Source organism: Polyodon spathula, chromosome 12 (genome assembly GCF_017654505.1).
Source record: "Polyodon spathula isolate WHYD16114869_AA chromosome 12, ASM1765450v1, whole genome shotgun sequence".
In the NCBI taxonomy this organism is placed as follows: Eukaryota; Metazoa; Chordata; class Actinopteri; order Acipenseriformes; family Polyodontidae; genus Polyodon; species Polyodon spathula.
Window position 1 is genome coordinate 18,592,283 of NC_054545.1, and position 72,089 is coordinate 18,664,371.

The 72,089-nt window shown below is 42.2% G+C and overlaps 3 protein-coding genes across 4 annotated transcripts in view; 2 read left to right on the top strand and 1 right to left on the bottom strand.

Moving 5' to 3' along the window:
- Positions 1–780: 780 nt before the first annotated feature.
- LOC121324431 (presenilin-1-like) lies at positions 781–42,776 on the bottom strand. The gene is made up of 11 exons (XM_041266296.1): positions 42,588–42,776; positions 40,169–40,280; positions 29,063–29,301; positions 24,686–24,827; positions 20,761–20,828; positions 19,491–19,711; positions 14,461–14,559; positions 10,655–10,744; positions 9,847–10,020; positions 6,954–7,072; positions 781–1,580 (listed from the first exon to the last, which is right to left on the bottom strand). The coding sequence occupies exons 2-11, from the start codon at positions 40,241–40,243 to the stop codon at positions 1,425–1,427; spliced, it is 1,383 nt and encodes a 460-aa protein (XP_041122230.1). The 5' UTR covers positions 40,244–40,280; positions 42,588–42,776; the 3' UTR covers positions 781–1,424.
- Positions 42,777–56,583: 13,807 nt separating this feature from the next.
- LOC121324972 (enhancer of rudimentary homolog) lies at positions 56,584–62,467 on the top strand. Its single transcript, XM_041267227.1, has 4 exons — positions 56,584–56,731; positions 58,111–58,198; positions 60,618–60,738; positions 61,584–62,467. The coding sequence occupies exons 1-4, from the start codon at positions 56,729–56,731 to the stop codon at positions 61,684–61,686; spliced, it is 315 nt and encodes a 104-aa protein (XP_041123161.1). The 5' UTR covers positions 56,584–56,728; the 3' UTR covers positions 61,687–62,467.
- Positions 62,468–66,490: 4,023 nt separating this feature from the next.
- si:ch211-168d23.3 (BRD4-interacting chromatin-remodeling complex-associated protein) overlaps positions 66,491–72,089 on the top strand; it is a 28,716-nt gene continuing 23,117 nt past the window's right edge. The window contains exon 1 of one of the 2 annotated variants that reach the window (XM_041267328.1): positions 66,491–67,777. The gene's annotated coding sequence lies outside the window, so the exon portion shown is untranslated. The remainder of the gene's footprint in view (positions 67,778–72,089) is intronic. The other variant, XM_041267327.1, reaches the window with a different exon arrangement.

Sequence of the window (72,089 nt, forward strand, 5' to 3'; positions counted from 1 at the left end):
TATATTAAAGTAGTATTGTTGGGGTTTGCTGTACAAGGATCCTCTTTACAGTAACCTGCCCAGAATAGTTACATAGTTACAATAGAGGAATAGTTTCCTCTGGACAGTCGTGACAAAAAACAACCTGGTTAAAATAGAGACTCAGAATTTCAATAACTCTTAATCTTAAAAAGTTAAACTTACAAAGAAACTTTCAGGCTCTTGCATTTATCAATGTGACACAGGCACTGTCTGAAACATTTGTCGAGTTGAGTTGATCAACCTTTAATTTGCAGAGATAAGCTATGGATGTATTTATTTATTAAAATTTTTTGTAAACATTTCCCCAGGATTACCCATTAAAATAACCCTGAAGAATCTGTGGGTGATTCTGCAGTGCTGTATAATGTGATTATTATCACAGGGGGGGGAAAAAAAAAAAAAAAAAAAAAAACTGAAAGGGTAGTCCTCCAGCATGTCTGCACCCTGAACGTTCTTACATGCGTAGCTCATGCAGGAAAGCCGAGAAAGAAAGAAAGAACACCTGGTTTGATGGTCCTTTGACAAGTATCCAAATGAACACCTGCTTGAAATGTCATGACCCCAGGTTTTTGTATGCATTACCAGACATGAAATAACCAGAAAGCACACTACTGTATGTTGAGGTAATGCTTAATTTCACTCCTGAGATAGATTTCTTGGGTAATCCTCTCCACTGTACATTTCTATTGCGCTAACTAAAATGAAAAAAGTAATCCGTGAAAAAATGATCTTAAAAATGACAAATGCTTCTCACAAATCTTGTTTTAATTTTTTTTATTATGACACAGAAAAAAAAAAACCTGATATGTACAGGATATTTCAAAAGCTGCATTCAGGAATTCAATCTAAACAGGTTGTCGATTATTTACAGCAATTGCAATTCTGCCCAAACTCCCTTTCTCACTTTAGCAGATACAACTCACTCGCCCCAGCCTAAGCCAGCTTGATATAATGGAATAATGCAACAGGACTAATGCTATCAGGCTCCCAGTCACCTTGGCTCTCAATATTTCTTTTACACTGGCCCGGCCCCAAGGAACCTGCAAGTGCAGTTGTGTAGAGAGCCGACATCGTCCAATCCTTTCCCACGCAGACTTGACATGAAACAGCACCAGGAAAAAAAGGCTCTGATTGTGTAAAGTTCATTTTTTAATGCTTATTAGAAAGAGGATTTAGGGTGAGAGGGATCAGCACACAGAGTCTTGAATCCATTCCAAACTGGATGAACAAACTGTTCCCAGTTAAGGAAGTTCCAGGAATACAGAGATTGGGGAAACAAAGGGGGGGACTGGGAGACACAACGTCTCCCTTTTCCAGTGTCACATCATTTAACTTGATCGCATTCATTTCTTTTTGTTTTGTGTGCGGTTGGGACAGGTGCCCCGAGTCCCAGACAGCCAGTGCTAGATGTAGAACTGGTGAAGGGCGAGCTGGTCCATGAAGGGGCGCACCAGGTTGTCTGTGGCAAAATAGAAGACAAGGCCAAAGGTGATAGAGATGGGCAAGGCAGGCAGAGCCTTCTTGAAGATGGCTAGGAGCAGCAGGGTCAGACACAGGCCCTGGATGGGAAAGAGGAGCAGAGATCCAGCATCAGTTAGTAGAGATTGCAAAAACAGTCTGTTTTAATTGAACTTTAATCAAAATTGAACTATTTCTGGGTTTCCTTTCAAGTGGAATGACAACCATTACCGAATGGGAAGAGCCTCTCTGACCGTCAGTCACTGAGCATATATAAAAAAGCTGCCCTGTCAGGGCCCTGCTGTGAGGAGGAAGTCCCTCCCACCTCCTGCTGAAAAGGGATGTCCTCCCAGTAGCATATCACCATTATCTCTCTCACTTCACTGAGACAGGTCACAGACTGCCTTGTGCTTTATTTCTTCCAAAAATTGGTTGATTTGTACGGTTTCGACCTACAAATTGATACACACGGTAAGCTACATCTAAATCGAGTGTTTTGAGATTTCTCATTGCCTTAGTCTTGCGTCAGTAGTTTCTACTGATTAGAGATTGGTGATTAGCTTATTATTCTCTTTCACTGCCTCGTGTAGTTATTTATTGTTGTTAGAGCTATTGTGGTGTTGTAGGGTGACCCCTCAGGCTCTCGGCGCACCGGTCAGAACCGTCCTCAGCGCTGATTGACTTGATGCTGACCGTGCTGTTCCTCGGTGCCGACGCCGATTGACAACCCGGCACTGTCATGCTCAAAAAAGCATATGTGTCAGCAGCGTTGTCAGTACAAGTGGCAAACGCAATGGCCATACTGGTGCTCTATTAGTCGCAGCTAGCCGCGAGGCTGCAGGAACGGGCAACAGACAGACGTGGGAGAGCTTCAGGCAGTGACGGGGGCGATGATTGACCTGACGGAGGAGTTACGTCAGACATCAGGCAGACATCAGGCAGGTCTCTAGCGGCGCTGGTGACCACTCATCGACATCTTTGGCTAACCCAAGCCAAGGTCGTGGAGACCAAGAAGGTTGTGTTGTTAGATGCCCCTATAACACAGGGTTGCTTTGTTAGATGCCCATATAACACCATTGATGTGAGCCACAGAGGTCGTGTAGAAATTCTCACGCCTTCCTGCTTACCGTCAGCACCCTAGGTGGCCTTCCTAGCCTGCAGGGGCAACTGGGCCTGAACGCCACCCTCCACCCCAGACAAGTAAGCAGGCAGAGGAAGCGCCGGCAGTAAGGGACCACCACCGACCAGGGGTAACCGGTTCTCCAGCTGGAGACCGAGGCCGGGGCCTAAGAAAGACGTGCCTCCTCTCAAGCCCAAGGGAGACCGTCCCTGAGGGGCTCCGGCTACCACCTTCCCCCCTCACAACCGCACTGACCACTGGACATGAACCATGGCAAGGCTGCACCCAGGGCTCCTGGATGCTATCGACTATGAGACACGTATTTCCTGATGCTTAAGAGGGACGGAGGTTTTAGACCTATTCTGGACCTCAGGGTCCTCAACATATTCCTCAAACAAAGGAAGTTCAACATGTTGACCATACAGCATATCCCTCCAGTCCATCCAGCCGGGCGACTGGTTCACATCGATGGACCTGCAAGACGCTTACTTCCATGTCCCTATCTGTCCCATGCACAGAAAATATCTACGCTTCACCTTTCAAGGCAACGCATACGAATTCTGCGTGCTGCCATTTGGCCTCTCGCTGGCGCCCCGCACATTTTCAAAGTGCATGGATGCAGCACTGGCTCCACTCGGTCTGCAGGGTATTCGGATCTGGATGACTGGCTAGTTTGCGCATGTTCCAAAGCACAAGCCGAGGCGCACACCAGACAGGTCATGTGACGAGGTTAAGGCTCTCCATACATCAACAGAAGAGCAATTTCATACCGTCTCAGTCCTGGGGATCAAAATGAACTCTGTGAGAATGCTTGCCTCACTGTTGGAAGACAGGATTCGGTCGTTGGAAGTCACACTCTCCCAATTCAGAGAGGATGCTCTTCTAGAGGTCAGAACATTTCAAAGGTTGTTGGGGCTGAGGGCAGCCACCTCGAGAATCCTTCCCTTACGGATGCTGAGAATGCGCCCGCTTCAAGCCTGGGTAAATACGCTCAAGTTGCACCCGGTCCACGATTGATACCAGCTGGTGCGAGTGTCCAGACAATGCCTGGAGACATTCGAGTGGTGGCTCCACCCCGGCAACCTGCGCGTCGGATCTCCCCTCGGCTCCCCTCACAGAAGGGAAGTTGTCACTATGGACACCTCCAGCCTGGGCTGGGGAGCAATCTGGAATGGGAAGCGCATATAAATGTCCAAGAACTGCAAGCAGTAGCCCTGGCGTTATCTCCTTTTTGCCAGCGGTTAGCGCACAAACACGTACTGGTCCGGACGAACAACACGACACTGGTAGCCTACATAAACCACCAAGGCGGCCTGCGCTCGCCAGGCCTTCACTACGCAGAGCACAAACTCCTGTTTTGGACGCACAGAAACTTGCGTTCCATCAGGGCAGTTCACCTCCCTGGTGTGGACAACAGAGCAGCAAACCTGTCGAGAGGCGGTCCAGACAGCTCGGAGTGGAGACCGCACCCTCAGGTTGTGAAACAGATTTGGGAGAGGTTTCATACGGCACAAGTTGACCTCTTCGCCACAGCCGAGTCCACTCATTGTCCCCTATGGTTCTCTATGGAGGGAGACTGGACCCTCCTGGGAGTAGACATGCTAGCTCACCCATTGTCACAGGGGCTCTTGTATGCATTCACTCCGCTACCACTATTACCCCTGACACTAGAGAAGATCAGGGTGGACAGAGCCCAGGTTTTGTTGGTTGCATCCAGATGGCAGAGGCGCCCCTGGTTTGTTCTCCTCTCCAACATGTTGTTGGATCAGCCGTGGCAGCTCCCGTTCCGCAAGGACCTCCTGAGCCAAGCTGAGGGTTTATTATGGCACCCGAACCCAGCCCAGCTCCAACTCTGCGTCTGGCCGTTGAACTGAGCTGTCTATCACTAGTGCCCAGTATTCATATAAATGGAAAGTTTTCCAAAACTGGTGCATTGCTGAGGGTCCCAATCTGGTGACCTGCCCTATTGAGACAATCCTAACCTTCTTACAAAACCTGTTTGATGTAGGAAAATCCACATTCACTTTGAAGGTCTATCTGGCAGCAATATCGGCGTGCCACGATAGAATAGACTGTGTCCCCTGGGGCACACTTCCTGGCAGTGCAATTTCTTAAAGGGGCTCGGAGGCCCTGTCCTCCGATGAAAAGCATGGTCCCTAAGTGGGATCTGGAGCTGGGGGTCCTTACGGGTCCCCCATTTGAGCCAATGGCTTCAGTAGAGCTGCGCCCTGTTTCCCTCAAAGTGGTGTTTTTATTAGCCTTTATGTCTGCCAGAAGAGTAAGTGAGCTTCATGCGCTGTCCATCAATGACATCTGTATGGCTTTCACTGGAAATAACTTGCGGGTAACATTAAGAACAAACCTAGCCTTTTTGCCAAAGGTGGTCTCATCATTCCATATTAACCAACCAGTGGTTTTGGAAGCTTTCGGACCTCCCCCGCATGAGTCAGAGGGGGACCGTAGACAGCACATGCTTTGCCCAATCCGGGCTCTGCGCTGTTACCTGGATAGGACAGCATCCTGGAGACAGTCCAATCAGCCGTTAGTCTGCTATGGGTCCAGCTCTAGAGGTCAAGCCCTATCGAAGCAACGTCTAGCGCACTGGGTGGTAGATGCCATACACTTGGTGTATGAACTGATGGACTCCCCCATGCCAGGGGACATTACTGCCCATTCTACCAGGGGCCAAGCGACTTCGTGGGCTCTCTTTCATGGCGCCTCCTTGGATGAGCTTTGGACAGGTATTCACACATTTCTGCGTTTTTACCACCTTGATGTTGCAAACCGAGCAAGGTCCTCTCTGGGCTCTAGTGTGCTGCAGGTGGCATGCTGTTAGACGTCATGAGGGCTCTGAGGCTATCGGCGTGAAGTACTGTCGGTAATCTGGAGCCACGACAGCTTTGGTACAGCTTCCCATTCGGTAATGGTTGTCATTTCACTTGAAAGAGAATGTTAGGTTATTACCATAACCATGGTTCCCTGAAAAGAATGACAACCATTACCCTTCGAGGTCGTGTCCCCAGCTGACCTGGCGATATGCTACTGCGAGGACAACCCTCTTCAGCAGGAGGTGGGAGGGACTTCCTCCTCATAGCAGGGCTCTGATAGGGCAGCTTTTTTATATATGCTCAGTAATTGACAGTCAGAGAGGCTCTTCCCATTCGGTAATGGTTGTCATTCTTTTCAGGGAACGTTTTCTCTACTATACGCTTTGCTTGCATTGTCAGTTGTAAAAGTGACTGCAGCTTTAAAAAATTTCCATGCTAATAAAATAATCCATCCATTCACTATACAGTTCTCAAATGGGACATTTTAGCAATGTATTTTCATTGAAAAAAATTGATATCTGGCACTACACTACTCAAAGAAATCTCTGTTTGCAGGCCTTGCTTTCACATAGTGTTGCACTTTCAGGTGGCATGACCAAGAAGTGTAAAACTGTCCCCACCCCTTCAGGGACCGTTCCCATCAATAACCAATGAGATGCTTCCCCTGTTGATTGACATGCTTTCACCCAGACGACATTGCTGAGGTGAAATTACCTAGGACATGCTAGTATACGAGTTTCCCAGAGAGAAAGCCATGGTAACTTTTTAAAACCCAGTGCAGTATCAGATGTCATGTTTTAAAATGGAAATACCTGTGTTTCTTTCAAAACCAGACAATTTAAAACAAAACTGCAAGAGAGACTGGAGAGGAAAGATTACAACATTATGTTAGCTGCAAGCACTTTAATAACACCACTAAACAGAATCAAACTACATTGGAAAGTAGTATGTGATATTACTAGCTTTAAAAGGTGGAGTTATTTAAATCCACAACTTTTTAGATCATTAAAACAAACCCCAACAAGTGGTAAACCGTAATTCTGTAGTTCAAAGAGGTTTTTTCACTTGGAAATTACAAATATGTAGCAGCTCCCTTAAATAGTGATAATTACCCTTACAGTAACAAGACAATTAAGTCAAGCTGATGATGGTATTGGCTATAAACATGCCTATAGTAATTATATCACAGATCTTAAAACACATAATAAACTGGTCTAGTGCTTCAGTTTGCTGATTATGGCACTTCCACCTAGATTCTGGGAGCACTTGCTATTTTGTAACTGCTGTGTACCCAGTGTGGCGGATAAAAGAACAGTAACTAAAGGTGTGCATGTTCTTCAGAGCAAGTCGGATTAGCTCATTATCCACACTTAATACGGGGCAAGTGGAGCATTTTGCTTTCCTGACTTCCTGCTTTCCTGGGTGGTTAAAATACTTTTAAAAAGACAAACAGGGACTCCCTTGCACCTGGTACACACAGCAGGGCCTATTCTACTAATGTTTCAAGAATGAAGACAAGGACTCACGATGAGGATGGCGACGAAGCAGGCCAGCGTCGTGTTCCAGTCCCCACTGGCTGTGGCGGAGGCCTTCCCGACCAGCACACTGTAGAAGATGAAATCCCCCAGACCCAGTTTCACCCCCCCTGGAGACAGAGAGCACAGCGTCAGCACACGCACCTGGCAGAACCATGCCCAGGTTACACTGGGCTTTATGAGGGCTTCAAGTGTCTGGTCTTATGAGGGGTTTTATAGGTAGGGTACCAAATGGTTTGTAAACATGAAGTAGATCTGTATACACATGGATGGAAATAAGACTTTAATTGCATAGAAGTGTGATCCATTCTTGGTTTTACTATGAGTTTAATTAGTTTTTTACCTATACACTGTGGCTAATCAAGCTTACAGTAAAACCTGGAATGGGTAAAACTGCTATGCAATAGGAGTCTTATTTCCATCCATGGCTGTGTTAGAAACAATATGGCCGTAAATTGCTTTATTTCTACAGGAACCACTCGTCATGGTACTATATTGAGAGAATCACAGAATACAGCTGTGCACCACTAATGTGGAAGAGGTTAAGAACAATGTGGTAATGGAAGAGTGGTGTTAGATTTTGCTAGAAGACTTTCCAAAACACTGGAAAGTTGCAAGCTGATACTGTTTATGAGATACCGTTGTAGAAACGGATTTGCAAATCCGCATGCTTAATTACCAGTTCTATGGAGCTGGAACAACCAAAATGATGTAGAGTGTAATTGTTAATTTAGTATAATTACATAATTACAGAACAGCCTGAACAAATTGCTTAGTAAGCTGGGATCTGAAGTGCAGCCCCCTTCCCCGACTGAGTCACCATCCCATCTAAACAGGACTGAGGCCTTTCAATATATTAATGTCTGCCCTTATTAAAACTGTCTTTCCATGAGACAGCACTCCACCGCTCCTCCCCCCTTGCCACTCGCACACGGAGCAGAATCGCGCTCTGTCAATTTGATTTATTTATAGAGCACCTTTCATACCACAGTATCTCAAAACGTCGCTGTTACATGTTGGTTAACACTCAAAGTCTGAAGTATAAAAAAAAAAAAAAATAGTAAAAATTTCAAAATAGCAATACATAATTATACTAATAACAATATCGGTAAATAATAATAATATATATATATATATATATATATATATATATATATATATATATATATATATATTTTAAATGTTAGCAGTTGAAGAAAACGGGAAAGAGATAAAACACAAAATTATTAAAAAAGGCAAGTAAAATAAATAAAAATATATACTTGTCAGGTTAAAAAGGCTAGACAATAAAAGTAAGTCTTTAATCTTGACTTATTGACCGAAGCACTATCTAATAAAAACGCGCAATGAGTTCCACAATCTGGGGGCTCTATATCTAAATGCACGTTCTCCTTTCCAATTTTACAATTGGGAAACACAAAAGGCCAGCGTTAGCTGACCTTAAAGTGCACAGAGGTTTATATGAGGATAGAATCTCTCTGGTAATCTGGTGCCAAGCCATGTAGTGCGTTATATGTCAATAGTAAGATTTTAAAACGCACTGGATGGCCAACAAAGGATTTAAATGAGCCTGTTTGTTCTGGTGAGAATAGCTGCATTTTAACAAGCTGCAAACATGATAAAGCATAATGTGAAAGATCAGCAAATAAGGCACTGCAGTAGTCAAGTCTAGACAAACTAAAAGTATGAATTAACTTCTCAGCATCAGACACAGAAAGAAAACACCTCATTTTAGTCTTGTAAGGAGACAGACAGCATTATTCCAAATGGGATCCTGGCAAGGGGATATAGTGGAGGTGCCCATACCCAAGTACATTCACTTTTTAAGATCTTGAAAACCGCTTCTTCACTTGCGATTAAACAGACTTTTTTTTTTTTTTTTAGCACTTCCTGAGCACTTTTGAGAAACCACCTCATGGTGACCTACTTATTCATTATAGACTTTAAATGGTTCAACTAATGTAGACAACAAGTTTGCATTGGATTTTGTGACTGGAAGTTATTCCACACACTGGGAGTGTTGATCATGAGATACTGACACCTCCTCAAGCAAGCCGTGGTTCAGCCATCCTCATTTCTGTTAAACTGTTACCCAAAGAAAGCACAGGGCTGCAGCAAAACAAAGGCGCCCTACAGCACAGCACTCCTGCCACAGGCTGTGCAGTCTCTTAGAAGTCCATGTTCCTTTCACTCAGGTGATTAAGCTTTGCCTTTAAGTAGGGGTACACTGTGTTTCAGTGTTTTAAAAATGCAGGTGCACGTGACTTACCAGTTGTTTCATTATCCCGTCAGCGGGATATTATTACAAATGTAATAAACATTATTTTCTAAACAAATTACCCACATAATTAAAATACCAAAAACTTCACCAGCCTCTCATTTGCTTGAGAGAGACCTAAGACTGAGGGACACTGCCAAACACAGTCAAAGCATGATGAAGCATATTAATAAAAAAAAATAAAAAAACATGTAAAACCACAGTGCAAATTTACCATGGTGCAGAGGGGGTTCCTAATGCTTCCCCCCACCTCCAGAACTTTGTAATTACAGGAGTTACATGCCATTACAAAGTGAATAGAGAGTTATACAGAGCCATGTTACTTTAAAGAAATATATCATCAATGTTACCATAACCGCATGCAAATGCATCATTCTGGACCAACTCCACTATGCTGGAAACTTAGTTAATTGATCAGCCCAAGGGTCAATAACCTAAATTAGGACTTAACCGGAACAGTCCTGGACTGGATCTTGAGGGCCAGAGTGGTGTGCATCATTCATATAGGATGGCAGTAACATGGACACCTGAATTGATCCCATATTCCTGTACATTTTGCCAGGTCCCAGGTGCCCCGTGTCCCCAGAGCCCTTGCTCAATACTCACTCTCTTCCGAGTCGTCGCTCTGAATGGCAGGGGGGCGTGCTGAGGGCATTTCCTGCACCCGTCTGCGTGTCTCCTCGCTGGACTCCATGTGCCCCAGCGTCTCCTGTTGCCTCATCTCCCAGTCCGTGGTGAAGCCTCCGTCATCCGGCCCCTGCACAGACTGGCTGGGTACAGCTGGGAGGAGAGAAAGAAAGAGAGAATGAAAATTCTACCCCCTTTACTCGAGGTAATCCCAACATTAGCAGCTATAAAATTGCTGGGAGCCACAAGACGACAGTATAGTCATATTTATTCAACAAATACTTAAGTCTACAAATTTCTTCCCCCACTTTTACAGTCCTATTACAGTCAAACGGCTGGCTTACCTAAACTTTTTGCTCCAGTGCAATATTTGCTCCACGTTTTTCTAAATTAAAATTATGATAATGTTCAAAAAAGCTCAACAGTGGTGTTACAGAGATTCTACCTCTATCCCACTCGTTTCTTACTACCTTAAACAGATCATTGAGCCGTCATGTTGATTTGGATGACTACACTATGAAGACATTACTCAGGTTATAACTTTATTACTTTGAAAACATTCAGGGCATAAATCAGAACTCCCTAATTATAAAAGAGTTCTTACATCTATTTTTAACAAGGCAAGACATTTTTCTATTAGTAATTCAGCTTCCGGTATCACCTCCAGGTTGTCAATCACTTAAAGTACAAACTGCAAACCTTGTGACGCTGTCTCGTTTACCTTCCCCAGTCGAAACAGACAGCCGCATGGTGGCTCTTCGGACTGGGAGGTAAAGCCTGAACTCACCCTGCCTCTCTGGCGCAGTGGAATTCAGGGCTGGCTTTTTCCGTGACTCTGCGTCTGTGTCTGCCATGTTCACCAACCACACCATTGTAGCTGATGGAAGAGGAGCAACATGGTAGGGTCAGTGCGGCACTGTATGTCAGCGTTTCCACTGGGCTGCTTCTCCCTGACTCCCTGGATAGACTGTGAACGGAACCTCCACCCATCTCTCTGCTTTACTGTGAACGGAACCTCCACCCCATCTCTCTGCTTTACTGTGAACTCAACCTCCACCCCATCTCTCTGCTTTACTGTGAGCTCAACCTCCACCCATCTCTCTGCTTTACTGTGAACTCAATCTCCACCCATCTCTCTGCTTTACTGAACTGAACTTCCACCCCATCTCTCTGCTTTACTGAACTGAACCTCCACCCCATCTCTCTGCTTTACTGAACTCAACCTCCATCCCATCTCTCTGCTTTACTGTGATCTGAACCTCCACCCATCTCTCTGCTTTACTGTGAACTGAACCTCCACCCATCTCTCTGCTTTACTGTGAACTGAACCTCCACCAACCTCTCTGCTTTAATGTGAACTCAAACTCCACCCCATCTCTCTGCTTTACTGAACTGAACCGCCACACATCTCTCTGCTTTACTGAACTGAACCTCCACCCCATCTCTCTGCTTTACTGTGATCTGAACCTCCACCCATCTCTCTGCTTTACTGTGAACTGAACCTCCACCCACTTCTCTGCTTTACTGTGAACGGAACCACCACCCATCTCTCTGCTTTACTGTGATCTGAACCTCCACCCGTCTCTCTGCTTTACTGTGATCTCAACCTCCACCCACCTCTCTGCTTTACTGTGAACGGAACATCCACCCATCTCTCTGCTTTACTGTGAACGGAACCTCCACCCCATCTCTCTGCTTTACTGTAATCTGAACCTCCACCCATCTCTCTGCTTTACTGTGAACGGAACCACCACCCATCTCTCTGCTTTACTGTGATCTGAACCTCCACCCATCTCTCTGCTTTACTGAACTGAACCTCCACCCCATCTCTCTGCTTTACTGTGATCTGAACCTCCACACATCTCTCTGCTTTACTGAACTGAACCTCCACCCCATCCCTCTGCTTTACTGTGATCTGAACCTCCACCCCATCTCTCTGCTTTACTGAACTGAACCTCCACCCCATCTCTCTGCTTTACTGTGATCTGCACCTCCACCCCATCTCTCTGCTTTACTGAACCTCCACCCCATCTCTCTGCTTTACTGTGAACTGAACCTCCACCCCATCTCTCTGCTTTACTGAACTGAACCTCCACCCCATCTCTCTGCTTTACTGTGATCTGCACCTCCACACATCTCTCAACTTTACTGAACTGAACCTCCACCCCATCCCTCTGCTTTACTGTGATCTGAACCTCCACCCCATCTCTCTGCTTTACTGTGATCTGAACCTCCACACATCTCTCTGCTTTACTGTGAACTGAACCTCCACCCATCTCTCTGCTTTACTGAACTGAACCTCCACCCCATCTCTCTGCTTTACTGTGATCTGAACCTCCACACATCTCTCTGCTTTACTGAACTGAACCTCCACCCATCTCTCTGCTTTACTGTGAACTGAACCTCCACCCCATCTCTCTGCTTTACTGAACTGAACCTCCACCCCATCTCTCTGCTTTACTGTGATCTGAACCTCCACACATCTCTCTGCTTTACTGAACTGAACCTCCACCCCATCTCTCTGCTTTACTGTGAACTGAACCTCCACCCCATCTCTCTGCTTTACTGTGAACTGAACCTCCACCCCATCTCTCTGCTTTACTGTGAACTGAACCTCCACCCCATCTCTCTGCTTTACTGTGAACTGAACCTCCACCCCATCTCTCTGCTTTACTGTGAACTGAACCTCCACCCCATCTCTCTGCTTTACTGTGAACTGAACCTCCACCCATCTCTCTGCTTTACTGTGAACTGAACCGCCACACATCTCTCTGCTTTACTGTGAACTGAACCTCCACCCCATCTCTGCTTTACTGTGAACTGAACCTCCACCCATCTCTCTGCTTTACTGAACTGAACCTCCACCCCATCTCTCTGCTTTACTGAACTCAACCTCCACCCCATCTCTCTGCTTTACTGTGAACTGAACCGCCACACATCTCTCTGCTTTACTGTGAACTGAACCGCCACACATCTCTCTGCTTTACTGTGAACTGAACCTCCACCCCATCTCTCTGCTTTACTGTGAACTGAACCTCCACCCATCTCTCTGCTTTACTGTGAACGGAACCTCCACCCCATCTCTCTGCTTTACTGTGAACTGAACCGCCACACATCTCTCTGCTTTACTGTGAACTGAACCTCCACCCCATCTCTCTGCTTTACTGTGAACTGAACCTCCACCCATCTCTCTGCTTTACTGAACTGAACCTCCACCCATCTCTCTGCTTTACTGAACTCAACCTCCACCCCATCTCTCTGCTTTACTGTGAACTGAACCGCCACACATCTCTCTGCTTTACTGTGAACTGAACCGCCACACATCTCTCTGCTTTACTGTGAACTGAACCTCCACCCATCTCTCTGCTTTACTGTGAACTCAACCTCCACCCCATCTCTCTGCTTTACTGTGAACTGAACCGCCACACATCTCTCTGCTTTACTGTGAACTGAACCGCCACACATCTCTCTGCTTTACTGTGAACGGAACCTCCACCCCATCTCTCTGCTTTACTGTGATCTGAACCTCCACCCCATCTCTCTGCTTTACTGCGAACTCAACCTTCACCCCATCTCTCTGCTTTACTGTGAACTGAACCTCCACCCATCTCTCTGCTTTACTGCAAACTCAACCTTCAACCCATCTCTCTGCTTTACTGTGAACTGAACCTCCACCCCATCTCTCTGCTTTACTGTGAACTGAACCTCCACCCCATCTCTCTGCTTTACTGTGAACTGAACCTCCACCCATCTCTCTGCTTTACTGTGAACTGAACCTCCACCCATCTCTCTGCTTTACTGTGAACTGAACCTCCACCCATCTCTCTGCTTTACTGTGAACTCAACCTCCACCCCATCTCTCTGCTTTACTGTGATCTGAACCTCCACCCATCTCTCTGCTTTACTGTGAACTCAACCTCCACCCCATCTCTCTGCTTTACTGCGAACTCAACCTTCACCCCATCTCTCTGCTTTACTGTGAACTCAACCTCCACCCATCTCTCTGCTTTACTGCGAACTCAACCTTCACCCCATCTCTCTGCTTTACTGAACCTCCACCCCATCTCTCTGCTTTATTGTGAACTGAGCCGCCATACATCGCTCTGCTTTACTGTGAACTGAACCTCCACCCCATCTCTCTGCTTTACTGTGAACTGAACCTCCACCCCATCTCTCTGCTTTACTGAACCTCCACCCCATCTCTCTGCTTTATTGTGAACTGAACTGTTCTGCAAGCCAGAGTGAAAAGGCCCAGGACTAGGGCTTGTTGTAAAATAAGTTTTCATATTTCAAACTATTGTATCCATTGCTAAATTTGTTTAATAGCAAGACAAATTTGAAACAGATCAATTTAAAAGTACAACATATACAATATTGAAAGAAAACATGCATTTCTAGAAGCACTTTCCTATAACTATATGGGCAGTTTCTCTCACTTCTGCCCACTTTTTCCCACACAAAATTGCCCTCCCCTCTTTCCACACCACTCTCCTCCCCTCTTTCCCCCCGCTCCCAGGAGTAGATGAGGGAATATGCTCATCCATTATTCCCTCTCCATTGAGTGTCTGTCTCCTCCCAGCCCTGCTGACTCACAGGAGTAGATAAGCGCTGGGAAGATGGGTTCGTTCCTCTCTTGGGCCGTCTCCACCAGCATCCGCAGGGGACCCTTGGGGCACAGCACTGCAACCAGGTCTGGGGTGGGGGAGAAACAAGCAGCATTAGAACAACGCACAAGAAAACCTCCGCTTGGAGGAGAATGCATTATAACTGGGGGTTTGGATTCTCAGCATTGATCTAGTCCCCTTTTCAGTGTCTATTTTTAGACATTTTCAGGATTTTCGATGGTCAATTCGTTCTTGAATTGCATCCTGAGAGCTGCTCACATCCAATAACGGCCCAGACAGGAATCACAGTGCACACTGTGCCTCTGGTGAAAAACAGTTAGAAATCATGGAGGAGAAATTCACCAATCACTGCTAAGGATTTGTCAAAATGTACATCTCATCTTGAGCACAGCATTCTAAACATTTTTCGATTTTTGATAGTAGATCAAGAAGGAAGTACAAAACAGCACATTACCATCGACGTGGAATTCGTCCTTGCCAAACTCATTGACCTGATCTTTAGGGGTGATTGTTATTGCTTTCGGCTTCTTTGAACAGCTCTGAATACTGACTGAAGTAAACTGAACTTGAATAACAGAAGCAGTTTTATTAGACAGGTATGTTTATGTAAATTTAAAGCAATGTTGCCTGTGCTAATGTTTATATATGACATGCACTGATTTGGTTATCATAGAAAATCCACATTTTTCCTTGATTTTTCCACAGCAAACGGATTCCTGTGATCCCTGCTAGCTAAATAATCAAATTAGTCATGTGATACGAAAAGGCAGCCCTAAGTCTTTTTTGCGTTCATATATATGTAAAGGCAGGCCCTGGTCGCAGATTGCAGGCCTGCATCGAAACAGTGGCCTAAATCTAGGCCGGCCCTGGGCTGCCTTTTCTTTTTTGGAGCGGTTACTTATGGGAAAAAGCAGCCCTGGGTCATCTTAAATTAAAGTGTGAATGGGGTCCTAGTTGCCAAATTAAAATCTGCCACCTGTTCTTTAGACCCTATGCCACTTCCTTATTCAAATCTTGTTTCTCAGCCATGTGTCCCTTTGTTATTCGCATTATTAATGAATCACTGAGATCTGGAATTGTTCCCTCACTCCTCAAACTTGCTGCTATTAATCCTTTATTAAAAATTACATACAGCTCTGGAAAAAATTAAGAGACCACTGCAAAATTATCAGTTTCTCTGGTTTTACTATTATAGGTATGTGTTTGGGTAAAATGAACATTTTTGTTTTATTCTATAAACTACTGACAACATTTCTCCCAAATTCCAAATAAAAATATTGTCATTTTGTCAATATTGTCAAAGCTCAGCTTTGTTTGATGGCTTGTGACCATCCATCTTCATCTTGATCACATTCCAGAGGTTTTCAATGGGGTTCAGGTCTGGAGATTGTGCTGGCCATGACAGGGTCTTGATCTGGTGGTCCTCCATCCAAACCTTGATTGACCTGGCTGTGTGGCATGGAGCATTGTCCTGCTGGAAAAGCCAATCCTCAGAGTTGGGGAACATTGTCAGGGCAGAAGGAAGCAAGTTTTCTTCCAGGACAACCTTGTACTTGGCTTGATTCATGCGTCCTTCACAAAGACAAATCTGCCCGTTTCCAGCCTTGCCGAAGCACCCCCAGATGAGTCCAATTTTTAGCTTTGCCCAACACCTGGTCGTCTAATGGTTAGACGGAGACCTGGAGAGGCCTACAAGCCACAGTGTCTCGCACCCACTGTGAAATGTGGTGGAGGATCGGTGATGATCTGGGGGTGCTTCAGCAAGGCTGGAATCGGGCAGCTTCGGCATGAATCAAGCCAAGTACAAGGTTGTCCTGGAAGAAAACTTGCTTCCTTCTGCTCTGACAATGTTCCCCAACTCTGAGGATTGGTTTTTCCAGCAGGACAATGCTCCATGCCACACAGCCAGGTCAATCAAGGTGTGGATGGAGGACCACCAGATCAAGACCCTGTCATGGCCAGCCCAATCTCCAGACCTAATCCCCATTGAAAACCTCTGGAATGTGATCAAGAGGAAGATGGATGGTCACAAGCCATCAAACAAAGCCGTGTTGCTTGAATTTTTGCGCCAGGAGTGGCATAAAGTCACCCAACATCGATGTGAAAGACTGGTGGAGAGCATGCCAAGACGCATGAAAGCTGTGCTTGAAAATCAGGGTTATTCCACCAAATACTGATTTCTGAACTCTTTCCAAGTTAAAACATTAGTATTGTGTTGTTTAAAAATGAATATGAACTTATTTTCTTTGCATTATTTGAGGTCTGACAACACTGCATCTTTTTTGTTATTTTGACCAGTTGTCATTTTCTGCAAATAAATGCTCTAAATGACAATATTATTTTTTTGGAATTTGGAAGAAATGTTGTCAGTAGTTTATAGAATAAAACAAAAATGTTCATTTTACCCAAACATATACCTATAAATAATAAAACCAGAGAAACTGATAATTTTGCAGTGGTCTCAATTTTTTCCAGAGCTGTATATATATATATATATCTTTTTTTTTTTTTTTGGACTCTCATGTGCTGTACAACTACAGGACAATTTCAAATTGACCTGTTTTGGCAAACATTTTAGAACGGATGGTAGCGTCTCACCTTCACCCTGGCCGACCTAAGCCCCCACCCCTGGGCGGCGCTCGGTCAATTATGCACCGCCCCCTGGGAGCTCCCATTCACGGTTGGCAGTGGAATAGCCTGGACTCGAAACGGCGATGTTGAGGCTATATGGCACATTCTGCACTCCACGCGGAGCACCTTTACCGGATACGCAACTCGGAAGCCCCTTCATTGGTGTTTTTGACAGTTATAATGATGTTCTTGTATATCATTTAGAGAACTTCATTGGTGTTTTTGACACTGCTCTTCAGTGACAAGTCCTATCTGTTAACAAAAGACAATTTGTTAGGATAGGAGGCTGTAGGTCTGATGCTCTGTCCTGGGACCTTTTTTATTCAGTATCTACATGTTCCCTCTTTGTGAAATAATTTGTCATCATGGCATTAGTTTTCATAGCTATGCTGACAACAAGCAAATCTACTTGCAGACTAAACCTGATACTGCTTTGGCTGTTTCTGTACTTAACTGCCAGACTGAAATTAAAACTTGGATGCAGCAGAATTTCATGCTATTGGGATCTCTGCAGTAGCTGCGTAAAGTTGGTAGTTTTAGTTTGATCATTGACGGGCTTGACATTAGTCCTACGTCGGAATTAAAAAAACTGGGTGTTAAATTTGAGTCTACGTTGTCTTCTGAGGCCCATGTTAGTTTCTTTTTTCATCTATGAAATATTGCTTGCCTTAGATCATCTTTGTCGATGTTTGATGCGGAGAAACTGATACATGCCTTCATTTCATTGAGAATTGACTACTGTAATGCCTTGTTTGCTGCTGCTCGAGTTTTGACATGAAAAAGAAAGCATGACCATATAACATCAGTTTTAGAATCTCTCCATATAGGAGATCATGCCTTTTGCTCTTGGCTCCTCGTCTCTAGAACTTCCTTCCAAGGTCTATCAGGGACTCTGTCTGTGTCTATGTTTAAACCGCGCCTCAAGACTCATTTTTATATATTTGGTTTACTGCAGCACCTAGTTTGTATTGTATTGTTTTATGTATTTTTTTTATTTTAAAATGAAAAGCACTTTGGGATTTCTTTTAATGAAAGGCGCTATACAAAATAAATTTAATATTATTATTATTATTATTATTATTATTATTATTATTATTATTATTATTATTATTATTATTAACTCATAATAGGCTAACGCCTGGTTTCACAGAACCCGGTTAACACTACAGTTGATCTACTTTACTTTTAAATAACACGTTACATTTGTTACTGGAAGTTATTCCACACAATGTAGATTGAGAGATACAGGACGTGATTCAGTCGTCCTCACTTCTGTTACATCTGGACAGCTTTAATGTAAACATACCCAGCAAAAAGCAAAGGGACTCCTGCCAGACGCCGTGCAGTCTCTTAGAAATCCACGTTCCTTTCACTCAGGTGATTAAGCTTTGCCTTTGAGTAGGGGCACACTGTGTTTCAGTGTTTTTATAGCGCAGGTACACGTAACAGTTGTTTCATTATCCCGTCAGCTTTTTTAAAGCATATTTTCAATGTGTGTAAACAGGCAGAAATAGCTTGGAAATAAATATCTTAACCGGTCTTCAGTTGATCTAAACTGAGGGAAATACGTTGACACAAAAAGACTGAATGGAAGTGTTTCCAGTTACAAGCTCTGCTGGAACTCTGTTGTATGGTTCTACATGTCCCGTGTCTCTGTGGATTCTGCTTCAGGCAAACAGGAAGAGCTTGTATACAAGACACGCTATCTGAAGTGCTCTTGTTTATGTAAAAAATTTAAATATAGCTCAAAAAGAACCCTCCGAGATGTTACCCTCCCATCTCCAGAGAGGCTCACAGGAACAGCAGTTCAGTCACTGGCTGTGAATCAATCCACACCAAGACACTGCATCCAGGGATTTCTAACTCTTTATTCCATTCATTACAGCAGAGAGAGGTGTTAGATGGTAAAGCATGGACGACACACACAGACACAGCCGTATTAGTGTACAGTGATTGTAGCCAAAACTATTACTCCTTAAAACCATTCACTCATTGTATAGGTCTCAAATGTGCAGTTTTGAAAGAAACTATTGTTATAGTATTTTCATTTTAAAACATGATACCTGGTACAAACAAGGTTAAAAAATAAATCTGTTTGCAAGCCATGCTTTCAGATAGTGATGCACTTCCTGGGTCACCTAGTGGGTGAAATTGTCCCCACCCTTTTATAATCTTCCACCCTGTCATTAACCAATCAGCTGCTCCTTCCCCTATTGACTGACATGCTTTCAGCCAGTAACACGCTTTGACCAAGACGACACTTGGAAATGACCCACGTAAGTGTAACAGACACGTCACTGTGCTTAGACTACGGTAACCTCCATAAAAGGTGGACTCTCCTCTATAAAGCCGCGAGGGCTGCCTCACCGTAGACCGAGATGACGGCGAGGATGAGCCAGGCTGTCCACTCGGGAAGGTATTTGATGAAGACCAGGGCCATGAGCGCGCTGATCATGATGAGGTAGGCCTGCTGCAGGTGGAGGGGCCCCTTCCAGTGAATACAGATCATCCCCACCACCCCGAAGTTCCAGATGATCAGGGCCAGCGTGATGTAGTCCATCCCCACATTGTAGGTCTTGAACACTTCCCTGCAGGGGGAGGGGTGTTACACAAGGACTGAGCTTCTCGACTCAGACAAACAAAAAACAAGTCTTCGGCATTTACTGCATTTACATGGACAAGGAATCGATCCTTCCTATTGGGTTCTTTCTGAGTCCCAATACATACGAGCAGCATTTACATGCCGCACTCACTGGCACCAACTTGTCTGAACCTGTGGGTACTTTTACCCTATTAAACTCCCAAACCCAATTCCAGCTAGCTCGAATATGCTTAAATGCATTTAAATGGGTCAACTGATGTTGTTTACTGCAGCATTTTGCACCTTCCTTCTGTAACAGAGCAGTGTCTGTGTATAAAGCACTGCTGCAGTGGATTGTAACCCTGCTGTGTATAAAGCACTGCTGCAGTGGATTGTGACCCTGCTGTGTATAAAGCATTGCTGCAGTGGATTGTGACCCTGCTGTGTATAAAGCACTGCTGTAGTGGATTGTGACAATGCTGTGTATAAAGCACTGCTGTAGTGGACTGTGACCCTGCTGTGTATAAAGCACTGCTGCAGTGGATTGTGACAATGCTGTGTATAAAGCACTGCTGCAGTGGACTGTGACTCTGCTGTGTATAAAGCACTGCTGCAGTGGATTGTGACAATGCTGTGTATAAAGCACTGCTGCAGTGGGTTGTGACCCTGCTGTATATAAATCACTGCTGCAGTGGACTGTGACCCTGCTGTGCATAAAGCACTGCTGCAGTGGACTGTGACCCTGCTGTATATAAATCACTGCTGCAGTGGACTGTGACCCTGCTGTGTATAAAGCACTGCTGCAGTGGATTGTGACAATGCTGTGTATAAAGCACTGCTGCAGTGGACTGTGACCCTGCTGTGTATAAAGCACTGCTGCAGTGGATTGTGACAATGCTGTGTATAAAGCACTGCTGCAGTGGACTGTGACCCTGCAGGTGAGGCCTGGTTACCAGCACTAGAACTGCATCCTGTCACTGCCCCAGCAATGAAGCAGCTACCTATGTAGTCCTAGCCAGCACAGCCAATGAGTGGACAGGTGACTGATGTACTCACCCCAGGTAGATGAAGGAGAAGAAGAAAAGCAGAAGCAGGGAAGAGATGATGAGCCAGCCGTGGATCACCTGTAGAGGAGAACAACAGCAGTCGTCAGACACATGCAGATCATTCAGACAGTTGCCATAAATTTCAATAACCATAGTTTTATATATTACAGTGTGTTCAATTGAAACATAATTAAGTACAAAACATAACCCAGGGTTAAAATGACACACATTTACAGCTGGTTTCACTGATGCCGATCAGCATTAATCTTGAACTTCTTTACCTAAACAGGGTCTCTGAAACCAGCTGTTGCACTACACTGCCTTGTTAAGCAGATACAGAATTTGATCCAAGGAAAGTTGTTGTGATATCAGCTGTCAAATATAGGTTTAAACACACTTTCTTTTACAAACACTGTTCTTGTTATATAAACCTACTTGTTATACTTTACCTCATGAGGACAGCCATACTCAAAGGGCTATTGCAAAACAATGTCTGTGTAATAACTACAGCACTCATGATGTATCCTCTATGTACAAAACCATGGATATTAAAACTTATGGTTATCGGAATAGTAAAAAAGAAGGGTTTTATTATCAAGATAATATTAGGCACAATAGAAAGCAGGCACACACCTCTTGACAGAAGACATAATTTAAAAAAAAAAATATATATATATATATATATATATTCAACTTTAGGGCATATACAACAATTGTAATAAAATGATAATACTAGTGCTGGCTTTGCAAGCTCCCACAGATAGTGTAAAGACGATTTACTTCTGATTTAAACATATTTCTGTATTATGTTTTTCACACTGTTGGAATTTGCTAGCGGCTAACAGGAAGGGCGTGTGTTGAGAGCAGTCTTCAAATTGTTTAGTTATTTTTAAATACAGCTCACTCTGGACAGGCACGCACCACAGTGGGTCGATCCTCATGTCATCGTTCTTAGATCTTAGATGCATGTTTTTTAGCTGTTTTAAAATTTCAACTAAGGGTAGAATGGCTACTAAAATAGTTAAAGAAATAGTTGAATAGGTCAACTCATCACCCCATTAAGAAATCATGCCTGGTGCTCTATTTGTTGAAGGTATGGTTGTGTAACACTGTTTGTGCACTACAGCTTAAAACTGCTTGGAATTCTGGAAAACTACTGTATTACTTCAATTTGCCGCTGCCCTCGTATTAAAAGACATCCTCGTATTGACACAGCAGTCATATATCAGCTTTATAATATCGTCCGCCCTCGAATAAACGCCACTATCCAGTAAAGAAACAATAAGGTATTCCTTTCTCCCCCCTACTAAAAAAAACACACACAGTAAACAAATAAACGCACAACACTGACTATGTACATGTAACACCCTGAAGAGATGGGAGCCTCAATCTAGCACGGAAAGTACAAACTAATGCACACACGCATAGTAATCTCAATCTAGCACGTAAATTACAAACTAATGCACACACACATAGTAATCTCAATCTAGCACAGAAATTACAAACTAAATGCACACACACATAGTAATCTCAATCTAGCACAGAAATTACAAACTAATGCACACACACATAGTAATCTCAATCTAGCATGGAAATTACAAACTAATGCACACACACATAGTAATCTCAATCTGGCATGGAAATTACAAACTAATGCACACACACATAGTAATCTCAATCTAGCGCGGAAATTATAAACTAATGCACACACACACATAATAATCTCAATCTAGCACGGAAATTACAAACTAATGCACACACACATAGTAATCTCAATCTAGTACGGAAATTACAAACTAATGCACACACACATAGTAAGCCCATTTTATTGTATGGTAGCAGTCATTTTGATTAATTTAAAATAAACGCCACAGCGCCAAATTTAAGTAACACGGTACTTATTAATGTTTACTATGTCCAGTTCAACCACAACTGCGCTTCTTCCCATCTGAAACACATGCTTCACAACGACTTTCTAACATTTCTATTCAAACAACTGAATATAATGAAATTACTACGACTTTTCCACTTTCGCTTTTCTATTTGACTAGTTGATATTTCTGCTACCCCAGTTTCAAGTACAGTTGAGTGAGCTGGTTCACTTAAGAATGTAGTCAACCGTTCTGTGCCCTATACTTCACCAGAACCCAGACCTTATGGGTTCACCAGTTTGCCAGGTAGTTTCAGTTGCACGCACAGACATGTCCTCTCTCTGTGTAATAAAGAGGCATGCTTCTGCTTCTACCTGCACCAGCAGGTTTTGAAGAGAGGAATACAAGTATTTGAACTTTCCTTCCTGCAAGTTACTCGTTTCTTGTTAGTTTTATACTCTTCCATTGATTTTATTCCTCTCTGAAAAGGACAGGCGCCTAGAAGAATTTTGTGAAATGAAATATTTACTATGGAAGGGTTCACCTTTAATGTAACTATCATAGGGTTTATTAATGTGTCTACTGACACGTTCTTCACTTTATTACTTATAACATCTCAATGCTAAACACCACACTGCAGAGCAGCATGTTTAAAGATAGTGCTCACACTATAAAAAGAGGTGGAATTAGGAGAAATACTGTACAAAATAAGCAAAATCGCACAAGTGGGCAATGGTACATAGTAAACACAATGAAAAAATGAAGACTGTGGCAATAGACAAGTTAATTTCTGTAAATATACCTTATGCTAGTTCCATTAAAAGGTGAAAGTTTCATAGTAAATATTGCATTTTTGTCCATCACTTGTATGTAAAATCCTAATCTTCTACAGTTTTGTTCTTTGCAAAACAACTCTAGGCTCAGAGTTCATTCAAGCACCACATTCCAGTGCCAAACATTTTCTTTCTCTTGTTTAGTTTCAGAAATCAATTTGCACATTGTCAGCTGCAGCAAAAGCTTTCTAATCATGTGGGTACATGTGTTAAATAAATCCACATTGGGCTGTTTTCATGAGAAGAGATTTTATCTTGAAAATTAAAATTCCTGTGCAAATTTACCATGGTAAACTTATATAGAAGATGTGTTTCACACAGTATGGGTGTGAAATATTGAATAAAATAAGGACCAATGTAACACTCACTTCTAGAGCTGCAGAACACCCTGCTGTGTTTACTTCAGTTCTGCAGCATCCTCAGTTGTCTGTATCACATTCATATTGTTTTTAACATAATCATGATCATTTTAATTGTATTCACACATCCTGGCTTGGGAACCCAAACATATTTCACAATGAACCTTGACAGCAACAACACTGATGCTCCGATTGAAATAGCGACTGTGGGGGCAAACCTGGGCTCATACATATACAGGGCCCTTAAAATGGGCCATGGGCTTTTTTTATGTTCTGAACATTATGTTGATGTTGACTCTGTATAGGTTCTGATAACTTGCCAATTTTCACATTATGTAGAACATCTTACAGGGTGCTGTAGGATACAAGCCCATATCCACTCCATGAGAGGTCACAGCAGCTACTCATGACTGCCTCTGCCACCACACCCGATGTATGCGTTTTAGAATTCACACTTAAAAGAAGAATTAAACAACATGGCTAATGGCCTGTATCATGTCAAAGTCAGGGTCCACGATATATGAAATACTTGTATTTTGTATCTTTTTAGTTTATGAATGTAAATAGCAAATGGCTTAAGTAATGCAATTGGAATTGCAGAGGAATTGAAGAGGGCCAGAGGAATTCATACGCTCTAATGCTGGTCTCTTCTTCACAAACCTTTAACTCGGGAGTTGTTCAAAGAATGTTTTTCAAAATCATTAGGAAGAAAATCAAGGTTCATTTCCTGAAACTGTTCTGGCCTATTGGTGATTTCAAGAACCACAATAAAGAAGAGTTTCATGCATATCGAACTTGATTTTAAATATAACCACCTTCTTAAAGTAGAAGCGCAACTGTGTGAATGGAGCCCGTGTCTCCAGGAGCCTCACCTTGTAGCAGCGGTACTTGTAGAGCACGACCAGCAGCAGCGTCATGACGATGATCACACTGATCATGATGGCAGCATTGAGGATGGAGTTGAGTGCTCGCTGTCCCACCGTCTCCGTGTCCTCAGGGAAGGGGGTGTAGATCCTGCAACACAAAGGAAAGCAGGATCAGCCCCACCTCGGCACAGAGCCAGGAAGAGGGGTACCTTGAGTCGGAATCCATCTCAAGGCAAATGGGTTTCATCTCAAAGTGGGCATTTAATGTAATACCACAAAATCACAAAACAATTCAGCACATTTCAGTTGGGAGTCTCTGCTTGAGAGAGACCCAGGACTGGACGGCAGACAGACAGGGATTGTTCAGGTCAGGATTGAGGTGCAGTTTCTCTCACAGAGCTGGTAGAGGAAGCTCTGCTTCACAGTTGTAAGTGCTTAATGTCCCTCAACTTTCATGCCACTACAGTATATTCACAATAAAAGGTAGGTCAAGTAATTGTCTTGGCAGCAAATGTATTAAGTACAATGGTAATTCAAAATACAACTATATTTCCTACTTGAATTTGTCTAGCAGCCTGAATCCAAACAGTTAACAATGGTTTCACAGTGCAGGAGCCGAACAGCTAACAACAGTTTCACAGTCCAGTCAGTATTACACTGCTGACCATTTGGTAGTTCAGGCAGCTCTTCTGTGGTGGCCTGTCGGGTTCAGGCAGCTCTTCTGTGGTGGCCTGTCAGGTTCAGGCAGCTCTTCTGTGGTGGCCTGTCGGGTTCAGGCAGCTCTTCTGTGGTGGCCTGTCGGGTTCAGGCAGCTCTTCTGTGGTGGCCTGTCGGGTTCAGGCAGCAGTTCGGTGGTAGCCTGTCGGGTTCAGGCAGCAGTTCGGTGGTGGCCTGTCTTGTTCAGGCAGCTCTTCGGTGGTGGCCTGTCGGGTTCAGGCAGCTCTTCGGTGGTGGCCTGTCGGGTTCAACATTAATTTTTGCTATTATTACAATCAAATTCCTTGGTTACTGTTTATTAACTGTCAGTGTACACTCTGCTTCATTAGAAAGTAGGCCTTGTTGGCTCTTCAGTTGGATTATAGTCCCTATGGGTAGCTTCTGCTGCAGACACACAACCTGCCTGTCCCTCTCACTCTTCCTCTTCCTCTTCCTCTTGCTGGCAGTGTCAACACTCTTATTGACTGAAGTCGTTATTAAACTGATTGGCTAAAAAAACAATAGCTGCAGGAATTCTCCAAACCATGAGCATCCATATCACTATATAGGTCAATAAATTCTCCAAACCTACATTCCCTCTAACTTTAACTTAGTTAGCCACTGTGGCTAAAGTAACTTAACATTTTTTAGCCACACTGGAAAAACTTTAGCCACTTAACAATATTATAAACAAGTTATAAACATACTGTTTCAGCAAGGCAAAAAGATGAGTATTTTATTTGAAAACACGAAGATATTTAAATGCCAGACCGTACCATTTACAATACACGTAAATATTACATTTAAATTGCACTATAACTCTGATTCCCGTTTAATAAATGCCAAACTTAGTCCCACGTGAAAAAACATCATTACAGATTTTCTAAATTCTGAACAGGTTTGCATTGACATTCATGTACTGCATAATCCTTTACATTATTGTGACTGTGATGCAGTTTTCTTTCCACTGCAAAATGGTTAGACATGCTATTAGTTTATGTTAATACTAATGCCTCCCTGACCAACCACAGCTCTAGTTACACAAGACTGTACTAAATGTGATTAATAATATTGGTAGGATTGTACAGCCACTACTGTGTTTAAAAAAAACTTTTCCTGTGACTACTGACTGTAATATTGCACCGATTCTGACACTAAAAAGCAATTAAAATCATACTGAAAATGTTCTTTCGTGACCAGAGGGTATGTTTGAAGTCATGACTGCTTCACCTCCCTGTGACTAGTATCACGGTCATATTTTAGTTGTGTGTACATGGGTGACCAATATTCCTTGGGCTGCATCTTTCGGAACATGATTCTGGTAATTGAGCTGTACAACTTGTTTTATAAAAAAAAAATTCTGTTTGGATACCATGTGTTTTTTTGGTTTGTTTTTTTTACAAGCAGCGCATCCGCTGACTGTTTCTAATTAAAACCTCTGTCCTCCCGCCAAACACAATGTCTGTGGCATGCATATGCTACGTGATAAAGCTAAAGATATTTCACTGGGCAAAATGAAATCAAACTAAACAGTACATTTCATTCATCTACCAGCATAAGTTAAAATGTGCTGGCAGTCTTACACAAACACATTTTTCAAAGCCTTCGCCACTGTGGCGAATTTCTGGAAAAAAAGTTGATATATAGGTCAATAAATTCTCCAAACCATGCAGATTACATCACTATACAGGTCAATAAATTCTCCAAACCATGCACATCCATACCACTACACAGGTCACACATGTGAAACAAACACACATTTTAGCAAGCCTGTATTTTCATTTTAAAACTTGATGATCTCTGAAACTACACTAGGTTCAAGAAATGTCTGTTTGTAAGAAATGCTTTCAGATTATCTTGCACTTCCTGGGTCATTTCATGTGGTGAGTGAACCCACCCCTTCAGGGCCTCCTTCCCAGTCAGTAACCACACTGACCACAAAGACAAAAATGACCTAGGAAGTAAAGCAGTAACAGACTTCCTGGAAGGCAAGGCATAGAAACTGAGACTGTTCTTTAATTTTATTACCAGATGTCATGTTCTAAAATGAACATACATGTTTGCTTGAAAACAAATTTCTTACAAAACTGCAAATATGAGACATATAACAGACATGACTTAATTATTTATTAGACTATATTACTTTAAATATCTATAATTGTAAAGGGCATTGCTTCTATAAGTGGCACGTAGTCCGTTTGTAATTCTACTGCTTAAGTTGACTAATGATGTAGTTCTGGGTGCCACAAGTACAAACGCTGTGTGTAAGTAGTCATTTCGCGGTGCTTTTAGGTATTAAGGGCAGTGCTTACATGATTGGAATGTTCTCAGCATTCTAGTAATGCTGAAATGCCATTTGCCTAAAGAAGCCAACCCCTTTCAAACAATCCTCACTAGAATTACTGGTAGTCAAGCCCACCTAGTGTGAGCGCTAGTTAGTGCAGCATTCCATGGAGGACAGGGCTGCTCCATTTCATAAACGTTTAAGCTTTAGCGATAAATGTGTTAAAACAGTTTTCATTGGGCTTTATAAGACGTTTAAATTAAAATCCATCATGGAGCCCACTAGAGTTCTGAGATTGATTATATATATATATATGTGTGTGTGTTTATAAATCTCCACAGGTACAGCGTTGTGGATATAAAGAAAAGACTATTAGCCTTACAATGCAAATGGACTGTACTGCTGTTTAAATACAATGTCTAAATATGGAACTTCCATCCTTATTGCCAATTAGCCTTTAACGGGGCTCTACAGTGTTGAGTTAACAAGACAGGAATAGATCAAAGACAAAAATGTTTCTTGTGGCCATCCATGAATACTTAAAACTAGAACAATGGTGCACGTTGCTGTAGTTGTATTCTGTATTAAAACTAGAACAATGGTGCACTTTGCTGTAGTTGTTTTCTGTATTAAAACTAGAACAATGGTGCACTTTGCTGTAGTTGTTTTCTGTATTAAAACTAGAACAATGGCGCACTTTGCTGTAGTTGTTTTCTGTATTAAAACTAGAACAATGGCGCACTTTGCTGTAGTTGTTTTCTGTATTAAAACTAGAACAATGGTGCACTTTGCTGTAGTTGTTTTCTGTATTATCATCCATAACAACTCTATAGTGCTCAATTCAGATATACTGAAAGTAAGAAATTCAACAAGCCTTTCAACTAGAAGTCTTTTCCAATGTCTTCAAATGTTTGAATGGTTCTGGAGTCACATTCTTCTATTCTTTTGGACCGATTGTGAAAGGTTTCTTAATGGGCACATTAACCACCCCCGATGGGACATTAACCTTGCAGAGGTGTGAGTGTCTAATTAGTCACATAGGCATGAGAGAAAAAGAGAAGAGAAATACACAGTAAATGTGAATAAAGATGTGAAAATGATGAGAAAAGTGTCAATTAAAAGATCTCAGTGTTTAGGTAGGGAGTTCTGTTAAAATGGAAGTGTATTATCTTCAAACAAACATAGCACCACCTAGTGAGACCCGAAGGAACTGCAATTGTCTTACCTATTACCAGTAGACCACGCTGCTTACCTCCCAGTCCCTCATCTCTAACCAGTGGGCTACACTGCTCCCTCCCAGTACCTCAGCTCCAACCATGAGGCCAAACCTCCTCCCTCCCAGTCCATCAGCCCTAACCTAAAGGAAGCTAGTCTCCTCTTTCCCGTCCCAGCTCAATACTCACAGCTGCCCATCCTTCTGCGTGTAGAAGCTGACAGATTTGATGGTTGCTACGACGACGACCATGCAGAGTGTGACAGGGACGAAGAGCATGATGACGTGCTTGGCCCCGTATTTCAGGGTGAGCTCCTCATCCTCGTCCTCCTCGCTCTCCAGGCGCTGGGAAGGGCATGCTGGGGGAGGCTGTCCATTGAGCTCCTGGCCCGCCCCCTCCACCATCCGCCTCCTGTCCGCACCCTCGCCCTGCAGAGACACAAGCACACACACCATGCAGTGAGACAGGGGGCACTAGATCTCTCTGACTGGGATAACAGACTGCTATGAGGGGATTTAAAAAGAGTAAGAACATAAGAACATAAGAAAGTTTACAAACGAGAGGAGGCCATTCGGCCCATCTTGCTCGTTTGGTTGTTAGTAGTTTATTGATCCCAAAATCTCATCAAGCAGCTTCTTGAAGGATCCCAGGGTGTCAGCTTCAACAACATTACTGGGGAGTTGATTCCAGACCCTCACAATTCTCTGTGTAAAAAAGTGTCTCCTATTTTCTGTTCTGAATGCCCCTTTTTCTAAACTCCATTTGTGACCCCTGGTCCTTGTTTCTTTTTTCAGGCTGAAAAAGTCCCTTGGGTCGACACTGTCAATACCTTTTAGAATTTTGAATGCTTGAATTAGGTCGCCACGTAGTCTTCTTTGTTCAAGACTGAACAGATTCAATTCTGTTAGCCTGTCTGCATATGACATGCCTTTTAAGCCCGGAATAATTCTGGTCCCTCTTCTTTGCACTCTTTCTAGAGCAGCAATATCTTTTTTATAGCGAGGTGACCAGAACTGAACACAATATTCAAGATGAGGTCTTACTAGTGCATTGTACAGTTTTAACTGATGGGATTACTTCCCTTGATTTAAATTCAACACTTTTCACAATGTATCCGAGCATCTTGTTAGCCTTTTTTATAGCTTCCCCACATTGCCTAGATGAAGACATTTCTGAGTCAACAAAAACTCCTAGGTCTTTTTCATAGATTCCTTCTCCAATTTCAATATCTCCCATATGATATTTATAATGTACATTTTTATTTCCTGCGTGCAGTACCTTACACTTTTCTCTATTAAATGTCATTTGCCATGTGTCTGCCCAGTTCTGAATCTTGTCTAGATCATTTTGAATGACCTTTGCTGCTGCAACAGTGTTGGCCACTCCTCCTACTTTTGTGTCGTCTGCAAATTTAACAAGTTTGCTTACTATACCAGAATCTAAATCATTAATGTAGATTAGGAAATGTAGATTAGGAATAGCAGAGTACGAAGGCTTTCAAATCCATTTAGCACTCATTTAAAGGGAGGCAGTGATAATGTTGCTAGTGCTCTTCAAAAGTTAAGCAAGCTGCCTTTCAAACCTTCAGGTAGCACGCCTTTAAAATCTAATCTTTTTATAAGGCACCAGCAATATTATCTCTGTGTTATTATTTCTGAATGTTACTTCCTAAAGGGTCCTGTGTGATTCACTCACTAGGGCGCACAATACTAGGGTTTGATACTTAAAACTTAATTTCTGTGCCCAATGTTCAAGCTATCACTTGAAAAATGTTAATGACATGTAATTGCACCAACAGATTTAACCGACACCTGCAGTATATAAAAGAGTCATGGCACCCTCTTGTGGACTCAACACTAGGTGCCTTTGACAGGGAGTGTAGTAGGCACTGGCCAGCATTTGACTATAAAAACTGTTTTGTTAACCACAGATTTGTTGTACCTTTATTTCAAAGGTGGTTTCCATGCCATCATGCTTTCCCTTAACTTCCTGTGTTGAAGGTAATAGGAGTTCACCTGATTCTGCACACAGGAAGTGAATGGGAAGAGGATCCTACAGTCTGGTGGCAGCTTCAATGAACATGAAGTCTGGAAAACTGATGAACATCCAGGTAGGATCCAGCTAAGGTAAAATCAACAGGGCTCAGTCCAGCTTGAGTGGACCAAATCCTGGGGAGGGGTTTCCACTATCAGTGGCTTATGATATATGAACTTTCTATGGAGAAAATGGTTCTCTGTGTGTGTGAAAAGAAGGAGATCGTGGTAAAATGTCCATTTCGATGACCTCATTATTTTAACTTGAAAAGGGGTAAGAGCAGAGGCAGTCGTAAGTACGCATGTAGGTACATATTTCAAACAGTACTGCATGTATCTGGAGACCCGCTTATCCAATCGTCATGAAACCTGGTACTATTGAGCACGTTATTGGGAATATTGGATTCTGAGGAGACAGCGGTGTCTGTCTGTTTGTTCATTCATCTGTCTGTATGTCACACTTGTTTGAATTCTGGACAATTGCATATCATTGTAATTGCGTATTTGGCAAGTTTGTAGAATGAATATTTACCAATGACAGGTCAAGTAGTTTTCCTTTTTTCTTATAAATAATATAATATAATTTAATATAATACAATATAGATCTGTATCAAACATGAAGTCAGTATCTGAAAGTTTTTAATCTGTGTGACTGGGAGGCTTTTATCTCTGTCTGCAAATCTCAGATAGTTTGGTAAATGTGAGCAGATGAAAGTGAAGAATCCTGAAGGAACTTCAATAGGTCAGGAATGGCTGAATTCTAGTCACAAAATGAATAATTGAATATGAATAATTGCGTACGTATTGTTAGAAATCGGGTACTTGTTTTTAATCTGGAACTGCTGCCATCAATCTACCAGGAGCCCTGTGAGAAGGAATTGCATTTCAGGGTTCATTGTCCTGATTAAATGAATACATTCCAATCTGGTCTGTACTGTATGTCTGGAGCAAATTTGCAGTGAAAAATGACAGCCATATATTTACAAAACTCAGACTTAACAAGATCTCAGACCCAGACCTGAGGTCAATTACAACTGTAACTGTACAATTCCCAATTCTTCATTATGCACCCACTACACACTCCATTCATATATGGGTCCCTCGACTTTCAAACAAATGCAGCACCTTGGCCCTGGCTAGTGCACAGTGCGGTGGCTCCTCGTAGGGTGTATGATATACTGCACACATTCAGTGCACAGTGTGGTGGGAGTGGCAGGGTGTATGATATACTGCACACATTCAATGCATGAATGAAAACTCCACATAATGTACTAGAGAAGAAAATCACCGAGATGTTACACTGGTAATATTTTCTGTCATGCTTCGGTATGCTTGTTGCACTATTTCTGACTGAGCACAGTCCAAGAAAGTGGGATTGTTTCTAGTAGTATAAACACATGTTTTATACGGTGGTGCAATATGAACAGAGTAGAACCCGTCACAGACAATGTAATTGGTTCCAGATTTCCATCAGACATGTGAAAATACTGTAACTCAGAGGGAGTCCATTTACTACATTGTAGTTGCCTTATTAATGTAAGGTAGATCAGTGTGTCTAAAACACAGCAGTACATGTTGCAACTACACAAAGAAAATCTGTAAACATGTGTTTATATCAAAAAGCTCCACCACAATTTGTGTAGTGCCAGAACAACAAAAGGAAACTTGATCCGAGGTGGTAGACCAGTAGATGGCGCTGCTCTTGGTGTTAGAAAGCCACTTTGGCTGATCTAGTCTATTAACACATATCTGTTGCAGGATAAATAGCAGCTCCAAAACTTAATCAAAATCACCTTAACACAGACTTATCAAATCAAAAGATAAAAATCAGTATGTTTTTTCCAGCTATTACAATAAGAAGAACTCAGAATGGCTGCACACACCATAAAGGGTGCAGCAGAAACAACATGACGCTGTGAACACGTTTCCAGCCTGCTAGTCCTGCAGGCTCAGGCATACTGAGTGAGGGTGTATCCACACTAAGGCGCTGCAATAGCAAGTTGTACTGTTCAGCTATTACTCATTCTGGCACCTATACAAGCACAGAGATGCAGAGCAGTTTGATCCATTCCTGGTTTTAATTTGAGTTTAGTGAGACACACCTGAGCTTGTTACCTATACACACTGTGGCTAATCAAACTTCTATTAAAACCCGGAATGGGTGAAAATGCGATGCAATAAGAGTCTTATTTCCATCACTGCAAACAATATGTTGATTTACTTGTAGCTGCAAAAATGGAGAAAGTAATAAATCGACCACCAGTTCAAAGGTACTACGACCACCAACCAGGATGATTTCAAACACAGCACTAAGTACAACTGCTTCCCTCCCAGCTTTGTATTATTAACATTCTTCTTCTATTTCACGTCCACTTGAATTTTGGCAGATGACGTGACGTGTCAGTTTTGCTGTCCGATGATAACTATGTCTATAAAATAAACTAATATAAAAATCTACTATATATAAAATAAATGTGCAATATTTTATTTATAAAGCAATTAGTGTATTTATCTTGAATTATCATCATACTTATGGTTTTTGAGCTTTCAAAGTGTAAAAGTGGCCTTCTGTGTTACTGTCTGAAAGTTTATGCATTTTCATAAACTTTAAAAAAAAATTACAAAACTCAGAATCAAACAATTAATGAAATACACCGGCATGATTCTTTGAGGGTCTTTTGTTATAAGGAGAAATGCTGTCTGATTATTTAAATTCACAATGAGCTTTTTATGAGAAATACTTTTGTCCAAGAAATTGATGTCCTCAAACATCCTGAGGTGTAACCAACATTGAACAGCCACTTTAGACCATATTGCCTGAAGATTTCACGTGACCTATGACCTCAGTGTATATGGAAGTCCGAAAGGACCCAGCATATGTGGAGCAAGGTCAGTATGTCTCTCGTAAAATGTTTAAAAAAATGTATATTCATGGTTCCTTATAGGACATGGAAATAATCACATGTCCTTCAGTGTAACTCATAGAATAAGGTGATAAAGAAATATTTTAAAAATCAACATCTCTAGATATTTGATTGTTACAGAATTTCTTCAATGTCATTGCTTTGTATAGATGATCTAATAATTGCCTGTTACATTAGCATTAGATGAAAAACGTCCTTTGGTGTAATCAGAATTAGGTTACACCAAATGTCCTGGTGGTTACACTGTATGACTTTAGGCATGGTCTCTCAATTTAACAGATTTATTGATTACTTATTATGAAGAGCCAATAAATATTTATTTTTTATGAACAGCCAAGTTTAAAATGACAGACTGTGACAGAAAGATGAGTTCTGGTGATGAATCTTCCTCCCGACCTGTGAGGGCGCTAAAGAACGGGAGGAGAAGTATCTGGAAGGGCTGGCCTGACAGTTCGTTTCCAGGTCAGGGAAGTGGGTCAGCCTGGAGGGAAGCGCGACTCTGTTGTAAGACCGTATTGATTTGAAAGGTAAACGAGAGGCAGCTGCAAGTAATAAGGCAGCTGCAACCGTTTATCTCGATATCATGCGGGATTACATATAGGGGCCAGGGTAACACTGATCTTCTCCTTCGTTTGGGTTAACGTTAGGAGAGAAGGACTGAGAGAGGAGCTCTCAGAGTATTTATGAAGAGTGTTTTACGTGCTGTGTGTTATTTTCTGTCTGTCTGTAATTGTCTGTCTTTGTCGCACTAATAGACAGTTAACACACATCTCCGGAGCTGTCGAAAGGAGAGCACTATCCGGAGCACCACTGCACTGAGCACCTGCACGTTTTCGATCACCCAGGACTGGTGACCGTACCGTTGTTTTTGTTCGGGACTGTGCCCTTGTTTTCATTATCCCCGTGCTTTACACATTGTTGTGTATTGCCGGGGATTTATTATTTTTGACGGTTGCCAGACCTGGAAAAGAACAATAAAGCACTTATTCACTGAATCACTGTTGTCTGTTCATCACTCCTGCACCGCATCACCGCGACATCTGTTCCCCTTACCAACCACTTTGCCACACGTGGTGTCAGATCCGGGATGGACTGCAACGCACTGGCGGAGCTGCTGCAGGCACTGGAGATCAGACGGGATGCAGAGGAGAGACGGAGGGAGGAGCGCTATACGGCGCTCATTGAACGGGTAGGGCTGATCGTTGCTGCAGGAGCGACCCCTACCGGAACATCATTGATGTCGGCCCCGAAGGCACGGGCCATGAAAATGACGGCGGAGGATGATCCGGAGGCATTTTTGGTGGCGTTCGAGCGGCTGGCAACCGCGGCGGGATGGCCTCGGGAGTTCTGGGCAAGCCAGCTGGGACCTTGCCTGGTCGGGGAAGCGCAGGCAGCATACCAAGCCCTGAGCGACCAGTACGCCACTGACTATGACCTAGTCAAGCAGGCTATCCTCCGTCGTCTCAACATCACCGCGGAGACCCACCGGACGCGGTTCCGCGAGTACCGGAGAGCCCCGGAGACACGCCCCAGGGTGGTGGCACAGCGGTTGTGCGACCACATGGTCCATTGGCTGACCCCAGAGAAGAAGACCGCTCAACAAATGGGGGAAGCCATTGTGGTGGAACAATTCTGCCATGTGGTCGGCGCCGAAACTCAGGCGTGGGTACGGCGCCACAACCCTGACACCCTGGAGGAGGCGGTCAAATTGGCCGAAGATTTTGAAGACTCTTTGACGTCAGCCCGGGTCGGGATCCTGTCAGCCCCTGCCCTGCTCAGGAACCAACCTCTCCCTCCCTCTCCTCCAACACCACCACCATCACCCTCGGTCCCGGCACCCAGACCTCCCAGACCGCCGACCCCGTTGGGCCCCCTTGCCTCCCCCCCATGGAGACCGAGGATGGCCCCCAGCTGGGGTAGAGGTGTTGCCCCTGCCCCGTTGCCCTACCAGCAGCGGGACAGATATTTAACCTATGCCCCCTCTGTCCCTCCACTCTGTTTTAGGTGTAACCAGCCAGGACATAGGGCCAGGTCATGCCCCGCTGCTATGGAGTGTGACGTGGCTGCATGCAACTGGACACCTGGAACGGGTAAGCAGGGGGAAAACGGTTGGGAGGGGCCCTGTCTGATTGACGTGGTTTTAGGGAATGTGAAAACCCACGCGTTAGTGGACACAGGGTGTGAGCAAACCTTGATCAGGACAGCTCTCTTGGGCGGTATGTCGTGGCGGCCACAAGGTCAGGTGGCCATCTCCTGTATCCATGGAGACACGGCGGCATACCCCACCCTAAAAGTATATTTATCGGTAGGACCGATAAAACGTCACCTTGTAGTCGGGGTGGCGGAAAGGTTGCCGCACCCAGTTATTCTGGGCCGAGACTGGCCAAAATTCAAAGAATTGGTGCAAATAATGGCAGTCTCAGCCACACACGTAAACGTGGCAGAAAAAGGGAAAAAGGAACGGATTGGTGATGTGTTTCCTTTTCATCCTGAAATGTTTTCCCCTCTTTTCCGTCCTAGAAAAACAAATAAGGAGAGACGGACGGCGAAATGGGAGGGAGCGTCTTTGAGACAAGGCTGGGGTCTGGTGGGAGAGTGCTGTAATGGTAACAAACGCCAGTCGAAGGGAGTGGGAACGCAGTGTGACCGAGAGAGCGAGGTTACTGGGCCGACTAGGGCAGAGGTTATTCCAGCCCCTCTCAATATACCGGACCCGTGGTACTCAAGCGCGGACCTAGTGTGGGGCCAAAAGAACGACCCGTCACTGGTGCACGCTTGGGGGCAGGTCCGGTCCATTGAAGGTAAGGATGTTGATGGCGCTGGGCCGCTAGTATATCCACATTTCAGTATAAAGGGGCAATTACTATATAGGGTAAACCTAGCCGCGGGCACAGGACAGCCTGTAACACAATTATTGGTTCCCCCGTCTTGTCGGACCGAGGTCATGAGGCTGGCGCATGATATCCCTTTTGCGGGGCACCTCGGAGCCGAGAAGACGAGGGAGCGAATATTGGCTCGATTCTATTGGCTCGGTCTTCATACTGATGTGTCGAAATATGTAGCCACATGCCCAGACTGCCAGCGAGTAGCGCCAGGTCGAGTGCGCCCCGCTCCTTTGGTCCCACTGCCGATTATTTCCACTCCGTTCGAGCGCATTGCAATGGACATAATGGGCCCGTTGCTACCTTCTGACTCTGGGTATACGCATATATTAGTAGTGGTGGATTATGCAACGCGATACCCAGAGGCAGTTCCATTGAGGTCCACTAGTGCAGCTGCAATAGCCACCGAGTTAGCGCAGATTATGGCTAGAGTAGGGATCCCCAAGGAGATTTTGACTGATCACAGAACCAATTTTTTGTCCAATACGTTACAGCAGGTGTACAAAATATTAAAAATACGTCCCATCAGGACGTCCGTTTATCATCCACAATCGGACGGTTTGGTTGAACGTTTTAATCAGACCTTAAAGTCGATGCTGAGGCGATTTGTAACACAGGAGCAGAAACATTGGGCATCGCTTCTTCCCTACCTCCTTTTTGCGGTGAGAGAAGTGCCGCAGAGTTCAACGGGGTTCTCCCCCTTTGAGCTCCTGTACGGCCGGCAGCCTCGCGGCATTCTCGACCTGCTGAGAGAGGGGTGGGAGGAGCACAAAGGCTCGTCTAAAAATGTAGTGAAGTATGTGCTCCTACTACGAGATCGGCTGGATTTGGTCGGTCGTTTGGCCCAAGACAACCTCAGATCGGCTCAGCACCGACAACAGCAGCATTACAACAAAAATGCACGGATTCGAACCTTTCGACCAGGGGACAAGGTAATGCTGCTACTTCCCTCATCTGAATCGAAACTGTGTGCTAAATGGCAGGGGCCGTATGAGGTGATTCGGGCTATAGGGAAAGTAAATCATGAAATTAGACAGCCCGATCGCCGAAATGAACGTGAAATATATCATGTCAATTTGTTAAAGCCGCTGCCTTTCAGAGACTGATGGACCAGGTTTTACGCCCACATCATGAATATGCAGCAGCGTATACTGATGACGTGGTGATATACAGCTCCACCTGGCAAGAGCATTTGGCTAGGGTTGCAGCCGTTCTTCAGTCTCTAAGGGCAGCCCGGCTGACAGCTAACTTGAGGAAATGTGCGTTTGCCAAAACAGAGACTCAATATTTGGGATTTTTAATGGGGAATGGAAGGGTGAGACCTGTACTCGCCAAAATCCAGACTTTGGTTGATGCAGCGATCCCCAAAACCAAGACTCAGGTGAGGTCACTACTGGGCTTAGCCGGTTATTACCGCCGCTTCATCCCCGAGTACGCCACAGTGGTTAACCCGTTAGTCGACCTCACCAAAAAGAGTGCTCCAAATTTAATTAAATGGTCAGTGTCAGGGAGCGTTTGATACTATTAAGCGTACACTTTGCCAGGCCCCCACTCTTATCACACCGGATTTCACCAAGAGATTCATCCACCACACCGACGCATCGGATGTAGGTTTGGGTGCAGTCTTGTCCCAAAAAGTAGCTGGAGTAGGACACCCGGGAACGCAACTACTCCGTAGTCGAAAAAAAGTGTTTGGCCATTAAATGGGCTACTCACTCTTTACGATACTACCTGCTGGGACACTCATTTGATCTGGTCACAGACCACGCCCCACTGAAGTGGTTAAGCACAATGAAGGACAGCAATGCCCGGATAACTCGGTGGTATCTGGCATTGCAGCCCTTCATGTACCACATGGTACACCGTGCGGGGAAAGACCACCAAAATGCGGATTATTTTTCCCGGGAGGGGGGAGCAATGGGGAAGGTAGATTTAGCCGAGTGTTCCTTCGGCTCCACTCTGAGCGGTGGGATATGTGACGGAAAGATGAGTTCTGGTGATGAATCTTCCTCCCGACCTGTGAGGGCGCTAAAGAACGGGAGGAGAAGTATCTGGAAGGGCTGGCCTGACAGTTCGTTTCCAGGTCAGGGAAGTGGGTCAGCCTGGAGGGAAGTGCGACTCTGTTGTAACACCGTATTGATTTGAAAGGTAAACGAGAGGCAGCTGCAAGTAATAAGGCAGCTGCAACCGTTTATCTCGATATCATGCAGGATTACATATAGGGGCCAGGGTAACACTGATCTTCTCCTTCGTTTGGGTTAACGTTAGGATAGAAGGACTGAGAGAGGAGCTCTCAGAGTATTTATGAAGAGTGTTTTACGTGCTGTGTGTTATTTTCTGTCTGTCTGTAATTGTCTGTCTTTGTCGCACTAATAGACAGTTAACGCACATCTCCGGAGCTGTCGAAAGGAGAGCACTATCCGGAGCACCACTGCACTGATGTTCCAAACTGTGCAGCGCCGACTGGATGAAATTTACACAAGCCTGGTAGCTGTTGACTTTCCAGTATCAGCAGTATGATGCTTTCAAAGTGCCTAATGCAAAATGTTATTGCTGTTTTTCTCATGTTATGTTAAATTTCTGTTCTATTCCTCTGTTCACCAATGTTGATTAGTAGTAATTTAAAAAAATAAAAAAATAATGCAAATTTCCAACAAAGTTAAGCAATTATTCACTACTAATGTGTCTGTTTTCCTTTAAGATTATAAATTCATAATTTAGGTCTGTATTTTAATTAAACAGGCCATGGTTTGAGGTAACCTGCTTTGGCCCTATTGTGTAACCCATATGTTAATTGTATTAAAGTGCAGATATTTGTGTGAAACTTGTTGTGCCTATACAAACACATAGAATACATCAATTAAATGTGGTAAAAAAATCATTTTTGTCTTTTTTTTATTTTTTTTATTTATAGGTATTATTGTGAGCTCATACTAAAAAAAGTGGAATCGTCACAAAGAAAATTAAGAAAAAAGAAATAAATACGGAAATATAATTGTATGCTTGTGAAGCAGGATAGCTAAATAGTAATGCATGAATGTTTATGTGCATAGAAACTGTACATAAGGCAATTTATTTCTAGAAAAATGTGTAGTTACACCAAAGGAAACTTATGGTACAAATGGCAAAAAAAAGCAGAAATAGATCAATTAAGGTGTGACAAGTATGTGTGTGTGTGTGTGTATATATATATATATATATATATATATATATATATATATATATATATATATATATATATATATATATATATGGATGGTACACATTCACAGGAAACCAAAAATACTAACTGCATTAATTTCAGACATTAAAGTTTTTTTCACTTTTGAAAACCTTCTGTCATCTTCTCTTTTACACCTAAACTTTCTGACCTAGATGCACATGTGACTTGGGATGAGGAGAATTTGAATTTGAGAAATCTGCAACAAAAACAAAATGAAAATAAAACAACCTTACCGAATTATTTCTGTGGGTATCTGAAAAACCCTCAGAAAGTTGCTCATGCAAAACGTTTGCCAGGTTTTCAGCCATTTGGAAAATCTGTGCCCTCTTCCACGCTCATACAAACCTACAGCAGCAAAAGACAAACAAGGAATTCAATAGGGGGACTAAAACAGCAGCAGTGTTAGTCAATATGCCTTCAATATTGTTTTAATGTTTGAGTCCAGTTATCAGTTTTCTCACTGCAAATCTTTAAAGAACAACTTGGTACGGGAACTGAATATCAGTCTGATGTTAACAAATGTATTCTGTTGTTAAAATTCCCTTTGTATTATTTTGTGTTTCAGTCATTACCTCCGGTTGACTTTTTAAAAGTTTAAAGCACCCCCACGTCCTCAATAAAGAACCAAGAATCACGTCTAACCTCCAGGTGATGGTACACCAGAGTGCAATAATTAACCAGCCCCTCCAACACTCTGCCTCTGGGAAAAGTAACACACTAGTAAGAAATACTACAGAAGAAAAATGTGGGCAAACAATTGAAAAGGAAAACAGGAGGGATCAACCGTCATACTTTAACTTCATGTAAACATAAAAGGTATAAAAGAGTGTGTTGGTATTTGACAATAAGTCGTGTATTAGTAAATGACAAACTTATACAGTGAAGGCTTGATGATAAAAGTGCAGAATCTTGGCAACAGGATGATTCAGAGGGGTGGGAACAAAGGAGCAAAGTCTGTACTGTATGTATGTCAGTGCTCTCAGTCAGTCTGGAGTCAGGTCTGTACTGTATGTATGTCAGTGGCAGTGCTCTCAGCTAGTCTGGAGTCACGTCCGTACTGTATGTATGTCAGTGCTCTCAGCCAGTCTGGAGTCAGGTCTGTACTGTATGTATGTCAGTATCAAGCCCAGCACAGTGGTGCATAGTGCTCTCACTCGAAGTCTGGTGTCACACACTGCACATACTTGGATTGACCAGGGACTCACAAATGTTTTTGTTCTGTACTGTACTGTCATTAGATACACTGTAGCGTTTACTGGTGCATAATTACTGTTTGAAGAAAAAATAAAAACCAAGACCCTTTTGAACAGTTAAAGTTATTGCACAATACTATGATTTAGGAGAAATGCTGCATTCATGGCCCATCCAGTAAGGAAACCACTGGTTAATCCTCCAAAACTACAAAACACTCAATTGTGCTAAATCTAGAAATACTCAAAAGATTCAATGACAAACGTTTCAATTAGACGTGTTTCTCAATGTCTTCCAGTCAAAATGTTTGTCATTGAATGTATGAAGTTTCTTTTCTAAACTACTCTTCAGGATATTTCACATACAGAGTAAGATTTATTTTAGACATCGCATATATAGCCAGATTTTAACACTGTGCTTTAGTGGCAGAAAAGCTCTTAAAGCTGTTGTGTCCCACAAATCGTCTTCCACATTAAAACCATACTGCACTCTTAGAATAATAGTTCTGTGCACTCTCTCAAGTAACAGGCCTTGTTGACAGCCACGTTTGTTTACATTCCCCAAAGACAGATTTACAGGAGAGACAGAAGCGTTCTGCTCGTTTGAAACCTGTCGGTTACTAGAACGATACATAATTGTTCAAACTCAAAGCAAAATAGAAATTATAGACGTTTTTATCTCTAAATTGTGCTTGAGGGTTACACAAAACGTATCACAGAACTTGTTTAGCCGTCAAAAAATAAATATTTTAAACCCGTAAGTGGCACTAACAATACATATGAAATTACAAACAGTTCTGAGTGACCATCGCATGTAACGCTACAACTAATGGACAAAGGTATGATGTGACTCCATTATGAAATGCATGTTGTAGTTTAAACATGCCAGAATGTTAGAATGATAGAATGATTGAGGTCTCAACTCTTCACAAAACAGTTAGATACGGAGCAACATGTCAGTAACTCTGAGTGCGAATCGTGATAACACCCTGCAAACCAGAGCCAGTGTTATACTGTACATGTCTGAAGGCGGGATGAGGACTCTTATTTTCAGTCTATGTACATTTGAAGTGATTTAGTGGTTTAGTGGTTGCTGAGATTTTTTGCAATTGAAGGAATTGGTGGCTTTGGTTTATCAAAACAAAAAAAGGAGCGATTCAACAACACAGGACGTATCACAATGACTGTTGCTCATCCAAACACAGACAATCTAGACGTAACATATTACATTACATTACATTACATATTACATTAGCTCACTAAAGATTTAAGTATGAATATAATACCACAACCGGGAAGCCTGGGAAAATTATACAAAATTACTATATTTTTGGTGGTTATTCAAAAGCCTACCATGAGGGTAGGCTTTTCCAACAAAGAAAACTGGTACACTACCCGCGAGACGTCTCTCTCTCTCACACAATTGAATTATTCTGCTGTGCGGAATATTTTCTTATCTTACCTGGTTGAAGTCCAGTGATACAGCGCTAATTCAACACCGATATCCTGAAAGGTTTATTTGAGGAATTACTGGATGTACGGGTTATTTCGCTTGGATATTAATGTTACTCTATCGTACGCTTCTTCAATCCTTATAATTTTACCCTACCAGTCGAGGAACGTACACCCCTACTTCACAACTTCCTATCGCACCCAGGCAGGACGTGACATCACTCGTTTCTATGTAAAGTTGTAGTCCACTATATTTCTGTTCCGTTCCGAAGACGATACATGCAGGAATGCTGCTACACACAACACAGAAACAGATTCGATACATTTAGAAGTTTCACTGTAACAAAAACACAAATGAGATGAAGAAGAATTTTAAAATATATTCTTCGGTATGATATATATATATATAAAAATGATATTTCCATTACATGAGAGTAGATGTTGAACTTCATGCTGATTTGAACTCGTCTCTCGCCAAGATAAGCATCAACTAAGACGTAGCTTTGCAGTAACTAATGTGATCCATCTGCATCTCCATCCATTTGCGTTGTTTTCCATCTGATGATGTAGATAGCTTTCTGTCTGGTGTTGATTGCTGAAGTGTAATGCTGGCTCTAGGGATCAGCTCATTTTGCCTCCCCAGCGCATCAACACACACAACGGCTGCGATGCTGGCTCCGGGGATCAACCCAGTGCGGTCTCCCCAGCGCATCAGCATGACAACCATCTGGATTGAGCTAAGTAGGGTACATCTCTGGGGTCTTCAAGTGGGCACCTTCCATCCTCTGTGTTTTGTTGACTAGCCAACGACACCTCAAGAGTTCTCAACAGTGATTCTGGCGTCCCAGCATCAACCCCCTCCATTCCCCATTCAGCTCAGCCCAGTTTACTTACCTGTACGTCAGCGTTGCTTTCTTTCTATTGTGCTTGAGATCCCCATCCAGAATCTTTCCGTCTCAACCACAGCCAGTTGTTGCTCCTTTCTGCTGCTTCAGATAAGTTCTTCACTGTGCAACGCAACTCTTGGCCACTGAACCCGAAGTCTCTGAGAAACTGGGTTGTAGAGTTTGCCACAAATCCTCGACTGGGTAAACTCGGACTCTCCATCCTCGCTGTTCCACTTCAGCAGCTAGTTGAGCATACTGAAGTTTCTTCCTCTCATACGCCTCATCCACAGCATCCTCCCATGACACTGTTAACTCTACCAGATGAACAAGGCGTGCTGATCCAGACCACAAGACAATGTCTGGTCGAAGGTTAGTGGTGGCAATCTCAGGTGGAAAAATAAGCCGTTGACCATCATCTCTAAACCGTCCTTGGCTAAGACCCACCTTACATCCTGTCAAAATGTGCCTTAATGTTGCAGGTAATGAACACAAAGGGCATGAGGGATCCTAACCCACCCACAGGTTTAGGTTCTGTGGTGATGGGAGAATATCATATGCTGATCTGATGAGGAAACTGATCCTGCTCTGTTACATTGTCCATAGGTCTTGCCAGCCGATCTTGCGATGTTCCACACTTTCCCATCTCATCCATTCTCCCTGCTTGGCCTGGGAAATGGCCTTTACACACCTGATCCTCTCCTCCTGCTTTTGCACCTCATTGACTACCAGCTTCCTCCCTTGAGCCAGGGTTGCCTTGTGCCATGTAGGGGAAGCTGAACTGAGACCAAAACCTCCTTTTCCATGCTGAACTTGCCCCATAATATCTCCAATTTGAAGGGCAGCCTTAGCATCTTCCACAGCTTTCTTTGCAGTCCATTTTTTTTTCCAGTTTTTAACACACTTGCTGCCTCCCTTATGCATTTGTCACGTGAATCTACTAATGTCATTTCCAGTCGGACTTTGGCGCACTTAAACTCCTCGGTTAGAGCAGAAATCGGTAGCTGCAGTATTCCTTTACCATAAAGTCCCACTCTGCTGAGGTAACGTGGAACTCCCAACCATTTCCTGACATATGAACTGATTACAGCTTCCAGCTTCTCAACTGTTGTCAAGGAAACCTCGTACATAGTCATTGGCCACAGCAGTCTTGGCAGTAGACCAAACTAAAAGCACCAGAGTTTCAGTTTGCCTGGTGAAGCTCTGCTGTCTATGCTCTTCAAACCTTCCACTGCTTCTTGTCTAACTTCTCCCACACGAACTGTATCCTTTAGATCCCCGTCGTACCATCTCCCAAGACTCTTCACTGGCTTCTTGGACACTGTTGGTATTGCCTCACCATTAATGTAGAACCTTTTACCTACTACTTTACCTTTAATTATAGAGATGATTTAGTGGGCTTGAATTGCATTCGTGCCAATTCAATGTTATTGGTTAATTTGACCAATAACCGATTAGTGCAGGCTACTGTTGTAGTCACTGTTGTCATGTCATCCATGTATGCTCGAATTGGTGGTAGTCGCATTCAAGAAGCCAAGCGCTCTCCTCCCACTACCCATTTGATGCCCTTATAATTACTTCCATCGCCATGGTAAAAGCCAGTGGCGAAATGGTACATCCTGCCATTATTCGAACTTCTAGGCGTTGCCATGTAGTGCTGAATTCTGAAGTTGAAAAACTAAATTGCAAATCTCCAAAGTAGGCTTTCACTAAATTTGTTATTGTCATCAGTATGCTCAAAAAATCAAATGCTGCCCAAAGAAGTTCATGTGGCACTGAACCATATGCATTAGCCAAATCCAGGAATGTCTCATGGAGCTCCTTCCTCTCCTTTTTTGCTGATTGAATTTGTTGCCAGATTACACTGATGTGTTCTAAGCATCCTTGGAAACCTGGAATGCCTGCTTTTTGTACTGAAGTGTCAATGAAGCAGTTCTTTAATAGGTAGGTTGACAATCTCTGAGCAGTAATGCTGAAGAAAATCTTGCCTTCTACGTTTAATAGGGAAATTGGACAAATCTGACCGATGTTTGTAGAATCCTTTTCTTTTGGTATAAAGACTCCACCTGCTCGGCACTATGCTCTTGGTATAACCTGTTTTTCCCATGCCATTTTCATCAGCATTTCCATAGGCGCTCAGCTCTGCGCAATGTTTCAAGCTTATCTTTTATGACCCTTTGTAACAGATTGAGTCCCTCCTTCTGACTTTCTCCATTGCTTCCTCAACTGCCTCCTCTCTCTAACTAAGCGTTCAATCTCCTGCTGCCGTCTAGACTTTCCAGGAATAGTTTGTACTTTTTCCTTCCTTTTTTCAATTCCAAACCTCTCGCTTCCATATGCATAGATTATGTCCCCAAATTTATCCAGCTTCTTTTCAACTGTTCCACTTAACCTTTCCAAAGTAAAACAGAGATCTGTGTTTATTGTGTCCCATGCAGTTTTCTCACAAGCTCTTGGCCATTTAGCTCCAAGCTTGTGCCCGTTGAGGTTCTTTTCTCTCTTACGTTGGTTCATCTGACCGGGTTCGCAAAGATCATTAGGTTCATCACTAGTTGTATCCACGCAAGTCCTCCTCACGTCTATGACAGAGGTGCTGATATCCTGTGAACTGTGTTTTGCTTCCTGTTGCTTGATTTCATTCGACTGACTTGACTGACTTTATAAGAAATACTGATCAATGCAAGGCCTTTGTCCCTTCTCCCTCAAGCATTTCATTCTCCCTTGATGAATCTTCAAACCCGTGACAGTTTTCGCCTTGCTCCAACCGCAGACACAAACCTGGAGTTCCATGTCTTTGCTAAATGCAGATCTTGAAGTAGTCTTTTGTGAAGTACTCTCCATTCTCGTATCCATTTCCGTTCCTAAGTCGTTAACTGTGTTATCCAATGTTGAGTCATCGTCCATCCCTGCTCTCGCAGACACTAGGGGTATTTTCTTTCATTTCTTAGAAGCCTTGGGTGGGTGTCTCCAGCATCCTGTTTACCTTTGAAAATATAGAGCTGGATACTGCTGATTGGGGTAGCTAACCCTTGTCAGCCTCAATGGGGTCTCTTTCCTCCTGTCAGCTGTCTGTCCATGCTGTCACGAGGTCTTTCCCTTGTTGCCAACTGCACTGTTGACAGCAGTCACTGGATGTATCCAGATCTTCATGATTTCCATTACATGAGAGTAGATGTTGAACTTCTTGCTGATTTGAACTCGGCTCTCGCCAAGATAAGCACCAACTAAGGCGTAGCTTTGCAGTAAACTAATATGATCCATCTGCATCTCCATCCATTTGCGTTGTTTTCCATCTGATGATGTAGATATCCTTCTGTCTGGTGTTGATTGCTGAAGTGTAATGCTGGCTCCAGGGATCAGCTCATTTTGCCTACCCAGCGCATCAGCACACACATTGGCTGCAATGCTGGCTCAGGGGATCAACCCAGTGTGGTCTCCCCAGCGCATCATCATGACAACTGCCTGGATTGAGCTAAGTAGTAGAATCCTTTTCTTTTGGTATAAAGACTCCACCTGCTTGGCACCATGCTCTTGGTATAACCTGTTTTTCCCATGCCACTTTCATCAATTTCCAAAGGATTTGTAGAACTCCAGAAGCACACTTGTACACTCTGTAGGGAACTCCATTAGGCCCTGGAGATGATGATGCCTCATGATGCTTGACAGTCCTCCATTTGGTATTCGGGTGGATTGATAGGTGGAATATCTGAAGGATTTGACATAGGCTCCTGCCTTTTTGAATCTGTATGTGTTTCCTCCAAATATCTCTCCAGCTCAAACTTAGATGATTTTAGTGTTCCATTTTTCTCACTGATGAATATCTTCTTTACAAATTTGAATGGATCTTTATAAAAGTTAGTTCTTGCATGCTTTCTTTTTATAGTATTTCCATAGGCGCTCAGCTCTGCACAATGTTTCAAGCTTATCTTTTATGAAGTAAACAGAAGCCCAGTGATTAAAGAAAGGCGCTTGATACCAGGAGGTCCCCGAATAAAATCCTGGCTCAGCTACTGGCTCACTGTGTTACCATTTGCAAGTTACTTAACCTGCTTGTGCTCCGTCCTTCAGATGAGATGTAAAACCTATTGGTCCTATTGTATTGTAAGTGACTCTGCAGCAGCAGTTGTGATGCATTGTTCACCCCCTAGTCTCTGTAAGTGGCTTTGGATAAAAGCGTCTGCTAAATAAATAAATAAATAAATAAATATATATATATATATTTAAAATCCCAGAGATTTGGGATTTTATTTTTATGTTCATACTATTTTTCGGTAAATAACGACAACTATAATGTTTTTTGTATTATTATTTTCAGCATCGGTTGTAACAACACACACTATATAAAAAATAAAAACTTTAATTAGAAAGCCACAGGCTTATGTTATGGCAAGCCAAATTATCATTTAGAGATATCTCTAATTGCATTTTAAGATATCTTGAAATATTTAGAGATATCTGTAAAACATTTAAAGATATCTCAAATTGAATTCCAGATATCTTTAATTGTGCAGTTTTTAAGATATCTAAAATTAATTTAAAGATATGTGTAAATCAATTTGAGATATCTAAAAATGAAATAAAGATATCTCAAATTGAAATCCAGATATCTTTAAATACTATGGAAATCATATGGATTCTGCTAGCATGGCATGCCAAACTGTCATTTAGAGATATCTTAAAATGAGGGTTTTAAAGATATCTCTAAATCATTTAAAGATATCTTGAAATAACTTCCTGTTCATTTAAAGATATCTTTAAATCGTTTGAAGATATCTTCAAATAACTTCCTGTTCATTTAGAGATATCTCTAAATATCTTCCTGTTCATTTGAAGATATATTTAAATGGACAGGAAGTCCATTGAAAACATAGAGCATTTTCACATGAAGACATTTTGAGATATCTTGAAATAGCTTCCTGTTCATTTGTAGACATCTTCAAATGATTTAGAGATCTCTCTAAATGAACAGGAAGTTATTTAGGGATATCTCTAAATCATTTTGAGACATATAAAAATAACTTCCTGTTCATTTAGAGATCTCTCTAAATGAACAGGAAGTTATTTCTAGATGTCTCGAAATGATTTAGAGATATCTGTAAATGAACAGGAAGTTATTTCTAGATATCTCGAAATGATTTAGAGATATCTCTAAATGAACGGGAAGCTATTTGAAGATATCTTCAAATGATTTGCAGATATCTTTAAAACCCTCATTTTAAGATATCTCTAAATGACAGTTTGACGCACCATGCTAGCCAAATCCACATATTATGTAAATATATCTCTAAATCATTTGAAGATATCTTCAAATAGCTTCCTGTTCATTTTGAGATATCTCTAAAACATTTAGAGATATCTCTAAATAACTTCCTGTTCATTTGAAGATATCTTTAACTTCCAGGAAGTCCATTGAAAACATAAAGCATTTTCACAGGAAGTCATTTTGAGATATCTTGATATGGCTTCCTGTTAATTTGAAGATATCTTCAAATGATTTAGAGATATCTTTAAATGAATAGGACATATCTGAAAAGTATTTAAGATATCACAAAAACATTTAGAGATATCTTTAAATTATTTTGTGATATCGCTAAAATTATTTTAGATATCTTAAAATGATTTAGAGATATCTTCAAATATTTAGAGATATCTATAAATGAATGTGAGGCGAGAGTGTATTAAATGGAATGTCCATACAGTAATTTATGTGTACAGAAATAAAATAATTTATTTTTATTATCTATACACAACAAAATAATTAAATAACAAAAGAAAACAAAATGGTGTGAGGGAAGGAGTGCAGGGGTGAAATCCAAAACAAACCGTGATGACTCGTCTGTAATTGTCTTCGTGGCGAACCATACATAAACAAAAAAGACAAAATAAATGTTAGTGTTTTTTTGTTTTAAAAATCCCGCTGCACCAAACCAGTCTCTCCCTCCACCCATTACTCCTCCTATTTTACTTTCGGACCAACCCCGAACACAGTAGTACGTTCCCTTTAGTATGTAATGTCCCGCCTCTGTAGTCAGTGGAACACCAATCCCCAACTGACAAGTGTCCTTATCCTTCACTTGACTCCAGTGGCTGGAATTTACATACTCGTACTTCCGCCCCTCACCAAGGTGCCGCCCCTCAAAAGATGACTTTTGCCATGGTCACGAGATCTTGGTAAGGGAAATCCCGAGTTGGTTTGATGCCATCTACTGTCGGGAGGCTGAATCACAGACCGAAATCCCTTTGACTCATCACATATCCCACCCCTCAGAGTGGAGCCGAAGGAACACTCGGAAACCTCTAACCCTTCCCTTTTCCCTCCCTCCCGGGAAAAAAAATCAGCATTTTGATGTAACTTACCCGCACGATACCTTATTTGAAAGGCGAAGGGTTGGAGCGCCAGGTACCACCGCGTAATCCTAGCGTTTGAATCCTTCATCGTGTCTAACCACTTTAAAGAAGCGTGATCTGTGATGAGTACAAAAGGTCGTCCCACAAGATAGTATTTTAAAGATTCCACTGCCCATTTCACTGCCAGGCATTCTTTCTCCACTACCGAATACCTCTGTTCTCTGGGCAGTAACTTCCGACTGATGTATAGTATCGGGTGTTCTATACCATCTCTCTCCTGGGACAGAACCGCCCCCAGACCAGTCTGCGATGCATCTGTCTGCAGGACGAACTCTCGGCTGAAATCCGGGCTTATTAATGCTGGGGCCTGACTCAAATTAGTTTTAATAGATTCAAAGGCTGTCTGACACTCTGCACTCCACTTAATTTTATTTGGAGCGTTCTTTTTAGTGAGATCAGTGAGAGGGGCGGCTATAGTGGAAAAGTGTGGAATAAAGCGGCGGTAATAACCAGCCAACCCTAACAGTGATCTCACCTGGGTTTTCGTGGTAGGTACCGGTGAATCCAACAAAGCCTGGACTTTTGAAACCAACGGTTTCACTCTACCCTTACCCATTATGAAACCTAAATATTTTGTTTCTTCTTTTCCAATAGCGCACTTTGCCATGTTCGCTGTGAGCCCCGCCCTCCTCAGAGACTGTAAGACGGCTTCTAATCTAGTCAAATGTTCTCTCCAGGAAGAACTATAAATGACTACATCATCGATATACGCAGCTGCATACTCTCGATGAGGTTGTAAAACCCTGTCCATTAGTCTCTGAAAAGTAGCAGGCGCTCCATGAAGTCCGAACGGCATAGTACAAAATTGAAAAAGACCCTCTGGGGTTGAAAATGCCGTTTTCTCACGAGAGGCTTTCGTTAATGGAATTTGCCAATATCCTTTCGTCAGATCCAGAGTTGAAATAAACCGAGCTTGCCCCAGCTTGTCTAAGAGTTCATCTACTCGAGGCATGGGATATGCATCAAACTTGGAGATAGCATTCACCCTCCTAAAATCGATACATAATCGTAGTGACCCATCTGGCTTGTCTATTGGTACTATTGGGCTACACCACTCACTTCGGGAAGGTTCAATTACCCCAAGTTTCAACATACACTCCACCTCCCTTCGAACAGAATCTCTCCGACTCTCTGGAATGCGATACGGTCTCTGTCTAACTCTTAGACCTGGCGGAGTGATAATAGCATGTTCAATCAAATGCGTTCTTCCAGGCACGTTAGAAAACACATCACTGAACATATTAATTAGATTGCTTACCTCTTCACGCTGATCAGGAGTTAATTGTTCCCCCATCGGGACCTCAATTGCTGACTCTGGCTCAATTGAGGGTCCAAAATCCTCTCCCTCCTGTACAGGAGATATAAAATGGACTTCCCGTTCTTTCCACGGTTTCAGGAGATTAACATGATAAATTTGACTTTCTTTCCGACGCCCAGGCTGTCGGATCTCATAATTGACTTTACCAATTGCTCGAATAACCTGAAAGGGACCCTGCCATTTAGCAAACAACTTAGATTCCGATGAGGGCAACAATAACAACACTTTATCTCCAGGTCGAAAGTTCCGAATTCTTGCATTTTTATTGTAGCTTTGTTGCTGCTTCTGCTGTGCCGCTTTGAGATTGTCATGTGCCAATCGACCGACTAATTCTAAGCGATCGCGTAACTGCAACACATATTTTACTACATTTTTAGACTCCTTTGACTGTTCTTCCCAGCCTTCTCTTATGAGATCCAAGATACCCCGCGGCTGCCGACCGTACAAGAGCTCAAACGGGGAAAACCCCGTTGAGGATTGTGGTACCTCGCGAACTGCAAAGAGCAAGTAGGGAAGCAGTTTAGCCCAATTGCGTTTTTCTTGATCTACAAAGCGGCGCAACATATTTTTCAAAGTCTGATTAAATCGTTCAACAAGCCCATCCGTTTGAGGATGAAAAACTGAGGTTCTAATTGAACGGATTTTCAATAATTTATATAGTTGCTGAATACAGTCTGACATAAAATTAGTGCCCTGATCAGTGAGAATTTCTTTCGGGATTCCCACCCTAGAGAATATTTTTACCAATTCATTCGCTACAGCTACTGCATTCATAGAGCGTAAGGGAACAGCTTCTGGATATCTCGTTGCGTAGTCCACTACTACTAAAATATACCGATATCCTGACTCTGTTCCCTCCAGAGGGCCTACTAAATCTACACCAATCCTTTCAAACGGTACCCCAATAATTGGAAGTGGAACCAGAGGTGCGGGGCGAACTGACTTAGGGGCAGCTAATTGACATTCAGGACACTCCGATACATACTTCCGCACAAGACCATAAACCCCAGGCCAAAAAAAACGGGCCAGAATTCGTTCCTGAGTCTTTTCAGTTCCCAAATGACCTGAAAATGGAATGTCATGCGCCAATCTCATGACTTCTGACTGAAAAGGCCTAGGAACCAATAACTGTTTTACGAGCTGTCCCGTCCCGGGAGCCCGGGTTATTCTATATAATAAGTGCCCAGATACAGAAAAATGCGGAAATACCACCGGTTGTCCTTCCTGCATATCCTTCCCCTCGATATATCTAACCTGTTTCCAAGCATACTGTAACGTGGGATCATTTTGTTGTTCATATCCCAAGTCAATATCTCGGTCCCAATGGTTAGGTACACAGAGAGGAGTGTCTTTTATTACATGACCTTCCACCTCAGTAACCTCGCAGCCCCGGTTACACTGAATACCTACTCCCTTTCCTTGCCGTTTCAGCGATTGGTTTACTTTTGTGTCAGACCCCTCCCCTTGTCGTCTCAGAGTTCCCTCATATTTTTCCACCCGACGCTCTCTTTTTGTTTTTCTTGGGCGGATTTTAGGGTTAAACAGATCGGATTGCAACGGAAAAATCTCGCCAATTGTTTTCTCCTGTTGCTTTAATTGTCCCCTGGTAGAAACTAAGACCATTTCCCGACCTAAAATACGATCAAAAAACGGCCAGTCTCTTCCCAGGAGAACAGGGTATGGTAAACATTGCGCTACAGCCACTTTAACGTAAGCTGAATAATCACCTACAATAAGTCTAACTTTAGTGGTGGGATAAACCCGAGTTTCTCCATGAATACAGGAGATAGCCACTTTACCCTGTGGCTCCCAGGCTACCCCATCCAAGAGAGCTTGCCGAATCAATGTTTGTGCACACCCAGAGTCCGCAAATGCGTAAGTACTCTTTCCCCCGACCTGTACTCTTAACTGATAAGGGCCCTCCCGACATTCCCCAGTGTTCCTACCTGTTACTGCTGACCAGGATCTTGTCGCCAGGTCCACCTTTATTACTGGACAATTCCTGGCAATGTGTCCAGGCTCATTACATTGGTAGCACACTTGGTTAGGAGGCATCAACGGAGTTAATCTGTCCTGCGAGTCCGCGACCGGCAGGTTAGGGGGATTCTCTCTCGCCCAGGATGGGGCTAACCTCGACCTCCATGGTCTGAAGGTCTGGTTACCCCCTCTGGGCTTCATTGGTTGGTTGGTCCGAGTTAGTTTAGGGGCAGGAGTGGGGTCTGACCCGGCACCTTCGTTTGCGTCTTCGTAGGCCTCCGCCAGGAGGATGGCATCCTCGAGAGTGGTAGGTCGATTCCTCTTAATCCACTCTCGATTCCCTGGCGGTAGTATAGACGCAAACTGTTCTATAACTATTTTCTGCACCAGTTCTTGGGGTGTATGTTCTTCTGGCCGCAGCCACCGGGTGCACTGATCTAAAAGATATTGTCCCGCAACCCGGGGCCGCATCCCCTTGGACAGCTGGTATTCCCGAAAACGGCGCCGGTATGTTTCCTCCGTGATCCCGAGGCGTGAGAGAATGGCTTCTTTTACTTTAACATAGTCCCCTGCATTCGTGGCCGTCAGGGCTCGATACGCTGCCTGAGCTTCCCCTGTCAGGCAGGGTGCCAATTTCATGGCCCAGTGTTCCCTAGGCCACTCTGCAGCCTCTGCCACTCTCTCAAAAGTAATCAAGAAAGCCTCGGGATCATCTTCCGAGGTCATCTTCTGAAGTTTAGGCTGAGCTGCAAACATCCGGGCAACCGCTCTCTCTGATGTTGATATTGATAGTTTTTCCACCAGCTGTCCAAAGAACTGGGCGAGCTGTTCCTGGTGCCGTGTCTCTCTCTCCTCTCGCTTCTTCTCCTGCTCCCTAAACATTGTCAAAACTGTAGCTGGATCCATTTTCACTTCTGACACCATGTGTGAGGCGAGAGTGTATTAAATGGAATGTCCAGACAGTAATTTATGTGTACAGAAATAAAATAATTTATTTTTATTATCTATACACAACAAAATAATTAAATAACAAAAGAAAACAAAATGGTGTGAGGGAAGGAGTGCAGGTGTGAAATCCAAAACAAACCGTGATGACTCGTCTTTAATTGTCTTCGTGGTGAACCATACATAAACAAAAAAGACAAAAGAAATGTTAGTGTTTTTTTGTTTTAAAAATCCCGCTGCACCAAACCAGTCTCTCCCTCCACCCGTTACTCCTCCTATTTTACTTTCGGACCAACCCCGAACACAGTAGTACGTTCCCTTTAGTATGTAATGTCCCGCCTCTGTAGTCAGTGGAACACCAATCCCCAACTGACAAGTGTCCTTATCCTTCACTTGACTCCAGTGGCTGGAATTTACATACTCGTACTTCCGCCCCTCACCAAGGTGCCGCCCCTCAAAAGATGACTTTTGCCATGGTCACGAGATCTTGGTAAGGGAAGTCCCGAGTTGGTTTGATGCCATCTACTGTCGGGAGGCTGAATCACAGACCGAAATCCCTTTGACTCATCACAATGAATTACAGATATCTCTAAATTATAATTTGGCTTGCCATATTATGTAGGCTACACCCACCTGCAGTTTACTAGGTTATGATTGGTTGAACGGGTTGAAACGCGTCCCTACACTTGTTTAAGCGGGCTTGGTTTAGGTATGACACAGGCCCGGTTTTTAGGATGAAACAGCATTTTGATTGGTCTTTGTGTATCACAGGAATGTGACGTTACCTCGAGTGGGAAAGCTTGGAGGCATTATGATCGGAGAGGGATTCTTAAATCAATTCACGATCCAGTTCTCGTGTACTTTATTTTATGGTAAACTTATCATGCATGACTTAGAAACTCGGCTTTCAGTTGAGCAGAATGTCTCTGGGGCTGCATTTGGGACATTACCTAAACAACAAATCGGCCCAGAAAAGCACAGCGGCCCAGAATTTGGGACGTTATCTGAAAACTAAATCGGTCCAGAATTTGGGAAATGATCTGAAAAACAAATGGACCCAGAATTTGCGACATTATAAAACCAAAGCGGCCAGACCCCTGAGAACAAGCAGCCTACATGTAAACTATGATTACATTACAGATAAACTAATGAATCATGTAACAAAACTGTAAGAGTGGGCAGGATATATATTTGCAATTAAAATAAATCACGCAAACGATTACAGACATATGTTATTTGAAAGAAAAAAGCAGATGACTCAAATTCGTGCATAACATGATAATTTATTAAAGTAATAGTCACACATAGTTTGTTATATTAGTACTAATATTATACTCAAAGATATTTATTGGCATGGCAATAAAAAAGAATTGTGTTGCCAAAGTATATCTTTTAATAGTAAACAGTATCCCTCTTTTCAAATTCAAATTCAAAATATGCTTTATTGGCATGACAATAGCTCTCAGGTATTGCCAATGCTTTTATAATACAAAACAGAAATAATAAAACAGAGATAAAATTACAGAACATAACAAACACAAAAACCATTGTCCCCTTCCCTTTGAACACTATAACTACCTCCCTCCCCGGCTCCTGAATCTCGCTGGTGTTAATTTGGCTCGGTTGGCTGAGCTTCAGTACCATTCTACTGAGGGGATTCTCTTGTGGGGGCTGTGTGCAGCTCTGCGGTGCAGTGTGATGGTAAGACTGCGGATCAGCCTGCTGTAGATGGACCCAGTAGTTCAGCGCTCATTTCTGTAGAATGCAGTAAGGGGAAACCGGCCCAATTCAGCCCTGCAGGCGCTGTTAGCTGCACTCCTGTGAACCTGCAGGAGGTGTTTACAGAATTCCAGATGGAAATTCCCTATGGGGCTTTGATTCCATTTTTTTATAATCAGGGCTCATAAGGGGACCCCAGACTTCACAACCATACAGAAGGATTGGCTTCATTATGCTGTAGAAATTTTTTAGCCAAATTTTTTATTGGTGGTTTTATTTTGTATAGCCGATTCTTTATTGCATAAAAAGCCTTGCGCGCTTTATCTCTTAATGCATTTATAGCCAGGTTGAAATTCCCAGACGCGCTGACTTTTAGATCCAGGTAATTGTAGCAGATGTGCTCCAGTGTGTTGTTGCCCAGAGTGAAGCGGTACCTGTTTCCCTGAGATCTGGCTTTCTTCTGGAATACCATAACTCTGGTCTTGTCCAGGTTTACTGTGAGTGCCCATTTCTGACAGTAAATACTGTTCTAGCAGTGCCAGACTCTACTGCAGCCCCCTTCAGTGGGTGACAGCAGGACCAGGTCATCTTTTCTCTCTCCCTCTCTGATCACAATGCCTCCAAGCCCCCCCCCACCCCCACCCCCACCCCCACCCCCACCCCCACCCCCCCACTGCAGTGTAAGGACACTGTCTGTTCCTGGTGAGTTATGCGCTCTGAGAGATACGCCATGCCAGGTCCATCCCAGAAACCGGGCATGTGTTATAGCTCGCTTCCGCTGGTGAAAGGAACTCAAGTGGGTCGTGCTGTGGTCTTTTGCAGAAAGGAGACAGAAGCGCCGAGAAATTTTTACTGAAACCGAAAAGGAATCGTCTACACAACCGGCCGCGGAACTCAGAGATGGTGAGAAGAAAAATACAGAGAATTATACACCCCGTGTCAAAGTGAATACGACACAGGTTTATTGTATCAACTGCCTTTCTGATAGCGCGTATCAAACCGTTCACACATTTAGCGTGTAGGCCGAGCTGCGGAGTGCATTATGGGATATGTTAGTTAAATCGTTATTTTATTTTACATTGTCGTAGCCACGTCTAAAAACAAATAACTTAAACAACTGAACAAACGTCTAAACGCGTGTGTTGTGAAGCGCCTTATTTTGGATTCTCTGACGTGAGTCGAGGAAATTGAACTAATAGAGTGGTGTACACGAGTGAGCAGTGGTTAATCTTAACTAGTCAATACAACACGCAATGAGTAAGGATTATAGCTCTTTAGAGCGCTACTAAAATAAACAATATTTAAATATAGATGGAAAGAGTAAAAGGCCCAGGCTCCGCATACATGTTTATAGCGTATGTTTTTTTTACATGTATTTATTATATGCGACCACGACTTTAACACGAACACCTCGATAATTATTTAATTAAAACGTTCTTGATTCAAGATTAAAACTTGTTCACAGAGGCGTACTGTGCCTAAACTGAAGTAGTGAAATTTGCACATCATTTTCTGCTAAATACAACAAGCTGCTCCAGATGCTGCTGATAAAGCAGTTCTGAAAGTTGACTCCGGCTGAGAGGGACACCCTTCCCCCCTCGTGCTGATTTAGTCATCCTCTCGTCTATCCTGTGCAAACATTATTTCATGAGTAAAATAACTAACACGGAACCACGTTCATGCATGTTGTCTTTATTTATTTATTTATGCATGCTTCCATGTGTGCCATTTTAAATCATACTTTTTCAGCCAGCTAGCAGTCTTCATTGCCAAAACGTAATTGACTTATTCAAATGTACATGCACCACAATGTGTAATGTTGCTTAGCAACTGGTATGGCCAGCCAGACTGGTTTATCCCATTGCAACTGTACAACATGAGCCCTCTCTCCCACCCCTCACTTTGAGCTAGCGGAAGTGAGCCCTCTCTGAGAACCCCTATGCTTGTAGCTAGCTGTGGTGAGCCCTCTCTTTGAGAACCAGCATGCTTGGCGCTAGCTGCAGTGAGCCCTCTCTGATAGTTGTTCATTATGACTTAACTGTATTGTTACACCTCTGTAAACCACTATTCCTGAATTCTAGTTTTACCCTTTTGTTGCCTGAAATGGTTCCTTTGTTATATTTCTTCTTCATTTTAGATAGTGTTCTAAATTTACTGCAAACAGATGTACTTGTTAAGTTCTGGTATGTGTGGATATGAATTTTCAACCAGAAAATGGCAGAGCTAGCTTATGTGTTTGGGAAAACAAGTAGTAACAGTCACTTTTTTCTTTCTGTTTTTAGTCGCACACAATTTTGCTAGTCCAGCCTACCAAGAGGCCAGAAGGCAGGACGTATGCAGATTATGAATCTGTTAACGAGTGCATGGAAGGTAAGCTGAGTATTACAAAAAAATATGTACAGGTATATTTAGGCGTGCTACTATTAGATTTGATTTTTTTTTGCCAAATCGACATTTATTTTAAAATGTGTTTTTTTTCAATCTTTATTTTTCAATTCACGCAGAGAATGGGTGACATTGACCTTTATCCTTAAAGTATTTTCTCTTTTAACGCCATTTAAAAAACATCTCATTTAGTGAAACCCCTTTATCATATTCAGCATGCAACAAAACCATGGTTACCAACATTCTAATTGAAATAACGTTTGATCACAGTGAAACTATACCTTGTAAAGAAAGATCCTACACAAAGTCTCAAATAAACCATAGAAAATGCAGCATATAAAAGTGTATTGCACAGACTTTTATAGCGTAAATTTCTGTGCACAGTATTCATTGTGTTTTTCTCTTGCGCCTCATTTTCAAACTAGTAACTGTCACCATGTACCTAAAGCACAAGCTTACATACACCTTAACCTGCTAACTTCAAAGTAGGCGCTTTGAATGACAGACACTCTAGCTGGCAAATGAAAGTGCACAGTGGGTGCAGATCTTGGTTAACAGTCATTTAAACGAAAGAGCATTCTTGCACTGCTTCAGTCAACGAGATCTGTCAGAACAGGGTCAAACTACAGGACTAACAGTCCACTGAGATGACTGACAGCAACTCCCAGCCATTCAGAGCAGAATGGAGATGGGACAGATAGCAAGTATAAAAACTACACAAACTAGAGAGGATTTCTAAATTATATTTTGGTAAAATAAAAAAGCTAGTGGTTTACCGACATTTAGCGTATATAAATCGGCTCTGGTGCTTGTACTGCAAGGTTATTTTTTAAATATGTCTGACACTAGAACTGCCACGGTTATACTCGTGCCTAAAATTGCCGCTGGCAGTCATTACATGTTAAACAACATCAATATTAAAATGAAAGACAAACTATCAGTTACAACTCAAACATCTGCACAGCCTAAACACTGTATTTAAATGAGCAATTAAACATAAAAGGGTTTATTTTCTACCTTGCCACATATAAAGCACTACTTCAAGGGCTCCAGAGTGGCACATCCTGTAAAAGCACTCTGCGTGGAGTGCAGGATGCGCCCTGTAGCCTGGAGGTCGCCAGTCGTCCAGGCTATTCCACTGCCGACCGTGGACAGGAGTTCCAGGTGGCAGCCCACAATTGCCCAAGCGCCCCCCGGTTTGGGGAGGGCTTAGGTCGGCCAGGTTGTCCTTGGCTCACTGCGCACCAGCGACCCCTGTGGATTGGCTGGGCGCTGGCAAGCCGTTTAAGTGGCTCGGAGCGTCATGCTTCTCTGCCGCTGTAGCTTTGAGGTGGCTTCATGGGGGGCCTACAGAGTGAAAATAAGCGGACGGCTGGCGGCACCTGTTTCGGAGGACGTGTGTGTCCGTCTTGGTCTCTCGAGTCAGCATGGGGGTGGCAGTGGTGGGCCGGGTTGAAATAAAAAAATTGGGCTTTCCAAATTGGGGTTGAAAATCTGAACAATAATTGGTGAGTCCAAATTTAAAAAATATGTATGTAAAAATAAAGCACTACTACACTACATTTATTTATCAAAATTAAAAACTATAATAAAATAAACATTTCAAAAGAAACTAGTGTGTAAACAGGTATATGTACATACAAAAGTGTAAAAATGAAAGCAGTTTTTAATTAAACAAAAGTAACATATTTTCTCTGCATGTGTCACTGTGTAGCACTGAATCCAGGTTGAGCTGCAGCAGTCTGTGGCTAGCTTCAAGATCTCTCCTACTGATATTTTTCCCTGTTGCATTCCTTGTACAAAACGTACCAGGTACAGTGAAAGCAGGCTTGTATATAAGAGTATTGTTTGTTATGAAAACATATATTGTAAAAGGTAGTCAAAATGACTGATCTTATGGATCTAAATAGAGGGGATTATGACTTTTTTTTCGATCACTCCTTTCAAATGCCGTAAAAAAGTAATTTTCAGTTTTAACCGTGAAAACCGTCAATGACTGCCGTGGCGGTTCTAGTGTTAACATGCATGGTCTCGTCCACTTTAATGTTGCAATTATCATAAGAGTAGGGTTCTAATAGAGGGCTGTCATCACTTTTTTGATTGGATACAAAAATGTCAAATATTTCAGCTTCTGTTTAATCTTAACATTGTGAATGTTTGACATTGAAATCTAGTATTTGATGGGAACTTTCATTGACCTAGCGGCAAGAGGTATGAACACTATCAGGTGTGAGACACAGCAAGTGCTTCTCAGACATCGAGTCCTGTGTGTACCCTGCTAATGAAGCATCCTGCCCCCTGGAGCAGTAGGACTGTTGGGTCCTGGGCAGCTGCAGGTCATGCTGGGGAGCACAGTCTGTGAATGATGGGCCTGCATGTTTTAAAAGGATTTGTGTTCTTGTAGGTGTCTGCAAGATGTACGAAGAGCATTTGAAGAGGATGAATCCCAACAGCCCGTCCATTACGTACGATATCAGCCAGCTGTTTGATTTCATCGACGACCTTGCTGATCTCAGCTGCCTTGTGTAAGTGAATGTTCCTTTGTATCGCTGCGCTTGAAGCTACATAATTTCACCCCTTGTGGCAGAATGCAATAATAAAAAAAACAAAACATAATTTCACAAAAGTTTAGTCTCAATTAAGTGCTTTTACCAGCCAGTACTACCCTAAAAAAAAAGTGCTTTTTATTTCAATTAGGTGTCTCAAATGTTCATGGTACCTTTCTTTTGGATATGAAAGTGAGAATTATAACTGAGAATCATGATTGAGTTAATAGAAGTCAGCCTTTGGATGTTAATACATTTTTTAACAATGTTATTGCCACTAATGTACTACATTTAAGGTTATTTATTTACCTCTGTTTGCCTGAAATAATTGTAGTCCACTGACTGAGTTAACATTAAGAGCATAATCAGTAAGCACAGGTTTCAGAACAGTGCCGTTCATTCAGGTAATCCGTTTCAAGTACGGGAGTTCAACATTGTCTAGTATAGGTCACCCGTGGTGCTAGTCAGTGTACAGAAAGGTTACTTCATACGTATTCAAAGTCTTTTCTATATATGGGGTGATTTAGAAAGTAAGTTTACCACATTAATGCACCATATCATTGATGTGGTAAACTTACTTATCACCCTGCACGCAAACCTAGTACATCTAGTCTCCTCTATGTTGTTGTATAGCATAAAGTAATGGTACTCTAATGAAGGTCTTTTTGATTAGTTACACAAAGTCCCGTTATATTGGTTAACATTTTTCTCTAGTTTTATTTCTAAAGTTTCCACGTTTAGCAGGTTACACAGAATGTACCATCTCCCCGTGCACCATTGCTGTCCTGCTTTAGAGTAATGTGTGCTTCTCTCTTCCTCTGTAGATACCGGGCAGACACTCAGACATACCAGCCCTACAACAAGGATTGGATTAAAGAGAAGATCTATGTGCTGCTGCGTCGCCAAGCCCAGCAGGCAGGCAAATAGAGCTGGAACCAGGGGGGGGTTGGCGGCGGGGGTGTTTGTATTATAGTAGCTCAGCATTCATTGAGTTCTTGACTAATTCAGTGAAATTATGTTTGAGTGGGGGTGGGGTTGTTTTGTTTTAAAAAATAAATAAATAACTACTTATCAGTTGCCCCTGAATGAAATGTCTTTTCGAAAGTTTTGACTAGACCTAATTTAGTTTCTGATGGAACAGAGGACAGGCATCCCTGGTCCTGTGGGGCTGTTCTGCTTGTGGTTTAATAGTTGTAATTAAAATGCTTGAGGCGCTGGTTGGAGGTTTATTTCCTCTAATTTTATTAAGACCTGGATTAGAAGGTCCCAGGCTACATAGCCCTGTGCTGATGGGGTTTTCATTGTTGTAATGCAGCAGTTCCATCAGGTGGCACTTGCTAGAAGTGTTTCTTTACTTGATCTGCCTAGACTTGTATGTATTTTCTTTTCTTCTTTTCTATAGATCTTTCTGCTAGGTTACCACTCATTACAATTCCTGCATGCTATGAACATGTTTCTGAGTTGGGTTTTGGTAGTAATTTACTTTAAACATATATTGTACTGTTTGTAACTGTGCACCACTTGTTTGAAGAAAGGTCTCATAACAAATGTCAGTGTCGAATCTGACAGCAAATCTTTCTTTGCAATGCAGATGTTTTAAGTTCTCCTGAAAGATTGCTTTTTGTAGGTCTTATGTGAGTGCTCTGTACAATGACACATTTTCTTTTTACTGTATTTTGAGTGAATAAAATACCTCTGTTTACCTGTTTTCACCCTTGTTTGGGTTCTGTGACTGATCAGTTTTGCGACGTGCACTGGTCCTGCAGACCACCTTGAGTGGGTGAGGCATTGTGTTCTGTGTTACGCTGAGAAATGGGTTTAGTAGTAACTGGGAGTATTTATTTTTTGTGAGTATTTTGTTTTAAAAAGGGTGAACCTCTCTGGAATAATAGTGACCACTTATTCTTGTCAAATGTGGCCCTCATGTTCAAATGTAGCTTCTAAGAATGCTACCATTATAATTTTAAAATAAATACTATGTGTTGTTGAAATTCTAAAGGGTTCCAAGTGCCATGTTGCGCTAATCTATTACATACAGCTAGTGAACCACTTACCCAGTTGTGATGCAACGTAGTTGGGGCACTGAGTGTTAGAGGATCAGAATCCAGGGAGGTGCTGTTCTGTACTCGCACTTCTATATGTTTACTGATAATTCATTTTGTATTTCAAGTCATAGCAGGGAATGTAAATCTAATACTTTCTTCTGTCTTCATCAAAAGAACTTGTTACAGATGGTAACTGCTTACTGTGTTGAGACTGTGTAGACCACATGGCCAGATTTCAGCTAGCCCATTGGAGAGAGACAACAAAGCAGATGATTTCTGTATGTTTAGCTGTTGTAGCGTTGTCTCTGAAATACATTTCAAATTCATGTACAAAGTACAAGCAAAGAACCATTAACAGAAGAAAAGTAGGACTGACCAGTGTTGATGATGTGGTGGAGAGATAAGCATGTATTTTAAAAACATATTTAACAGTACTGGTGGTTTTAGCAGCTAGCAGTTATTTTAACATTTTAAAAATCATTTAGGTCGGCCAGGGTGTCCTTGGCTCACTGCGGACCAGTGGCCCCTGTAGACTGGCTGGGTGCCTGTTGTTCTGCCTGCAAGTGGCTCAGGGCTGCTTGGTCCTCCGATGCTGTAGCTCTGAAGGTAGCTGCATGGCGGGCCTGCAGAGTGAAAAAAAGTGGACGGCTGAAGGCACACGTTTTGGAGGACGCGTGTTTGTTTTGGCTCCCGAGTCAGCGTGGGGGTTGCAGTAGTGAACCAGGCTTAAAGAATTGGACATTTCAAATTGGGGAGCAAATGGAGTAAAAAAAAAAAAAAAGGCTATTTCAAATTTAAAATTAAATGCATGAAATTGTGTTCAAACAATTACTATTCTGAAAATTAATGTAGGCTTTCAAAGAACAGTCCTCTTACCACTTTGTGTTTCCAGTAGCATGGAGTGATTCTTGCAAGTGTTTAAAGGAATTGTTCTAGTGCTTTGTTCTGAGTTTATAGATAGGTAACACACAGCTTCATCTAGTGGAGTATTGCTGTCAATACACACTACCTGTAAACCATTCCTGTTCACTTGATGCTACTGGGTGCTAAAGGTATGCAGACACTTTGCAGATTTAGCTTGCCTTCTGTGTGTCTGTGCTGAAAGACTATCTGGCAAACGGAGCATGAGAGCTACAGTATCTAAATAAAAACAGTGTGTCTAAGAAATTGCTTCTTGACTTGTGTAAAGGAACATTGCTGCCTATTTGATCACTGCTTGTGATCGACTATTAGAGTGAAACTTCAGAACAGGAAATCATTTTTGTATTAGGATCTAGGAGAACTTCCACTTGATATCTGTATATTTCAAATTGAACTATAATGCTAGAACCAAAACATTAAACAGGAGAAAGCAAGCCTGGATACGCGAAGACTGCTCCAAACAACCCCAAAACCAAGCACAACATTGCACAGACCAAATGAACATCAACTGGGTTAACGAGACAGATGTTCTGAAGAATGAGAGGCAGGCAGACATCAGTACTGACTGCCTGTGAGTAGGGTTAAACCTGATCATGTTTTATAGACATTTCTTAATTTAACATTATTACCTAATGGTACATGGTACTATATTGGTCAATGTTGTGTCTCAGTCTGTTGTATTTTTGTAATAATTAGTAAAAATAGTCATGCACTTTTACATATCATGGCAACGTTATTTTACACAAAAAAATGGGCACAATGAAATGTGGCTTGAGACAGCTTGATCCATAGCTACATGTTTTTAGTATGATTCAACACTGTTTCAGTTATCTGCAGTAAATGAACAGTAAGGTGCCAGCATCATCCAATGACTTTGATCAAAATAAGAAAGTATTTTGTTGAGCAATAGAAAACAATCAGAAACTAGTACTTAAGAAAAGGAATAAGCATACTGACAATGTGCACCAGTAGATCAAACTTATTCAATTGGCATTTGATTATGCCTAGTAGATAATGTAAAAGCACGTTGTTGTGAGATTTATGTAGTGAATTACTGTTTTTACTTGTATCAAATTGTATTTATACAGCGGTATAGTTATATACTTGGTAGCCATACATAAGAGATACAAATTCTGTTTTGCCTTGTGATGAGAATACTAGAGTTCTAGTGTGATTGCATCAAGATCAATAGGAGCCACAGCTGTACTGTTCCACTCTATAAAGAAACGCCTTATAAAGGCAGTAGTTGGCAGTAGTTCTCGTTATTGTATGTCTGATGTGTTACTTTTGCTGGTCAATGAAGTACTGTAAAGGCTGAATTTTGAAACTGCGATTTTAAGCAATATTGGGTAAAGCGCTAAGTGGAGTGCTCACACAGCAATGCACAGTAAGGACAAAAAACCATATAGCTGTATTACTATCAGACATGCCCAAATGTACCACATTCTTTAACAAAATAAGATGTATTTTATTTACATGGGAGGTTATAAACTAACTATAACACAATATCATATTTTTGTGAACACTGCTGTGTTTTTTTTTTCTTATTAAATAAATACATCAATATATTCCTTTGTCGAAATATATATATATATATATCACTATACTGACACTAACTAGTTATTCCAACGTGAAATATTGCTCGAATTTTTTAACTCTTGCTAAAGGCACTAACAAGAAAGCGCAAATGTTATTTGCTAAATCTATGAAATCCAAGTTAAGCTTCGCCAGGATTCTAGGTGTATCACAGAGTCCAGTGAGTGGCGCATTCCATACCCTCACTGCTGTCTGTATAGAAAGTGCTGCTGCACTTAGGGATCTGTTAAGAACAGACTAGTGACCATTGTGGGATCAACCAGCTACCAGGAACCAGACGAGAACTAATGGAACGAATTGTCCCCTTTTGTTCGTATTCTTAATTTCATTCATGTCCTTTGATGCAGGCCTCTCGTCTAAACTGTTGGAACTGTTATTAGTTAAAAAAAGGTGTTTCACCAAGACTTGTGTACATTTATGTAATTATTACTGATCTTCTTAAGTGGTGATCTCATATTTCAGCATTTAGGAGGCTGTGTGGTCCGGTGGTTAATGAAAAGGGGTTTGTAACTAGGAGGTCCCAGGTTCAAATCCCAGCTCACCCATTGACTGTGTGTGATCCTGAGCGAATCACTTCTGCTCTGACTTTCAGTTGAGACATTGCTATGACTGCAGCTGATACATAGTTCACACACCCTAGTCTCTGTAAGTCACCTTGGATAAAGGTGTCTGCTAAATAAACAAATAATAATATTTCTTTAGGAATGAAAATTAGATTCTTATAACTACTACAAATAGTTTATTTTACACAATTGAAGCTAACTGTAATGTATAGAACTATGGTTCTTGACATTTATGGTTACTATTAATTTTATGATTTCGTTAGATCACAAACACATGCCATGTTGCAAAAGTGTGTTGTGCAAATTCCATTATTATTTATGTAAAAAGGTCTTCCAAACAACAATATATGAACTCTCTTGCCTCATGCCCGAATTACAGTCTGTCTCAGTGTGTAGCTGGTGTAATATTGTAATCTCTGTGAGTATAGCTGGTCTAATATTGTAATCTCTGAGAGTATAGCTGGTCTAATATTTTAATCTCTGAGAGTGTAGCTGGTGTAATATTGTAATCTCTGAGAGTATAGCTGGTCTAATATTGTAATCTGTGAGAGTATAGCTGGTGTAATATTTTAATCTCTGAGGGTATAGCTGGTGTCATATTTTAATCTCTGAGGGTATAGCTGGTGTAATCATTTCAATGTGTAACTCCCCATATAAACAGTGGTTAAAGCACTGGTTTAACCTTAAAAGTATTGGCAAGCATGGGGATGAATAGAAACTATGGAAATGCATAGTGTCAAGGGCTGGTCGACCATTGCAAGCTGCAAAATGACCATCAGACACACTTCAATAAGTGTCACGATGCCACCCTTAAAAGCATTGCCGTTAGTATACAAAAGCTGCATCTAGCAGACTTCAATGAATGGCTGCTAGTAGCAGCTCCGTTAGCAGGTGCTTGCAAAACAAGCCAATTGGAACGCCTGATTCTTCTCCAAAGTGATTAGTCCATTGGTCGTTCTAAACAACACGATTTAAAAGCAGTATTGTGTCCTGACCCTGTACATTAGTACGTGATTAAAACAAACCCTTCGCAGGCAGGCTCCAAATGTCACGTTCTGTCAACTCACATGCAACCTGCTGCAACGTCAGCCCCAGATACAGCGCATCGGGGCAGCTACTTCAACCTGAAGCAGTGATCCCGCCCACCGCTGCACTTAGAAACACAATCAAGTTGTCAATCAGAGTGGCTCTGGCCAATCACTTGGCAGGGGAGCCCCTTGTTGTTCCTAAGAGGTATTGATTTTCACACATGACAGAGCTCGCGGGAGATACCTATTGATTCACCTTTGTACACCTTGTTCGTTTTAACCTGTCTTTGGATTTCTTGAAAGCACGTTTTTAAAGGCATGTTTGTTATTTTTTTTAGACCGATTACATTATTTCAATAGAACCTGATTGTGTGTTTTCGGGTTGGATATAGTAATAATATGGGCAGTCTTAACAATAGTGTCTGATATGATGTGCAGTTTTTAAAAAGGCACACTGTAGCGATTAGTTTGTGTAGCGGGTGCTTTACGCTGATACGTTTAAAACGGTGATTCTTGTATGTAGCAATTGCACGTTTTAGTATTAAACAAACAATCGGCAACATTACAGGGATCGTTGTAATCGGAGTGCAATGATGCGAAATGATGCGTCTTTAATATTATGAACTTGAATTGGTACAATAACTGCTCTCCGGAAAAAGCGGGTATTTTAAAGGTTTGCTGTATACAGTACGAGCTCTGTGAAGGACGCAGCTAACACAGCCGAGCGGAATCGGAGCGCCCCAGCCTCTTCCACCTTTGTGCTGTGAATTCTTGTCACTCTTGTTTTCCCCCTTAGCATCTGAAAAGGCAGCCCCGAATCGATGGCGCAGATGTTTCTTTGACAAGACAATAACGCACATTACCGGTGAGTTTCCTTTAAAAAAGTTAAATACAAATGTAGCCAGAGCAAAAGGGGCGATGGGGGAATGCATGCATTGAAAACAGTGTCCTTTGTGTTTTGCAGAAAAAAACCAGTAGCCTTTACAGTGCCTTTTCTGCAGGACTGTGCTGCTGTTGCTAGACAGAGTGCCTGGTGCTTTTTCAGACAGACAGAAGCAATCTTTGTTCTTCGGCTCGCATCGGTCACAATACATCTTCTCCCATGCCGAAATGGACAAGAGCTGTTATTCAGCGCGTTGTCGTCTGAGATAGACAAACAGTAATTGAGATGGTTGGTGATTCTGAATTGTCTTAGTACACAGAGCAGCCTGCATGCCAGCAGAGGAGGGTTGTAAAACAAGAAGTAGCTATGTAGCAGCTGTGTTGCAAGTTGTAAATAAAATAAGAAAAAGATACAGAGGGTAGGGAGGTCTTTGCTTTCTGAGAAGGACCTCCTCCCTTGGTAAAAACGGCGTGTGTTTGGAGGAGTTTGCTTTATTATTGGAACAGAGCTTCCGTTCTCTTCACTTAATCAAGATGCGGATTAAATAGACAATTTAGACAATGAGTGGGTGGGTGGACATGTTAGTACTTGGCGTGTGGCCGTTTACCTCTAGAATGCGTGCCTGGAGAGATGATCTTCTGTGTGGGGAAAACACGAGTTCAAAAGCCGTAGACCGCATGGTTGTGATATTTTTTGTTCTAGCAGTAAATGACGCATTGTGATTTCTTGCATTGGTTTCTATGAAGAGGGTAGGTTAAGGAGATGTTTATATTATTACACGTCTGAAAACCCATGAAAATGTTTGCATTTCGTTAGTAGAATAAGCGTAATAATAAAGCATTAACAGCGATTTAGCAAGCAGCTCTTGCGCCAGCGAGGTCACTTTGTTTACAAACCCGTTATATTTAAAAGCAAATATTCGGCGTGCTGCCAAATTTGAATCGTGTGCTCTGTTAATAAAAGACAAGGGCGTTCTTGCAACAGTTATTGAGTGCGGGATATAAGAAAATATCTGTATTATAATAATGGAGAAACGCAGCGTGACAACGAACAGTACAAAGAACAACACCCCCCACATCGAACGTTCCCTCACAAAGCAACAAGATGTCGGGGTTCTTGCAGCAGCAGCAGACGCAATGGTTTCATTAAAAAAAAAAAAAAAAAAAAAAAAAACAGTCTATGTTTGCATGCACACGACAAAAACCTTATGCCCTTTTTATTTTAAAGTCGATATTGTATTCATAAAAAGCACGTTGATAAAACGTAGCTAGATACCCGTGACGGTGATTTTTTTTGTAGACGTACAGTATTGGTGAACACAATGTGGCCAGACTACGCAGTGCTGTGTTGATGCTATGAGTGAATACCTGGTTGCCTACTGCAACTGTGAAAGCAGAATAATTCCCTCCTAATTTGCTAAAATGGTTAAACGGGTGTATTATTATTATTATTATTATTATTATTATTATTATTATTATTATTATTATTATTATTATTATAAATAATAATAATAATAATAATAATAATAATAATATCGAGAAAACCCCTGCTATAACACTATAAATAGGATGCAGAGCCACCTTGAGTTGATTCAGCATGATCAGTCTGCACAATGATTTAATTAAATAACCCTTCCAGCTGATTACAGTCTAATTCCTTCAGAGAATTTGGGCATGGAGATCTGCAGGGGAGTCTCTCTGGCCTGGCCTGTACCGCTATGGCCACAATTTTGCGTCACCCTATAGAATAAGCACATTTTGCTTAATAAAGTCCAATGAAACGTGCTGAATAATGTTACGTTAAATGTTGAATTACACACTAGCCATAGCTTTAGAGAAATGCAGCCTCCAATACAGATGCACCTGTCAAACAAGCACTAGCATCTCTGTTGTGGGTCGCTAAAGTGATTGAAAATCCAAGAATAACACAGTGTAACAATTTTTTTTTTTTTTTTTTGTTCCTGGGTAGTAAGTGTTATTTCCTAATTGCTTATGCCTCAAAAGTATAGAAAATGGCTATTATTCCCCACAAACTTTGCTTTTGTGACCAGGACAGTGATATTTCAAAATATCACTATTTCCAATGGGAAAACGGGCAAGTGTGTGTCTTTTCGTTCACATAAAGTCAGAAAAAAACAACATATGAATCCAAATTAACATGTATTTATACTAAAGTAATACAAAAATGACTACAAAAGATTTAGAAGTGAGTAGTTTTTCGAGATTTGCGATTATACTGTATTTATAGTATAATCGTAAATCTCGAAAAACTACTCACTTCTAAATCTTAATTTAGATTCATATGTTGTTTTTTTCTGACTTTATGTGAACGAAAAGACACACATTTGCCCGTTTTCCCATTGGAAATAGTGATATTTTGAAAAGCAAAGTCTGTGGGGAATAATAGCCATTTTCTATACTTTTGAGGCATAAGCAATTAGGAAATAACACTTACTACCCAGGAACAAAAACTGTGTTACATAGTGTAATGATCGCTCAATGTAAAACACAACCCGGAACTGCGAATGAGATTTCATAATTAGCTGTGCACATATATTTCAGTTGAGGTGTAATTCATTTGGACCGTTGGTCTCTGATCAAGGTATAATTCTTCTTGTTGTGTGTTAAATGCAGTTAGATTTGATTTGTTAAGCTGCTTCTGATATCAAGCTAACAGTGCTGCTGTAATTGTAATTGCCATTCAGCAAAATGACATGCACTGGATATCTAATTATAACATGTGATTATCTAATTATAACTGTGAAAAAATAAGAATGGCAAGTAAATGTGTAATAGAAGTGTAAGTGACTGGGCCTAATTCTCTTGTATAGTTACAATTCCAAGCACACAGGTGTGCTAAGGTTCCGCTGACTGTAATCACAATGACATGGTTAGAATGGGAACTGACTGCAGCTCTGATTGAAGCAGGGCTTCCCAACCCCAGTCCTGCTGGTTTTCATTCCAGCTGAGCTCTCAATTACTGAACTGAACCCTGAATTGAACTAATTACTGTCGCTTAATTAGACCTTTTTAATTGTTCTGCGCCTAAAAAAGGTGCTGATTTCAAGTCACTTATAAAATTGTGTGTGTGTGTGTGTGTGTGTATATATATATATATATATATATATATATATATATATATATATATATATACATATATATATACACACATATATATATATATATATAATTAATTTTTTTAAATTTAGTAATCGACTATTTTATTATTTTCTCCCAATTTTGGCATATCCAATTATTTTTAGGCTCAGCTCAACACTACCACCCCCACGCTGACTTGGGAGTGGTGAAGACGAACACATGCTGTCCTCCGAAGCATATGCCATCAGCCGACCTCTTTTTTTCACACTGCAGACTCACCGTGCATCCACCTCAGAGCTACAGCGTTGGAGGACAAAGTAGTTCTGGGCAGCTTACAGGCAAGTCCGCAGGCGCCCGGCCAGACTACAGGGGTCGCTGGTGTGTGGTGAGCCGAGGACACCCTAGCCGACCTAAACCCATCCCCCCAGGTGGCGCTCGGCCAATTGTGCCGCCCCCCCGGGAGCTTCTGTCTACAGTCGGCAATAGAATAGCCTGGACTGGAACTGGCGACCTCCAGGCTATAGGGCGCATCCTGCTCTCCACTTGGCATGTCTTTACCAGATGCGCCACTCGGTAGCTCCATAAAATTGTATAGTTAACTTGAAATATGCAGCTGTTTAAAAGTTGAAAACAATTAAAAAGGTCTAATTAAGCTAATGAATAGTTCAATGAAGGGTCTAGTTCAGTAACTGAGAGCTCAGTTGGAATGGAAACCAGCAGACACGGGGGATCCCCAGGACCAGGGTTGGGAAGCGTTGCTCTAGATTTTACTGTTTTCAGTGATACTATTTGCATAATGAAGTACATCTCACAGGCCTCTTTAAGAAGGGTGTTATATTATTTTATGTTGAATCTCATTTTTGCGATGCTTTTATAAAATGTTATTAGTATAGCTTATATTTAAACTTTTCTTCTTAAAACAAATTATGAATGAAATGCTGTGCGTAGTTTACAATGGCACCGACACCTAAACAAACAGCAACCATACATTTTAGCATCCATATACCTGCTGCAGTTTAGTTCACGTGTGTAAAAAACAAAGCTCCATTGCAATGGGAGGGAGTGTTTTTTATGTTTTTAATTTTACTTTTGTCACAAGGAGTGCTTAATATTAGTCAGCTCTGCTTTCAGAGCTGAGAATGCACCGTTCAAACACAGGGCAGTGTCCTGTATTGGTATCTTAGGGTTGTGGACAT

Coding starts and splice junctions, on each gene's coding strand:
- LOC121324431 (XM_041266296.1), bottom strand. CDS start 40,243: ATGGCTGAAAACCTGGCAAACGTTTTGCATGAGCAACTTTCTGAGGGT. Junction 29,302..40,168: donor ATACCCACAGAAATAATTCG/GTAAGGTTGTTT, acceptor GTGTCTCTGCAG/GGCGAGGGTGCGGACAGGAG. Junction 1,581..6,953: donor GCTTCGTCGCCATCCTCATC/GTGAGTCCTTGT, acceptor TTTCCCATCCAG/GGCCTGTGTCTGACCCTGCT.
- LOC121324972 (XM_041267227.1), top strand. Junction 58,199..60,617: donor TGTTAACGAGTGCATGGAAG/GTAAGCTGAGTA, acceptor GTGTTCTTGTAG/GTGTCTGCAAGATGTACGAA. Junction 60,739..61,583: donor GCTGATCTCAGCTGCCTTGT/GTAAGTGAATGT, acceptor CTTCCTCTGTAG/ATACCGGGCAGACACTCAGA.